Below are 72,089 nucleotides of genomic sequence, written 5' to 3'. Positions count from 1 at the left end.
TACTGTAGACTGGCCAACAACGGCTATGCCTGGAATGTTAGACCTAATTTAGGGTTTACTTGGATTCGCTGATTCCAAAAAATTAGGCTAATTTGTCTTTTCCCATCATCTCTAGATTTGGAGATGATCTACTTTACTCTTTGAAACTAGATTTTGCCCAGTTGCCATATCCATGAACACGTTTTTCATGAATGTATGATAAAGTTAAATAATATTCAAGCAATGATTGATAGGTAGCCGTCAAGCTATTTTAGCAAATAAAAAGAAAGATATAGAACACTATAGCTTGATAAAAAGCTTCCGCTTTTCACTTGCCTCCCCAGGGGAGACGCCAGTGAAACAAGTTAATTGTAACATAACATATAGTCTAAATTAGCATTAATGCTCTGGAATAACGCTTGGCGTTGATGATGTTATAGTAGGAGTGTTGTGAGTAATAGCATTGTAGTTCAGTCTGCAAAAGTTGCATTGGAGAAGTTGGTCTTCGTTCCTGTTCTGTTCAGGACTACATCTAATCGATTGCGTTTTATCTTGTGAAAGATTTTGGGCTGTGATGTTTCGTTGCTCCTTCTTCCGAAATCTGCATTTCAAAAATAGTTGTTTGTTAGATTTTAGCAATCAAGATTGAAATGGACTTGCGCAGAGTTACGGGAAAACAAACCATCAGAACTCTAAAAGAGTTTGTTTAGAAAAGCAACCCAACTCTGTCAGCCGAATTTTTTCTTAAAACTATTTTTGCATTAAACATACTTGCAGCAGGCTATGTTCTTGCTTTCATTTTGCTGATTGACAAGATGAAACTCAAATGTTATAAAAATATTTTTAACAAAAAAATAAACAAAAATTTGCTAAGTTTACAAGTTTAATCAACGCTTGTTTGAAAACGTAATTCTCTTTAAAAAAAGCATTAATTTAGCTTTGATTTTTTTTTCAATTCGATAGTCGTGTGGTGACGTAAGTAGTGAAATTGCCAAATGAGACCACCCACACAGCAAATCAACCGTTTTTTACATTGATTTAACTTCTGCAGACGTTGAATCAATATAAAATGGTTGATTTACTGTCTACGGAGTTTTAATTTTTAAATGCTAACGCTAGCAAAACGTAATTTTTTCGCTAATAAGAAGGTTGGATTATTTTTAGAAAAATTGTGGTATCAAATGATTGGAATACGCTAAAAATAAAAAAAATAGTAAAGGCTAGAATTTTATCACTAGACTAGGACAAAACAATCAACATTCCGATAGATCAGCGTTCAACGACTTTTTGTCATCTCGGAATCCTTGATTTACTTTTGCGTTTGTCACGGAAATTCCACTAACAAGAACATAGAAGTCACGAATTGCATCTAAAAAAATTAAATATTTCCTTAAACAAGTGACGCAACTACTATCGATGTTTCTTTTTTGGTTATTGATTACACTCAATCTTTTGTTTAATTAACTGACTGGCCTACTTAGAGTGTGAATGCGGCACGGTGAACCAAAACTTCAAAACAACGCATCGATATAGTGAAGTAAGAGATCAATTCCTTTGAAAAACTAGGAAAGCTTACGGAACCCCTGATGAAGAGGACTGCGATAGATGTTTATAGGTACAATCCCTATTTTTTTTCTTTCAATTTTACTTTATTTGTCTTTAATTTTTTTTTTTTGAAAGGAGCTAAAAAGATCGTTGATAATGGCGTTTTATGTGCCCTTGTTTTTTGTGTGTCTGAGTCAGTTTTATTCATCCACTTTTGTTGATTTTCATGTACAGTAGTGATAATACGTTCTTAGCGCCACCCAGTGCAGGCGCGGATCTAGGAGTTTTTTTCGGGGGGGGGGGCCAGAAAATTTGAAAATCAATTAAAAAGAAAGAAAAAGATAAAACACATATGAACTATGATACTACGACATATAGCCCAGATATGATATAAAATAGACATTAAAACAGCTATTTTCATCATTTGTGAATGTTTAAAAAATAAATTTTGCTTCAATAAAAATTGCTAAGCATGTAAAGTAAACTTGAAATCTGGTCTAAAACCCTGCATGTAGTAGGGGAGACCGGGGAGGGTTGTTACAATTTTCAATAAATCTAAGATTTCTCTTTCAATATTTGCACAAAGTTGCTGAAAATTTTATGTAATCTTGCCACATCACCAGTTGTTATAAACACAACATCAAAATTTAACAAAGTTATGTTTACAGGAAAATATTTGCATTAATATATCAATGAGTCAGTTGTAACAAGTCACCCCAGTATCGGGGTGACTTGTTACACAGATGGGGTGAAATGTTACAATTTCAAATAGGCTGTTCTATTAACTAATTTTTCTTACTAAAATACTTAAAACTGATGGAGTACGTTGACACAGCATTCTTGAATTTATTGAATATCCAAATTTAATAGAAAAAATCATGAACAAACAAGTAACATCATTATTGACTATGCATTGTCACCAGGATTGCAAACACATGATCTCCATTCAACCATTCATGGTATTTGGCCTCAATAAGGCACCCTTTATTAGTTTTTGGCATGTTCAGGCACAGATACAGCAACAACAGATATTAGTAAAACTTAAAAATGTAATCAACTATTCTAAATAATACAAACTTTGTTATTTGAGTATCAAATTAAGCACTTTTTCCAGTTGGGATGAGCAAGCATTACACTGTGTAACAACTCACCCCAATAGTAGTTGGCTGAATAAGATCAACATATGTCAAACATGTGATACTCAGCTTTAAAATATTTATAATGAATCAAAGGTATTGCACTTCAAGTCTGATTTAACTTTGAAGCCAGTTAAATATCACTCATAGTTTTGTAGCAATAACATTTTCTTTGACAAAGCAAAAATTTACTTTTCATACCCTAAAACAGTTTTTCATCAATAATTTTCTACTGCAGCCTTCAAAACGGCTGAAGCTTCGTTTGCACATGGAAACTAAAAACCTGAAAAAAACAACTTAATTCCAGCGGTTGATGTGAACTAATTTAAAAGTTAAAAGGATTGTAACAACCCTCCCTTGTAACAGATCTCCCCGGTCTCCCCTATCCATGACCAATTGGATATATTTTATGTTTGCAGGCATAGCCTATACGGTAATTGATTGAAATTATAATGAAGACTAAAAACTATAAAACAGCCATTCCAGTGGCGTTGCCAGAAATTTTGAAAGAATTTTGTTATGACGTCAGGCGGGCGAAGCCCACCGGCGTGTTCGCCTAAGACGACACCCAGCAGCGGGGGGTCTGGGGGGACCCCCCCAGAAAATTTTGATATTTACTTTGAATTTGGTGCATTCTGAGAGCATTTTCAACAAAAATGTGGGTATGAATATTCCTATAAAATGGTGCTGTCCGGTGGAATAGCAAAAGGATAAGATGATGGTTTCTTCGTCATTTTTCGGAAATAAAGCTAAGTCTCTATGTTTTCTTGTTGCTAATTCCTGGCTGAGATATTTGAATGTTTGGTATTGGCAAAACTCGCTCTTTTAATGCAGTTTCGTTTAAAGTTAAGTAAACTTTGTTTTAGAGACATAAAAAGACTGAAAGCATCATTCTCAATATCATAACGTCACACGCGTGCCAAAGAAGGGGGGGGGGGATTGAAACCCCCCAACCCCCTTCCTGGCTACGCCACTGAGTCATTCAAGGTTTCAGATTGTTTCAACTGACGCCATTTGGTTCAGCGTTGATTTCAGCTCCAACAAATGTTGCTATTAAAATGTATTTGATGTTGTATGAAAGAAAGTAACGGAGTCTGATCGATGGATAATTTCAACCATAATAACAAAAAAACTATCCCCCCCGGGATAAGTTAAGTCCGCCGTGGGACTAACATCAGCTGTTTAGAAGCATATCAAACCATTTGATGCGGAAGCATACTATTTCAACAATTCCTCACAAAATTTCGGGGGGGGGGGGGGGGGGGCGGGCCCCCTGGCCCCCCCCCATAAATCCGCGCCTGACCCAGTGAATGAGATAATTTACATACAGCAGTACTTTAACAAACGGAAACGTCATTCTCTTAATATCGATAAACTGGGCAGTGATTCAAAGCGAATGGAATGTACCAAATACAAGGCACTAACATAGAATGCATGGTATAACTGCACTGGACGAAGCTACACTCACCAGGCTTTCTATCACCTGCCATAAAATCTGAACAATCCTGTCTCACACGAAAGAAGAATGCAAACAACTGAGGTGAATAGCCTAGGCTACGCATATAACCAAGTTTTTTGGTGAAACTTAATTTTTGTGGCCTACTTTTTGTAATTTTATTTTCAACTCTATGGAGAGCAGTCCTTAGAATACGTAGAGTTTCAGTCCTTAGAGTTGTAACAAACAAACTTTCTTGAACCCTTGTTTTGAATTGACCATGAAATGAAAGAGGGGAATTTCCTTCACGTCCCGTTTGTGAAATTTTGACATTGTCTGTTTTGTTTTTCATATCTTTATCCTGCATTGCAGGAAAGCGGACTTGAGCGCTATGCATCGGTGTACGCCTTCCGACGTACACCTGACCCTCGCTGCAGCCGACGGCAATGTCTGCTTCCTGTTGTCTACTCTCCTTATGGCTTAAATTTGGTACTACCCATTACTCGAAATCGATCAGTGGGTAAAGGCAATTATCGTAAAGTTTCTTGTCCAGTGAAACAACAGCAAGTGCTTGTAGTTGGAGTCGAACATGCAGGCTCTCGGCTGCGAGCCCAACGCGCTAACCACTCGGCCACTGCTGCCGACAACACTGCAGGAGCTAGATTATAACAAAGGCAAGATACTTTTCCGCCAAGTTACGCTTTCTAACACAAATGATCCGCTTCAACGAAATCAAGTCGGTATGGTTTGCTTCCGTGCCCAGCAGCTACAAAGCCAAAGTTTTTTACTGACTATTATAAATTCTGTATAAATATTAAACCAGCTTTCAAAGTAAGCCTACAGTGCAGTCGTTGAAAGACCAATGTAACAATGCCCATCCTACCTCTTGTAAACTTTTGTTGTCACACCGATCCATAACATGAACAATGCACTTGCACATACAATTACGATAATATTGCACGTCGATAAAGTTCCGTTTGTTTTCGTCTGGTCTATAAAAACAACACAGCATGCTATAAGCGGACCATCAGTCATAGTTAAATTTTATTTCCATTGTTTCTTTCCAGTTCAAAAAGAAAATAAACTTTTAGATAGACAAACATTTTCACCATCAGTTTTGTGTTGTAAAGAATTTGCAAAACTTAAGTTATTGTACAAATTTGGCTAATGTTTAACATATGGGTTACCTTAACCATATGATAAACATGACACCTTCTAGTGGCCCTACAAAATATAGATTTGTGACTTAAGTTTATGTTAAATAGTTTTGCATTTTGATTTCAACAAACCTATTAACACAGGTACATTTTTATTGATCATTTTGCACTGCAATAGAAGAAGTTGTAGCCTACCTATCAAAGCTCACTGCTGAATTCAGATAATAATTGACTTGTCTTACCACTATTCCAACAAAGTTCAACTGGTGATTAAAGTTGTTGTAAAAAGACCTTGGTGCTTATGCCTCGATAGCAGGTTGACTGCAAAGGAATTGAAACTTGCTCAATAAACGTATTACCACCACTAACCTGAAATCACATGATACTGAATGGAGAATCCTTTGTGCCCCAGGAAAGAATCAGAGTGAAATGTAATATTTGGTGGCCATTGATCCGAGAAAATTATAGTCGAATGTTTTTGAGACGTTGCATTCGACAACTTTGCTTGGCAAATGTCATTTGAGTAGTGACATACTATGTACGTTTCGTTACTTCGTATTCCACACAGTCGTTTTCCTGTTAAAAGGTGTAATTTTGAAGACTTCTGTCATAGCTGATAAAAAAATTTCTATGCCCTTCCAACTGCATCAGTTACCTGAGTTACCAAAATTTTAGGATTTATGTTGAATGGTTTTGGTATTGCTGATGTACATTGTACATTTGTAATTTTTTTAATAGTATGAAACTATCATTCTAAACACATGCTGAGTTCGTACAAATATAATAAATCTGTTGAACTCAATTTTTGCAAAAAGACTTTTTGTTACGACTATAATATATTTTTCAAAAGTTTAGCTGACTTACCATTTGGTAGCTGGAGATAATCGTAATAACAACTCGAGGAAAAATAAGGAATAATTAACCTCAATTCAACAACATCGAGCACCAAAATCTCTTGAACTGTGATCTCAAACTTCCACAGACATTTTTGGTTAAGTGGATATATTTTTGATTCGTAGTATGGTGAAGTGATGTTTCCCATAGTTCTGTACAGACTGATCATTGTTTTGTTGCGAAAGGCAGGGATATCGCATGGTGGACCTACACGAAATATTTAAATTTGGCCAATCAAAGCTAATGAGCCAAACAAAGAAAGGAAATTTATTTTATGTCGATTTTAAGACATTGGGGTCAATTCGAGTGGGGCGTGCTTGGTATTCAACCACATAAGAGCGCTCGAAAGTATATTAACTATATGGCCAAACAAATTAGACAAAACTTGGTCTAAAAGTAGGACAAACGTATCATACTGAGATGACATACTAGTCTAAATTTCGACTGTATGCTTTACAATATAATATTTGCAGACAGCGGCAAGCCGTTTCAATATAACTTATTTAGAAAATTTTTGACTTAATTATACAGTACAGAGGCTGTTTATAGTAGCCTGAGCATATTTTTTGAAAATTAGTTCAGAAGTATATTATGTTTAGTTATAGCCTACCTGTTCTTCGTATTCTTAAAGCAAAAGCAGAATCTCCACTGTTCGATTCTGAAGGAAGGAAGTTAATTTGATTACTGCTAAGGAAATTTGTATTTGTGTTTATTCTTTTATATTGGCTCATTTGCAACTCCTCAAACTTGCTCAGATCAACCTTGTTTTCAAGACTGAAACAAGATCCTTTGACAAGTTATAACTTACAGTTTAAAATAGATAGAACTTTGTTTGGATGCACTAACCGATTTTAGCTCGTACTGAAGTTGATACTAATACAAAACAACACTAAGTCAGCTGAATCTTTGGATTTCTATCTTTCAAAAAAAAAAAAAAAGATTCTGTGTGTTTCTCCGTTGAGCTGTAATTGAAACACCTGATTTAAGAGTAAATTTCAGGTTTCATTGATTCTAAAACATCTCAAAATAGTTTAGTAAAACCATACAAACAACTTCCTTACCGTTAGCCACGACAACAATCAATATCACTACGAACTTGTTGGCAAGTAAGTTCGTATGCGACTCTCTGAAAATTTCCATGCGATTCTTCAATACCGACCTCGCTTTTCGCTATGGCGCAACGCATCTACTTTGCGGCGACATTTGATCACAAGTCTTTCATGTTTTCGTGAGAAACCTCGAATTTGAATATTTACAACTCCGGTAGTGACGTCAATTGTTGTAGTCACACGCAATTGAATTTTATTATTATATAACACTACAGATGTTTTGTACGTTAGCCTACATTAAGATATTGTTTACCAAAGCTACATGGCTTCTGTTCAAGGCTATGCACTCGAATATAAGCGCTAGGAAATCGCTCTACTTTATAGAATTCGAAAAGTAAAATTCCCGAAATTCAACTTAAAACGAAAACGATTTAAAACTCTGGAAAGAGGAAACGACCGAGAACAAAGACGGAAACAAAGCAAAAGTATTTTTGATCACTGTAGCTGAAATGCTGCAACATTGTTAGAGAAAATTGCTCAAAGCAATTTCCGTAAACGGCAAGGATTGATACGAAAAACAACACATTTTATTGAGGCAAAACATAAATCGACGGAAAATTGTCAATTTGAATTCATAAAAAGTTAAAAAATTTACAGAACAAAATTTACCCGAACCTGAGTGATTTTATTAAAATTGCATAAATATACATATCGAAATACAGTAGCTATCTGTACATATTGATTAGGACAGTTTAGTAGCGGGATGAATCAGATTCAGGTAATTTTATATTCTTTTGGCGCCCAAATTAACAGATTGATTTAGAAAGTTGCATAGATCAATTAATCAGATTCAGGTAATTTCTTATTTTGTTGGTGTCCAAATTAACATGATGATTTGGACAGTTTCATAGAAAGACTAGTAAAATTCAGGTAATATTATACTGTATTTTGTAATTAACATGTTGATTTGGACAGTTTTGTAAAAGGATTAATCAGATTCAAATAATTTCATACTTTGTTGGTTTCCAAATTAGCATATTAATTAAACCAGTTTCATAAAAAGAGCACGGAGGCAGTTTATAGGTTTTTATATAACTGAGTTTGGCCAAATATTTGTACATTTTTGCCTAAATACGCAGCGTTTTTTGACGACAGGGGGCGGCCGCTCCCCTGCCCCCAAGCTCGTACGGCTATGCCTCTAGAGTAGACCCTCTTGTCAAGGCTAGTGAGTATAACCTTGGTAGTATACTTTCGGTGACTAACCGATGTATAGGCCTATTCTGTTTTGTGACTTTGTATAGACTAATTCAGGACTTCCTATACGTCATGACAAAAACCAAATGATAAAAAATGCAGGAAGCTGTAAATTCAGCCAATACATAAACGAGGTGATTTTGTCTCGCCAAAATACTGAAAGCGTGTAAGGCTCACAAAAACTGTACAACTAGGTTTTCCGATGCTACCTGCTCATACCTATTACCTAACCAACAAAGCATCTTTTGTGCATTAGTTGCTGCATCCGAAGATGTTCCATCAACTTAAAAGTGCATTTGTTTGGCTTTGTATATCATAAGCATAAAAAGCCACAACTGTTCAGAGCATGAGATGAATTTGCCTTTCATTTCGTTACCGCCATTAGAAGAAAGAATTCCATGAGAAGAAACGATAACGTTGGCATGGCAATAAGTAGCGTACTGATGTGATGCTGAAAAGCTGTTCAAAATTCTGCAAAGTACTGTATAAGTGAGAAACAGACAAACTGGATTAAAAAGGAAAAAAAAAAAATTCCCAGGCATCATCAACAGTCAATTAACTTCCGCAATTTATTTCCGAACGATCGGTCTCTTTTGTTTAGTTGTTTGTGACATTTCAAAGCTGAAGTACAACCAGAACGTTGTGCGCTGTCAGTTTCATATCAACATCAGAAGCATTCAAGTCACGTCCCTAATATACTAACCAAGTAAATGACTTTACTCACTTCACGTGGCCCGTTGATGCAACAAAAATTAACCTACTTTTAAATCGATCATTTGTAATTTTTCGACAGGCAACTTTATTTATAGCAGTGGCTTACGTGTTGTTAAGTCTACTCTATAACATCAGCATAATTTTGAGCAGTGTGAAAAAATGTCAAAACATGCCGAAAGACAAATTTAACAAAAAAAAAAAGATTCTTAATTAATTTTCTCCGGAACTATGCATTAACTTAAGAAGAAATTGATGCCTGGTTTCAAGAAATAGACCTATCGGAATGTCTGGCTTAGTTACATAAAACAGCTGCAATTTCTGCACATAAAAAATGTTTTCACGAAACAAAACTTTGTCAGGCAGTCAGGCTATCGTGTTTTGAAAACCTAAAGCCAAAACACCATTTTATCTGAAAAGCAATTGTGTTATACAGTAGTTCCGACTTCGTTATAATGAAATATTATAAACAAGGAGCAGACTTTCTGCCTTGCTGCAACCCTCTTCGACTAGAAAGCTCAACCAAGAAAGGCAACTTAAAAAAAGAAACAAAATGGAAAATCAAGGGTTAAATGTTCAGCTCTTGATGTGCCACGTACGCTACTGTTAGAACAAAAAATTTAAAGGGCCATTGTTTCAATTTAAATTGAATACGTTTCCAATAAATGCCAACAACACTATGAAAGTAAAGTGGTAACTTTAAACCAGGGATGTAGGCCTAACCAAGGGGAGGGGGGTTTTGGGAGAGCAATCGCCCTCCAAATTTTATCTTACCCTCGGCAACAAACTATCACAACATTTCAATACCATTGCATTTCATATAGAATGTCGATTTCTCCCCCAACAGCTGCTTTTGCCCGCCTAAATTTTTCTTTCTTGCTACGTCACTGCTTTAAACTGCCAGCTTCGATAATTGGATTTTGGTCTGCGGTTTCAATCCTCTATATAGATGGAAAATTGAAAAAAATTAAACTTTGAAATCATTCAAAATTTAAAAATATTTATACTGTCAATCAACCCTATTATGCTTTTAAATGTTTTTAAATTTATTAATGTTAAAAAATGAAGTGCGATATTTAATAAATGATGCTAGTGTTAGCTCTAGTGTGGAGCAAGAAATTTATTTAGGCTACGATATATTCAATCTAAAATCACATGAATATCATGTTATCACATGAATATTACATGAATATCACATAACTTGCAGTCGAATGACAGGTAAAGCAAAATGAAATATCTAAACATGAGGCATCAAAAATATAAAAGTGAATAATGGTTAATCAATTTTTCACATTTTTGTAAGATATTTTATATGTTTATTTTCCAGATGATAAGAGCAAATAAATTCATTTTCGTACTTTGTAATTGATGCACAAAAACAGATGATCTGTGAAAACGTAATAAGTTTGAATAGAATCATTCATACTACAACTAAGTAAATATTAAAAATTAAACTTTTTTGATACAACACTGAACCTTCGTCAGGACAAAATAATCAACAACGCCTAAACAAACAAAGTAGTGTAGTTTGATATGTGATTTTTAACCGTATTTTATTGCCACTGACTATCTGTTAATAGCAAAGAAAAAGCATTTCTCTTTCAATATTAAGTAGGCTATAAGCCTAGTTGTTGTTTATTCCAAAATCAGGTTAGATGATCAAAAAGTCTAAAGTTAACATGGTTCTCGGTTTAACAAACGTCTTTTGTTCTTCTGATAAAGACAAAAAAGAAAGAAAATGATTAAACTCATCTCGCTTGTGCAAGTTTGGCAATGCACCACGGACACATGTTTCAATTGTTTAAAACAGAGTGATAAAGTATGTTAGGCACATCGTTTTGGTTGGCACCTGCGGAGGTTCGGGTATGATCTTGCAAATTGCCTTCATTGCTCTTTTTCGGATCAAGCTTAGGGTCTTTGGCGTAAGTACTCAATTCTTCATATGTGTTGAAGTCTGAAGCTAATGCATAAGGATTCGGTGCTGGTCTTTGTGGAAGGGTTGTTGTGTTAGACCGCATGCTGTTGCTGTGACAAAAGGAGGACATGTCGCTTTCGATGTGCTTCTTGCTGTGCAATGAGTCTGTTCGGCTTGCTTGAGTGTACGCAGAAACAGAATTTCTAAAATAAAGTAGTTTTGCTTGATAAATTTGATGAACAGATTGTAAGGTTTTTTATAAAAACAGCTTTAAGACACCTTAAAAAACAAAAAAAAATTACCTTTTCCGTCTAAGCAAGTAGATGCCGGCAATGAACGTTAACGTGAGTAACACAGTTAACATTATGATGCCAATTAACATGGATTTGTTCTCAGATTTCAGCCCTTCAACTTCATTTCCTGCAAAATTATTGATTAGTAGCAGGAGTAGTGTATGCTAGTTGAACAACTTTCTGCCCTTTATTTGAATTACACGGAGTTGCCACAGCACAGACAGCCACCTCTAATGTCGCCTACGTTCTTACCAAAATTCTTTTCTGAGCAAGGCAAGAAAGCGTATGCTACTTCGATGTACAACTCGCTATATATATAAAACGACATTTGAGCTGGATATTCCACAGCTGTGATTTGGTGTGTGCAGTACTGTCGCATCAATTCACTGTTGCATGATCCTATTTGGTCTTCGGAAAAAACATATTTTCTGCACGCATTGTTGGTCCCTCTGTAGATATCTTTCCTTTGTAGCAGTTCACCTGTGAAATAATATCGTTGTAGTCTTTAAGTAGTTGCCGTTATAAGATGTAACAATTATTAAAAAAGAAAAATGGCAATTTAACTGTGATGTGAAGCCAGGGCCATGTGACTCTCCCCTCGAAATCCTGTAGTGGACTCCTATTTTTTTAGTGGCGGTACCTTAAACATTTTTTTCAAACATGAGTTATGACTTCAGATCAAAAACATCAAACTTTGACCCCAGAATCTTTAAGGACTCCATCTTTCACTCCATAACAATGCAAAGGTATGTTTGTTTTGTTTTATTATCTTTATCATGCATTGCGGAAAAGCGGACTTGAGCGCTATGCATCGGTGTACGCCTTCCGACGTACACCTGACCCACGCTGCAGCCGACGGCAATGTCTGTTTCCGGTTGTCTACTCTACTTATGACTTAAATTTTGGTACTACCCATTACTCAAAATCAAGCTCAAAATCGATCACTGGGTAGAGGCAATTATCGTAAAGTTTCTTGCCCAGAGAAACAACAGCAAGTGCGGGTGGCTGGAGTCGAACATGCAGGCTCTCGGCTGCGAGCCCAACGCGCTAACCACTCAGCCACTGCTGCCGACACTGCTGCCACTGCTGCCACTGCTGCCACTGCTGCCTACTGCTGTATATAGAGATTAACTAAAAAAGTCTCCAGTGCTAGGCTACGCTTTTTTACTAGCCTAACACAGCAATAGCTTTCCAACTAAACTTTACTCTGCCCGTCTACGACAAAGTGTTAGACACGCATATTACATATACTGTAGTATTACAGTTATATTACATAGACTGTTATTTAAGTTTTCATTTTCATTTTTTCAAAAATCAATGCATTGTGCAGACTGATGTGTTTTCTCTGTTATTTTAACAATACGTTAACCCATGGCCACCTGGAGATGCGGCCTGATTTGTCACATTTTGCAAATTTTGATTACAGCTACTGCTAGTGCTTGACTGACATTTTTTGAGATGTTTTTACTTTTTGCGGTTTCCTAATGACAAAAAACTTTTTTGTTGCCTTGAGGAAGCAGTAGCAAGTGAGAAAAAGTAAGTTGAAAAACGCAAAATCAGACTGTTATTGAAAATTAACAGTCTGACTAAAATTTACAAAATCAAATTTTCTTTGTTTTTCAACATCTGAGGATGTTCAAACCTATTGTGTCATCTGGAGAAAAGAATAAAGAAAGCGTAAAAATATAATTTTTAGAAAAATTCATTCAAACGTTCGCCCAAAGTTAGAAAAACTTGGAAATTTCTGCAAAATGTGACAAATCAGGCCGTATCTTTAGGTGGCCATGGTTAACCCACGAGGGCTGATATGTATCTAACTGTGAACTTAGACGTTGGAAATAAGAAAATATCGTGGTAAATCAGACTTAATTTTCATATTTTTTAAAGATTTTCTCTTAATATTTGGTAAGTATTGTAAAAGTAAAAAAGTGTAACTGATAACGTATTTTACCGGCACTTAGTGGATGGAATATTTCAGTGACGTTCGGTGGCTTAAACCGTTGGGAAAGCAACTTGGAAATATGCTGCAGCAAGGTAGTAGGCACGAAATTTTTGAAAAACACTTCCAATTTGGTGCGCTCTGAGAGCATTTCCAAAACAAATCAAAAATAAAAATCTGTCAAATTGTGCTTCGCCTATGTCGTGATCATACATCCATTTAATGTTTAGAAGTCATGAACAATCTTAATTTTAACGTTGCATCACCAAAATCCAATGTTAGACATGGTATAATAGTTGTCTAAATATTTAATTCGTCATGAATGTTCATTCTCAGATATTCAGTTAGGCCTACACTACAAAAACTAACACTTAGGCCTAAACATTACAACCGTAAGCAATTTGTACAAAAAGCTGGATAAGTTTGCCTCCTGCGTATATAGAAGCTTAAACGAACTAAATATTGCATCCGCACCTGAACGTTCATTGGCGAAGTAACGTTATATCAACGCTGTAAAAATGGCAAAGGCATGGCTATGAAAGCTAGTAGGCTAAAGTACATGGCGAGGAGACATAAAAAAACAGCAACAATCTTTTCGCCTTTATGATGCTGTGCTGTGTACCGTGAAGCCTCAGTGGTTGTTTCTGACAGGAGCGTTTGCGTTAATTGGCATTTATAGGCAAGACATGCGGTTTGGTGAGAGCTTAGACTACTCGCAAGCGTTACGAGTAATTCTAGTCACGAACACAGTAATTTTCAAGTTAAAATAGACGTGATAAAAATAATAAGAAGTTAAACCTAGAACTCAGTCATTATATTTTGCATAGTTTTCGCTCAAGTATGCACTGCTTTTCTTGCTTTCCCTCACCAATCGCCACTGGAATATTTTACATGTAATAACAAGTCAACACGTGCAAACTTCACACAGACAAACGTGGTAACTGGGCTTGTGCCGGAGGTTTATTTTTTTTGAGAAAATGCTATGCTTTATTTTCTGAAAAGATGTTTCAAAATGAAAGTCGAATTGAACCACTTAAACCTGGTGGTATCCGATAGTATACTATCGGATATATCAGCACTGCACTCTGCTGTCGCGATTAGTAGGCCTACTACCGGTACTGTAATGGTTTATTTGGCTTCTACCAAAGCCACTTACCGCCTGGTAGATATATGTGGTCGTTGAAGTCGTAGCTTCTAGCAGAAAGCTTTATAATAAGTGCAACGTCTTTTCGGTTGTTAGGGGGTGAAAAGGTCCACGTGCAGTTTTCCGACTCTGTGGGAAAGTATTTAAGTTCTTGATACGTTTTCGTCAGCTCCGTCTCTCCGCAGGCTGAATAGACGAACTTGTAGAAGCAAAAACCTGTACACGATATTTAACTGGATAATTACATGTGGATAGTAACGTTGACAGGAGGGTCTAGGCGGTAATTTAAGACCGGGGTTAAATTTAGGGGCCCGCAACCTTTGTAAGGGGCCAGAAACTTAAAGAAACCATCATATATTCTTATGATATAGTGCCTTTTTCTAAGAAGTATTTTAATTTGGGCACTTAGTAGGCCATCGCATTGGTACCAGGCCCTGATTATTCTCTCAACGTGGTCTCTGCAACATAATTTTTGAGAACTATATTTTATTGATTTATCCACAAGTCTGCCAAACAACGTAAGTAACTTACATATAAATGCTCGATATATTACATTGATTTCCATCTGAGTTAGCTGACAACAACCTTACTTCAATGAAACATGAAATAACAATGCGGTTTTTGGAAAAACCTGAAATATATATTGAAATATTTGTAGGCCACGGTAGAAGTTGCCTATACAGTTAAAATAGATTTAAACTAGTAAGCTATACGTATATGCGACTTTAGCCTACATAATTGTTTCATTCTCTTACGGTTACGCGATGTTTTATGCTTGTCAAGCTTTTCAACAAAACATCATCATAAATGTAAACCAGAGGATTGAAATTGGAAAAATTTAGGGACAGATCTAAATCCGTCCTGGTTCGACGTAAAGTTTTTGTCAATAAGGAATCAGTCTAAACGAGATTTGTCTCACTGTATAAAACTCTCATAGCTTAATTATTATAACAAATAAATTTGCTAATCACATCTCTTTGATGAAGGATTAGGTAACCGCCCTGAGACACCCTCAAGAGACTTGAAATGACATCGGTTTAACACCGTCTATCGGGAGCACGTGACCTTGTCTTTGAGAGACAGTGACTATAACACGTTGGAGGTGGTCACTAAGATTACCTTCTTTGCTTTCTCGTTCTAAGTCTGAATACTACCAAATCGTTTATGTTTTCTCCATTTCCTGCCCGATCCCTACTTAATCTATCCTTGGCACTTAAATCACTTTAAAAAAGATTAGAGTTTATTTTGTATAGGCTAGTAAATACTCCATAACACTACAGTATGTTGTAATAAATTGACAGTCAAGGCCCTTCTACTGTACCTGGTTGTTTATACTTAAAGTTTTTAGGCTCACAACAGTTAAAAACTGCCGTATGTTCGACTCTCGGGGTGTGCGCTTGAGCAAAGCATTCTAAGGACTGCTCTCCATTCAGCGGCATCTGCTGTAATAGATGGAATAGTTCCCCGCAACAACACTTCAACAATCGGAAACTTCACTCTGTCAATCACTGTGACTGGCCCTGCGTCAAAAGCTTCATCATTTTATCAAAACCTTTATTAAAATACATTTGTTTCGAGTTAATTGTAAGATGACAAGAATATCATAGACCAACATCTAACAAGCACGTCATTGTGGCTATGACCAATTACTTACTTTATCGTGAGTTTCCTGTTGTTCAAATCGTGTTCTGACGAAAAAACGTTCAATAGAGAAATAATGCAATAAAAACCCCTCGCATATTGGCATTGTACAAGAAATTTCAGTAGGCTACAGTTTATCACACTGAGTGATTTTTACACTTTGTCTGTGCAAATTGCCTAAATTCGTTTGGAATTCATGGTGTTGTCCCAACGTCATAAGCTTATTTTTGGAGTAATTGATTGACTGTAGGCTAAGCTTGTGTCATTTTCAATAAATTGTAGCCCAGCCAGTTAGGAAATTTTAAAGCTGTCTCATTCAAGCAGCCTACTCGAACAGTTTCAAATCTATGCTTTTCTGCATTTTGTAGATTACAGTTCTGAACAATATTCACTCGGCTAACCTATTTATACAGCGATAAAGAACTGTAGGACCTACAATGGATAGCGAGATATTCAATTGATAGATGTCCGCCCCAATAGCTCAGTTAGTTAGCGCGTGTGACTTCGTGAACAAAAAAGCTTTAAGGTCAAGCGGCGCAAGTCCGACTCCCTGAATGTGCGCTTGAGCAACGCATTCTGAGGACTACTCTAAATTCAGCTGCACCTAATGGATGGAATAATTCGCCGGCAACAGCACTTTAATAATCGGAAACTTTACTCTGTTATTCTCGATAATCGACCTTGCGTAAAAAGCCTCTACAAGTGTTTTGAAACTACCAGGAATAACCTATTCAAGGCTTTGTCAGTCCAAGGATAAAGATTCAAAACCTATTTTTAGGGCACAGAAATTTGTAAAGAATTGTTTACGATTCACCATAACTCAAAACCGATAGAACAGCGTATGCATTAAATCAGACGTTGCAAAATCTTTATTACTTGACGCTGTGACCCGCAACTTTGCATTGCGAAAGGTCTGGAACAGATTGAATGCTTTGTTGAGCTATTTTCATTGCCTGTATTGTGTGCTTATAATCTTTTCTCCACTTACACTAAAATTACCAGATACAATAAGTTCGATTCGCATCATGATTGGAACGAATAGGCTACTGCGGCACGCAGACTTGTCAAGGAGAGACGTCATCACCGATCCAACAACGGCTCTTCCAAGATTCCACTCAACAGACAAAAGTGGATGGATACCAGGATCATCAGCAAATGCCCAAACACTACATATAGGCAGGGTACTTTCAGCAGTCCTGGATGCTCACACTGCGAATCCATCATTCAGGACGTCGATCACCTGGTCAAGGATTGCCCACAGTCACGAAAATCAGTGTCGGATAGGGGAAGGGAAGGTAATTTGATACGGAAGGTAATTTGATACACCCCCCCTACAGAAATGTACGAAAAATATTAGTCAAAAATATTGTCATTAGGTGGAAGATCTGTGAAAATAATGCCTACAAAAATTGCACCATGCAGCTAACTCGTGCTTTTATGGCATAAAATTGTAAAAGTGTGTTTTTTGAGTATTTTTGTAAAAATTTTAACTCATGATTATTTTCGTCTGGAAAATTAAAGAAAAGTTCCTGAAAGATGAAACCTAACTCATTTGACAGTTCATTGATAAGGCTTCAAGGGCATGTCACGTTTTTTCTGCAATGTGCATCCAAGCATACAAAAATCAGAATTTTATAACTTTTTTTGAAAAAGGTAAATTGATACATGGGGAGAAGGTAAATTGATACAGTATATTAAATTCTTTTTGTGACTGTAATAGATGCTGTTATTGATCTAGTTGATTTAAGTAAGTTATTCTTCATTAACAAGACCTGCTACTTTGGGAAACAACTATTATATAGGCTTTCGTAGGCCTACAAGCTATATGCTTTCAAAAAATGAGAAAAGCGCGAAGCACCCCCCTTGAATAAGAACTCCAGCCAATGATCCTTCTCATGTCCATTCCGCTGCAGAAGCTTCGCCGCACACATAGGCCTCAATAGTCATCCTTGCACCCAAGCACGCCAACCACATTTTAAATTTTCATTTATTGCTTTGCTGTCAAAGGGGATTTCTGTATTAGTTTTACTGTATCAAATTACCTTCCGGGTGTATCAATTTACCTTCCGTGGAAGGTAAATTGATACATTTGAGTGACGTTTTTAAAATTTCAATTAAAAAAAAAGTAACAAAAATAGAAAAGTGAAAATGTTTTTAAAAAGTGTGTAAGGGATCAGACTTTCATTTCAGCTTAAAATCAATAGTTTGTGTCACGTAATTTTCAGTTAACAGGCAAAAATATTAAAAGTGTATCAAATTACCTTCCCTTCCCCTATAGAGCAGTAGCCTATGTGTAGATTTTCATATATGACAGTAGGCTATATGTGACGCCCTTTTTAAAGACTGGTTGAATATGCTAAAGACACCGCATATGAGATGTGCAAACCATACGACTCTACAATCTTTTCTAGACAAAATATTGAACAGCAGCCTCAGCAATTTTACTGCAAGTGTAGTCGCCTGATTTTCATATTGAAAGAAGTTTTTTTTTTATATTGATAAATTGTTAAAATCTAAACTTCAAAGGAATTAAATTTCACGCTGAGGAAAGTAGATCAAGTTCAACTTAAAACATACGATGCAAATTCGTTGCTTTTATTTTTGCTGAAAAAAAATTTTTTTTGGGGCCCATTTTAGGTATTGTTTCCCGACCAGTCCTGATTTCTCTCGGAGGCCCTGTTTGCCATACATGACTTGCCGCACTGTTTATAAATGTGTGTAATATGATAACATATTTAAGAATTGCTATATATCTGTTGAGAATTATTATATTCACGTACAGTAGCCTAAATTATCAATATAGGCTAATATATTCGTATATTTTGCCGCCCCCAATAATTTGCAGCCCTAGGCAACTGCCTACTGATAAATCCGGCCCTACAAAAACGCATGAACTCGTATTTGCAAAAAGTTAAAAATGATTTTAAAATTAATCGAATTTGCAGCACTTTGATTTCAATTTGCCTGACATTGCCAAATAGGTGCCTGATGTAGTGATGTAATGAAAGCAACGAAAGTGGTAGGCCTATAGGCCTACTTGGTGGTTCAGTTGAACTGACATTTTAACCCGTTAGCCTATACTCCTTAGTGCCATAGCATCTTTTCACAAATTGGGACTAGGTGGGCAAATTTTCAAAAATGGGCACTTTTAGCGCGAGAGTTATGTTAAAAAGGGCACTTTTCGCTCGTAAATGATGGGAAAAAGAGCATTTTTTCCGAGCGTAAAACATGTAAGCTTAAAGTGCCTCTGACAGGAAAATAAATTCGCTACATTTACTTAAGATGCCAAAGAGATGACACTAACAAACTTCCCTGACCAACAAATCGTAAAAAATATCAACAGGCTACTAAGTTACACGCTTGTAAACAGGCCCGTAACTAGGGGGGGCGCAGGGGGGGCGAAGCCCCCCCTACAAAAATGTTGGCCCCCCTGGAAAGAAATGATGTTAATTAGCTTTGTTCGCTGACTTTTCAGTTTTATACCCGATGTTCTTGTGTTGTTTAATTGTAAACATTGTGTGTTTAATGGTGTGGTCGAATGTTGTGTTAGACAGACTCGAGATTTATTGTTGGTTAGATCCAGAGTACACCAGTTTCCAACTGAGCTAAGCAGTGTGATAGTCGATCAGTCTCCAGAATACAGTGCAGAAAGTTGACTGCCAAATACACGCCTTACTGATTTGTGATTTCCTGGTGATGGAAAAGTTAGCCTAGCCTACTAGTTTTTTTGTTTGTTTTTGTTTGTTTGTTTTATTATCTTTATCCTGCATTGCGGGAAAGCAGACTTGAGCGCTATGCATCGGTGTACGCCTTCCAACGTACACCTGACCCACGCTGCAGCCGACTGCAATGTCTGTTTCCGGTTGTCTACTCTACTTATGACTGAAATTTGGTACTACCCATCACTCGAAATCGATCACTGAGTAGAGGCAATCATCGTAAAGTTTCTTGCTCAGAGAAACAACAGCAAGTGTGGGTGGCTGGAGTCGAACATGTAAAGTTGCTGTAGGAATGGAAGAGGAAAGGGATCTGAGAAAGTTACTGATGTATGCTGTGATAGAGGACTTTGTTTTACGCCTTCTGTTAAGGTAGGACCTAACCTATCTATGGCGAGGATATATTTCACTGATGGTGCGAAATACATTCTCAATATTATCCTTAAAAGATTGATCTTGAAGAGATGATTGTTGATTCTGCACTAGAGAAAAAGAGGTGCAATGTACGGTAGGTTACACATTGTACAATTATTTACAAAACGATGAGTGGCAGGTGCAGCGGCTGCAGCCCTATTTGATCATGGTTGAACGCCTATTTTCTATGTATATTTTGTGTGATTTATACAGCGCATTAGAGGAAAATGCAAATAAACTAAAACGAACTCGAAGTTCATGAATGGATTAAAACTAACAAAAGAGTCAACTACAAAATCATAAATTTTTATTTCACTGCGGTTTCTATGCCAATTTTTAACCATTTTATTGCTAGTTGATGGTCGGATTCTGACCGGATGTTTTAAAAATGATTTTGTTTCTCAATTTCTATGCTGTCGTCATTATAACTGCGCTACAGTATGTAATTGACTCTATAATGCCAGTTTACGCTGCTGTTTCTATGATAATAATCTATGCTAATATAAACGCTGTATTACGATTAATGTTTTTGCGTAGATACACCACATTGTGTACAAACGTCGTTTTCGTACATGATACGGAAGGTAAAAGTTGGGCCCCCTCTGGAATACTTTTTGCCCCCCCTGGTGCTCCAAGCTAGTTACGGCCTGCTTGTAAACTTTCGTTCACTTTCGGCGAATCAGGCCTTCATTCAATTGCGAAAATAAAAACGGCAACACCGCTGTGACGTCACCATGGGTGGGAAGGATACTTTCTTTCTCTGTGGTGACTTGGTAAGGTATGGTACGACTACTGCAAAACGTCAATGTGTGGGGCTCTGTTGGTCTAAAAAATGTGCAAAATTAGAATTACCGAAATAAAAAAGTCAACTTATTATTACTATCAGGTTTAGATCAAATAAGTTGAGTATTTTTATCAAGCAACATCTCAATTCAATTGAAATTGCATTTTTTCTAAACTCTTGTAGGGCTACAATTTTGATAATTTTTTATTTGTTCTAATCTGGCTCTAGCCATTTGCAGTGTAACAGCAGTATCTCACAAACAGTAGGCTACCCTTAATTTATGGTTTAGGTAATGCCTGCAAATTGCTGCTTATGTGGCAGTGTCGTGACAAAGACGTGTGCTATCTTTTCACGCTTTCAAACAAAACAAGGTGCTGAGAAGAAAATAGTCAAAATTTTCTTCAAGTGTTCGAAAGTGGGATGGGCCATACAAAACTAGTCTTATATGTTCTCTTCACTTCACTGGAGATGATTTTGTTAACACCACCAACCCGATTGGGATCTTCCCAGCAATGAGTGGCGTGCTGGGAACTCTAGGTGGTGCGTTTGCCACAAGTGCGAGTCTATGCCTCAGCCCAATGAATATGTATGTTGCCATGAAGTGCCACAGACGAAAGAACTTTTGAAGAAAGACGCATCTAGCTGTGTTTCCAATTTGACTAATTATGAGGCACACTTACATTCTACAGTTCTGGGTAGCCTACTTTTTTATGAGGAGCAGGAAGAACTGGAGAAAAAGCAATAAACCGAAAGGAGAAAACGAAGACCTATCAAAAGACTAAGGATGTTACATTAGGCTAAAAATACCCTAAACGCTAAAGAATGCTCACTAAAAGAAGTGATTTTATTTCCTTGCAGGCAGTATCAGTAATTAATCGCTTACAGACATGTATTGGAGTGGATACTACAAGGTGATGCTCTCGGAAGCAACAATCGGATTGTGCTGCCGTCATGCGATTGTTTGGCGAATCCGAAACAATTTTCCAAGTCCAGATAGCCGTTATACCGGATTTCAATGGCCAACTGAAGGCACATTATGAGAGAAAGAACTTTTATTTATTTATGAATAGTGATGAATTAAATATGAATGATGATTCGTACGATTTCTTCATTTTTTACTTCAAGTATATTTTAGGTTTTGTACGAGCGTATCCAGTACAGTTTTATTAAACTGCAAAAAACAATAAATCTTTGAAAAAAGCAACCGCTTGTACCAACTCCGACCAAACTGTGATCCACCAATTACATCTAGAAAGCATTTGTTTTATCCGTCGCTAAAGGCGCCCACTTAGGATGACGCCACCACCAAAGTCGTCCCAGAGCAATAAAATATGGAGTTTCGCCAATGGTGGCGCTGCAAAGCAGTCGTTTTGTATAAATTTCGCCCTAACCAGTCGAGCTTCGAGATTAAGATTAAAAACTTCGCTAAGCATAATTCTGCGCTAGGAAATGCTTAGAAAAGTTACTATACTTGGGTCCAAACTGTCAGGGGCACTTTAAAAATGTAGATTTCTCAGGCAAATTGTGGGTAAAAAAGTATATTATACCTAGACTAAACTTTTGAGACCCATAATTGATTCCTATATTCATCTCCGCCCACAATATTTTATAAATTATAAATGTAATAAAATTTAATCTAGCAACATTTAGTTGCAGAGGTCTCTTGTAGCCTACTAAAGTAAAAAGAAACAACTACGATAATTAATTAATCTATGAAACACAACTGCTAATATATTATAATGAGTTGAATCTTTTGCAGAATTAGATGATTCTAAAGAGCTGGAATTTTATTTTGATGAAAATCAGGAAACAAACTTAATTCGGACATTTAGAATCTCACACAAAATTTGAGGTAGGCTATACTCACAACACAAATTGCTAATTAATCTGCTTGAATGGAACATTAAGGATATTATAGCCTAAGTAGGCTACCGTAAGGTCAAAGGTAGGCTCATAAGTTCTAAATGTAAGCTGAAGCTTTCCATTTAGCTGTTCATTCTTTAACTTAGATCTAACTTAAACATAGATTAAGTCTTAAAAATTGCCCACCTAGTTTCAAACTAGGGGGGCAAAGAAAGGGCTATGGGGGAAAGCAAAGGGACTAAGTGGGCAATTGCCCACCCAGTTTATATGTGAAAAGATGCTATGCCTTCGTCAGGATAAATCTAAAAATAAAAGAAAATCACGAACAAAGTAGTGCTCCGATCAAATCATGACTAAGATTTTTCATTAACAACACACTGATTAAATTTGTTTATAATCATTTTACAATCGCAGCAAATCGACTTTTAGTTGAGAATGATCGGCAGTGTACGTCACATTTCTTTTGAACGGGGTGGAAGTTTCCTTGTACTTTGTTTTTTTACGCGGCACAGTCCTCTTCTAGTGTGTGTCTCCGGATGCTAAATCTTTGTCGGCCTGCATAGAATGGTTTTACGTTCATGAAACTTTTTATTGATACAATAATACCAGAACAGAAAAATGATTGCATCCAGCTAAAATCAGGCTGCAGTGACACCGCTGTTTCCCTACCTTTTCCCCTTGTTCCAAAGTTAGCGATGATTTTTTTTCGCATTTAGGCTATTGCATGTAGGTAGGCCTATACCAGAGGTGTACGTGTACGGATTTTTAGAATCCGATACGGCAATTTGTAAATATCTCAGATCCGAAAAAGATTGGAAGTACCGTAATCTTATTTCTGAAATTTTATTATAAAAGTACATATTTCACCACACGACTGGCTTCAACGCAAACTCAAAAAAGACAATGAAATGCTTAAAAAAAATTTGCACAGATCACATAAGTGAGCGACAGATGATATGCACTCACGATTGATGACGCAATAACTCTTTTTAAACTTTTTTACTTACAACTTGATGAAATTTTCCTTCTTGCAGTTCAATAGCTCTCCCAGCATCGAGACTGTTCTCAAGATTCTTTTCTCCCGATATGCTTCGTCTCCTAAGCCAGTGTAAGTTAAAACGATAAAAATTGTTCAGGCAGTAGCACAAAACCTCCTAACCAGTGGTGTGGCGTAGTCCTTTTTGGAGTGTTCATGTTTTCAGCAAACGATAAGCATATAGTCTTCTTCAGTTGCTTTGCTTGAAACAAACAAGCATATATAGCCTTCTTGAACAGGCGTGAACCTGCATGCATTCCACAGGCCTAAGCCAAGCATATACGGTAGTCTACTTGCATTAAAAAAAAAACATAAAACACTGGAAGTGACTCGGCTGAACCGCACCCAGGTTTTTTTTTAACTACAAGCAGACTAAAGTTTGCTGAAAAAAGTGAACAACCGCTCAAAAAAAAAAAACGATCAGGCTACGTCACTGCTGCTTACAATCATACAAAATATGGTGATGTTAGCCAGTTAAATATCTATCACAATCATACCTGATTCTGCAAACGAGTGTTGCCATTCCGACAATAAACAACGTCATCACAATCCAAATCACAATTAAAACTGGGGTGGAAGACGTTTTGTTGTTTGCTGAGGTCTTCAGATCGCTTGAGGTTTGACCTGTTAATGAGAGGTTAGTGGTCGTATGTCGAGCAACAGCATTAGCAGTGAAATGATGACACAGAATTTTTCTCTAAACTCTCCATGTATCCAAACCAACTCTCTATCCAAAACACACACCTGAAAGATTATATTCCTCTCTAATAACGGCTTCAGCATTGGTATAGAATACAACAACGTGAAAGTCCAAACAATGACGATTGCTAAAACACGCAAAATTATTCAAATAACATGTTTAAGAAAACAAGCAATAAAACATGAGTGAAAAGTCAATACGCCGAAATTGTCTTGTGAGTAACTGTAAAATGATTGAAGACCAGAAAAAAACTTGCTGCATAATTCAATGTTTTGAAACTGCTATTTGAATCTCAATGCCGTTTTCAAACTGGGTTTCAAACAAAATTTCTTACTCGTCCAAAGACGACCAAGTGCATCAGACGGAGAATTGTAAACTTTTGAAATCGTCTCGTGTTGTTGTGTCGGCAACGATTCAAGAAAGCTTCGTTGTTGAACTGTTGAGAAAGGTTTACAAAACAAAAATAAAACAAGAGAAAAAAATTTGCTGGCAACACAGTCAACACGATTAAGAAGAGTAGGCTACCCTACACAGCCGATAACTGGATAAGTGGGATTTATTTGTTAACATCGTATTTGTTATGTTTGTCATCCTTCCGCAAAGGGCTTCTGCATCATTGCGGCAATCCTTATTTTCTTGCATCTCCAGTTAAATTTTGTAGATGAAACTACCCGGCATACAACGTGGTAGGTAGCTACCTAGCCGCAAAATGACTTTAGCAGCATGCAATGTAGCCTCCGTTCTGCAAGTAGGCTAGTTTGATAGCCCATCTGAAGTCAGGCTGTTTTGTTTTTTTTGACTTAGGCCTACTTACTTTAGATTTGGAGGCATTCATTTTATAGACATGTTCAGTTGTAAGTTTAAGCTTTCTATGAAGTAGCTGATATAAAACGCAGCGACCAGTGTGTTACCTACAACAGTCAGGGCCTATGAGAGAGGGGTACGGCGTACCCTTGAGGGCCCAGGCCTGTGTTTGTTCGGAATGGCCCGTTTCGGTGAGTCCGATCCCTTAACGGGGGATTTTTTCAATTTTTTTTTAAATTATCGGGTACCGTAGCCTAATTATCATTGCCGTTTTAGGCTTAGGGGTTAGAGGTTAGGAACTCACTGAATCGGACTCACCGAATAGTAGCAGACCCGTGTTTGTTGGGGGGCCCGAAATTGTGGTTTTATAGTTTACGCGCAAAAATGTTTGGTTAAAACCATCCTAAGCGACTAATTTCAAGCATAAAAGTTGTTATTCTTTAGTCCTGGGGGGCCCATAATCTAGAAAAAGGGCCAGAAAGGTAATCGAGTGCTTTGCGAGCAAATTAGGGGCCCAAAGCGGTAATTTAATGCTTTACGTGCAAAAATGTTCTGTTAAAAGCACCCTAAATTAAATCATAAAAGTTAGTTATTCTCCTGTCCTGGGGGGGAGGGGCATAGTGTAGCAAAAGCAGGTTTGAGAAAAACCCAGGCAAAAAACCCGGGTGTTTTTTTTGTGTTTTATAAAAACTATTTGACAAAGGTAGTTTGACGCTTATTTCACTTCAAAATGAATTTCGGAGTTAGAGCAGGAGCCGGAGAATACTTTCGGAGCAGGACCGGAGCCGGAGTCAAAAAAGTGACTTCTCTCGTTCACCTCTGCTAGTGCTGGGCATGTGGTGAATGCAAAAGTTAATGAAGAAAGGTTAAGATTGGTCAGATGATTAACTTGATTATGTTTTAACAATATGTTATGTTTGAGCCTTGGTAAAGAGCTTGGCTTGTACCATACCAGATACATATAACACTCAGTAACGTTAATGGATTTAACATTAAACACACAGAAAAACATGAAAAAACTACTAAATCCAACGTTTTCGACATCACATAGTGTCCTCTTCAGAAATAATTATAAGCTACATCTAAGAGAAATAAAAAAATGAATTTAAAATTTTTACATTAAAGATGTACAATAAGCGACACCTCTCAACAGCAGGCAGCACCATCAACAACTGACACACGAATTCAATGCAGGATAGGGAACGTTCAAATATTACGTAACGCCTTCGAGGGGGAGGGGGGGGGTTTATGCAAAGCGTTACGTTAGCTTCACATCGGGGGGGAGGGGGTTCAAGCAAAACGTTACGTAACGCTTTCGAGCACGGAGTGGTAGTTTTTTGTGCTGAATTCGTAGTGAAAAAGCGTTACATGGGGGAGGGGGGGATTGAAAAAAGCGTTACGTTAGCGTTACATGGGGGAGGGGGGTCAAAAATTCGGAAAAAAGGCGTTACGAAATATTTGAACGTTCCCATACAGAAATTGGCGAGGGTCCGATCACATGATATGCACAACACAAAATAATAGTTTTATTGCAGCCTGATACTATTGTTGCGCACAGATGTCCAATTCTGCAGTAAAATGTTGTGTGGTGTGTAATACGCCTAAGCAAACAGCACACTTCTTGCCCAAGACAAAGGGGGCCCGGAATGACTCTTCGTACCCCTAGTGAAAATTTCTCTCAGAGGCCCTGACAACAGTAGCCTATTGAGCTAAGTAATCACATCCAAAACTGAAATAACTAGTAGCCCCAATCTCTGAACAACACAGAGCAAACTCACACACTTTTGAAATTTGTGGTGTCTTTGCGTTCTAAAACTTTTACCAAAGCAATTCAGACAGGCCTACAATACACTACAGTACTGAGCAGCCTACAAGATGGGGAAAAACGTGTGAACTTACAATACATATTTCTAAATATAGGCTTATTCATTCGTTTTAAAACAACAAAAACACTGCTAGTATAGCATAAAATATAGACTTTGCAGACTTGTTTTACAATCCACGTTGGTACGGTCTCACATCGCACAAGGGGAGATATCCAACTGGAATATATATGGAACACAAGTTATCACATCAAAGAATTTTTGTATTATTAGGGTGCATTTTGGGTAGAAGCATATTTGATAACTGAACGTTTATCTAAGTGCCGACAATCCATAGTTGAAACGGTTTGCAATGCTTTTGAGATTTTCTCAAATACTTAACAAATGTTGTAGCTGAGGGTTTAACTTAATTTTACCTCTGATTCTATCTGTTGAGGATGTTAGTAGAATTGGTGTTGTTGAAGTATTTTCAATTCCACCATTTGACTGTTGCAATATTTTTGATAAGGATAATGTCTTGTCTGTCCCACCATTTTTCTTTACGACTATTTTCAGCGGAGCTACTATAGATGCTGTGTCAACTTCAGTTGAACTAGTTGAACGAATCAATGCATCCTCTAACGGATCTTCCTTTTCAATGAAGCCTGTTAATTGTTCAAAGTGTGGCACAGCTGCTGATGTGCCTATTTCAATTTTATGTTTAAGTTCTGGCGAGTCAGTTGATAATATTGGAGTTCTTTTTGCTTGGCTTTTGCCTGAAACTTGCGCTTGCAAAGCTTTCAAACGCATTTCTTCAATTACAGAGGTTGGTTCTACTTTGTCACCTGATGATTCTTGCGCTTGCAAAGCTTTCAAACGCATTTCTTTAATTACAGAGGCTGGTTCCACTTTGTCTCCTGATGATTCTTGCGCTTGTAAAACTTTCAAACGCATTTCTTTAATTACAGAGGTTGGTTCCACTTTGTCTCCTGATGATTCTTGCGCTTCAGTGATGGTTGGTTCACCCAAAAAGCTAGCATCCATTGATTTTACTTCGATCGGTAACGACATCGTTGGTTGGGTAGTTTCCAGCGTTGCCGGTAGAGTTCCTGGGCAAGCTTTGGCACAGTAGTGCCATTCTCCGAAACTATAGCCATAATATGTCGTTGCACACCATGTGCGAAAAATGTAAGATAAACATTTTGAATGGTTTCTCCCATCGTAAAGGAATGGGAAGTGGCATTTCTCCCCTGTTATCGTGCATCGGGATTCTAAAACAACAACAACGCAAATTTAAAAAAAAAATCTTTTTTAAAGTTTGATTTACTCTTCTACTTGGAGCCTAGATTCTGGCATTCATGATCATCATTTAAAAATGTGAATCATAAGCTGATCTTATAGTTATGTTTCACACTTTGCAACCATAAATCCTAGGATCTAGGCTGCAACGGCTGGTCGCTGTGAATACATTGCAAAGATATAAAAGCCCGGAATATGTACAGGGGTTTGAAAATTGAAATACAATTTTTGCATTGGGGTGTTTATTTTTTCACGGCTGTATGGCGCGGTTGGTATAACTTTAGCCTAGCTTATAAATGTTAATATAAATGTTGTGAGCTTAGTTGTCACTTGCTCAGTTCACATACTGCTGACGTATGAGACTCGTTTAAATAGCATATATCACGGTAAAATTGTAGCATACAAGAAATTGCATTAAGCACAGTTGTGGCCAGAGGCGCCGGAACGATTTTTGACTGGGGGGGTAAGATTACGAAAAAAGGGCACTTTTGTTTACTAAAAGGCCAATTTTTTTTCAAGTTGTAAGATAAGATATAGCGACAATGCTAATTTATCAGCTTACTATGTATTGAGTAATGATAGCCTACAAGTGTCCAGTATACAAAGAAGGGCATCATGTTATGTTATAATGATGTCACCTACTGTTGAGCCTTAAAGCAGCCTGCGGCCATGGCCGCTAAGTAGCGCTTGAATGACCGCCGGTGTTACCTCCTCAATCGGCCAAGTTTGGCCGCCGTCTCTTCTAGCCAATTCTTTAATTTCGCAATAGAATGATCGTGGATTAACTGTCGAGAATATGTAGTATCAAAGAGTGACGCAAAATTAGGTCAGCGCGTCATAATCGCCGCTGTTGCATTGTGCAGGAATATTTGTTATTGATGGAATATATCCATCTGCGATCACCAGCGCTGTAAGTCTTGTTTATAATTCTCGACGTTTATTTTAACAAAGTCTTAATCCGAAGTGCTAATTTGCATCGGCTGGCAATATTGTCGTTTTTATGTCGATTCGATGTTGTCGGACATTAAAAAGAAGAACTAGGTTAGTTAGAAAGGAGAACTAGGTTAGTTGAGATCCGCATGGAAAACATTTTTTGATCATATTTTGCAAAAATTTTGCTTCTTTTAGTAATGTCCTTCACATCATTGAAATACTTATTTTATTACCTTGCCGTCATCGTCAACACATGTCGAACGTTATTTTTCGTTGCTAAAGAGAATTCTAGGGGAGTGGCGAACTTCTTTAAAGTTAGCCACATTGGAGACACTCATGCGAATGTCGTTAGATAGTCCCGCTGTATTGGATTACAATCCCGATAAAGCACTTATTGCGTGGTGCAACAATTCTATTGTAGGACGTCGCCCAGGCCCAGACTTCAGCAACGCTAAGTGATCATTTTTGCATTGTTTCAAGTTTAATTCTATTTAGGCTACTTGTGCTATCGTTATTTTTATTTTGTATTTTGGCCTGCAAGCACGCAGATTTGGCCGCCGAGAAAGAGCTCCCGGTAGGCCACGGTGGCTGCCGAAAAAAAACGAGTTTTAAGGCCTGTACTGTGTTGCAAAATTTTGTGCCGTACCTATATATTATTTTGAGGCAAAAATGAATGATTATAATTAGGCTAAAAGCGAATAGCAGAAATTGTTATATTGCAAAATGTGCAGTAGCTTACATAAATTTAAAAGGGCACCTTTGCCCCCCCTGCCCCTCCATCTGCAAAAAAATTGAGGGCAGGGGGGGCGGCCGCCCCCCCCCTGCCCCCCCGCTTCCGGCGCCCCTGGTTGTGGCCAGCTTGAAAGACAATATTATGTTGGAACTTTCAATTTTATTTATTTTCACTTAAGGAGCCAAGTTACCAGTCTTATTGAAATAAAATTATAAATTTTGGCCTGGTTTTTTTAGGATTGGACATTGTTATATCGTACACAGTTTCAGAGCTTGGTATCAGACATTGATACTCTCAGACCAGGGCAAGTCTAAGAATGAACGTGAGAGACCACAAAAAAGTGAAGTCAACTCTTTGTAGGCTATGCTGCCAAAAAAACTACTTTATCTAAAATATATAAAGCAAAAACCTACTTTGCTAACGTGGAAAAACAATAACGAAATTACTTTTACAGAAGCGCACGTAGAAGCTCGAAAAGAAACGTGCCACGAGCGTCAGAATTCAGAACGTGCTCACAAACGATCAACGTAACAATCAATATTCTATTAGCAGTGATAAACTTAGAGAGCTAACATACTTTAGTTTGTCTGCAAAAATTCCTTGCTTTGGTTTCGAAATTTAAGCAATGAACGAATAAAAATTACAAAACTTGAAAAGCGTCGAAAATTCCGACTTTCATGTGATTGTGAAGCCTCACTTTTAAAGTTTTAATAATTTACTACTGTATTAATAATATTATACTTTTCTCTCTTCATTACTGTAGGCCTATATAATAATGCACACTTAGGTTTCATTTCAAATCAAAAAAAGGACAAATGGAGAACTCCGCAGGCTACTCTTGCACTGTCAGCTCAATCAACTGAGTTAATTGCTTCTACATGTTCATGCATGGCATTTGAAAATGTACTTTGCATATCCGAATCGATTCATTGAATGCAAAATTATTTCTCTTAATTTTCGTTCAAATAACAGAAAAGTTGATTTTAAACAGCGCATTCCAACCTAACCAGTTAATTTACTATTTTTTGCTTAGATAGCTTAGACTACTTACCATTTTCTGAGAAGTGAGCTGCATGCAAACAAATACAAAACAATAAAAACTTTCCCAACGTGAACATCTTTTCGTTTTAATATAAACACAAAGTATCGTACGATACGGTGCAAAAAGGTTGATTGAATAACACGTGCTGCTATTAATTCAAATATGCATTGCACTCCACATTGTTACCAACAAAGTTGCCAAATTCAAACTTTTAAAATCCCACATTTATTTCAAAAACTGCCAAATTAAAGAAACGAATGTCAAATACTATTTCAAGAGTCGATTGAAAACATGTTTACCAGATAACTTTAAATTTTTTAATCTAATTGCAATCAAAATGGGCCAAAAAGTAATCCACTCATTGTATGTTGAAAAAAGTTACAAAATTCAAATATCCAAAATGAAGTTCTCAAGAAAGTTCTCAGATGAAAGCAACACTTTATTTTGAAATGAAATAAAAAAACCATAGTCGAGAAGTATTGCACAGAAACGAAACAAAACTAGCACAATTCTAATTAGAAAAAAAACATAAAGCTGGCAACTCTGACAAAGTGGAAGCCTGTAAAATGAATAACAGTGATGCTACAATGGCAGACTATGATAACATAGGTCAACAATTTAAAACCAACTTTCTGGTGCATGAACAAAAAGATAGTTTTTTTGAATTTGGGTCGCTGAAACTTCATTCTGTGATCCCCCTCCCAGGAAAACCCACAAACACCCTCTTATGTCTGTTGCACCAAAATTGTGTCGACCAGTGTAATTATCTGAAAAATTTCTTTCATCTGCAAATTTTGTGATTTCTGCATTGTTTAGGGTTAGGCAATGCCACAAGTGAGCCTACAGACTATAGTGTAGGTAGGCCAAATTTAACAGACACTGGAAAGCTTTATTCAAATGAAAAGATGAGAAGAAGACCTGGCATTTACAAAGTAGAAGAGGTCGTACTGTGGGGGAGACTTTGTTGGTACGCCACGTGCAACAAATGGAAGAGGACTCCTGGCCTAAGAAGATTTAGTCGCCGGAAGTTCCTTTTGTTGGTTTTATTCCTGTAAACTGTTGGTAACTTTATCATTGCTGTAGTTTTCCGACAAAGAAAAATAAATTGAATTGAATTGGAAGTAGAAGGGCGTAGCGTAATCCAAAAAGACAACAAAAAAGGGGTGGTGCGATAACGTGCGAAACATCTTCCGAAAGGAGAACCTTGTGGCGGTCAACGTTCAGAATAAGAACAACCTACGTGGAAAGCCGCCATCACATCGGATTGAAATTTGCTGAAGTTCAACCTCGCAATGCGGGAAACAAAGGACATAAAACTGTGCATTAACCAAGTAGGCTACCTTGTGAAATCAAAATGAAATTAAGGAATGATATCACTTTTCAGCACCACATTCGTTTTCACTGCCATTTCAACGTCGTTATGAAAAACAAATTCTAGGTGAAATTTTATTCTTAGGCTATGCTCAAGTGTTTCCATTAAAAGTCTCAGAACAAGTAGCGTTAGGTGGGGCATAGAGACGATTTTAACAAAACGCAATGACGTGTCGGGTCTAGATCGATCCGATCTTGCAAATGCACCATGAATAAAGTTACTTGTTTAGGTTTTATGAGGATCGCCTTCCCCTCTGGATCTGCCACCGAGGACCTGTAGGCTTAGTAGGCCAGCTCACTTTTTCTGGAAAGAATGCTTCGTAAAAGTCGTAAAAGGTCTTCGTAAAAGTTTTACTTTTAAACAGAGATGTACGTATACGCCGCAAATTCTACGCCGCAAGTATGCGGCGTAGACTTTTTTTTTACCGGTACGCTAACGCTTGCGGCCACATTTTTTTTTAATAGTTTGCGCTTGAGGCTACACTGTAAAGTTTTCTCGTTTTTATAGCGTCAACGCATACTTTTTAATGTATTTTTTTTTCGCTACAACTCGCCAATACCTTCCAGCGCTGCAGTTGAAAGAATGTTTTCGATGGGCAAAGACATAGGCCTATTGGAACCAAAACACAGCAAAATGTCAGATGAACACTTTCAGATGCTTGTGTTTCTTCATGAAAATTCAAAATAAAACTTGTTTGTTTCGAGTGGTTTATACCGTGTGAATGTTTGGCACCTAACAAACAAAATGAGTTTACGCTAGTGTATGCGCTGACGCCGCCAATTTTTTTACAAGTTACGTTGACGCATACTGCGTAATTGGGTATGGTTTTTCGAACGTTTGCGTTTACGCTGACGGCGTCAATATTTTTTGTATACGCGTACACAGTGGCGTACGCAGGATTTTCTCAAGGGGGGGGCCATTGAGAGTAGCGTAGCCAGGAATTTTGAAAGGGAGGGTTTCGACGACCGGCGGGCGAAGCCCGACGGCGTTTTCGCTTAAGACGACAGCCAGCGGCGGGAAGTTTGGGGGGCCTTCCCCAGAAAATTTTGAAAAATTATTTTGAATTTGGTGCATTCTGAGAGCATTTTCAACAAAAATGTGGGTATGAATATTCCTGTAAAATGGTGCTGTCAGGTGGCATAGCAAAAGGATAAGATCATGTTTTCTTCGGCATTTTTCGGAAATAAAGCTAAGTCTCTATGTTTTCTTGTTGTTAATTCCTGGCTGAGATGTTTGAATGTTTGGTATTGGCAAAACTCGCATTTTTAATGCAGTTTTGTTTAAAATTAGACAAGTTTTTTTTAGACTGAAACCATCATTCCCAAGCATAAAGAAACTGAAAGCATCATTCTCAATATCGTGACGTCACACGCGTGCCAAAGTGGGGTTGTAACCCCCAAGGCCCAACCCCCCTCCCCCCTTTGGCTATGCCACTGGCCATTGATATTTCAGACGTCTTCATGATATCCCAGTATGGTTTTAGTTTAGACTTTATCCGATTCTCTCTCAATAATCACTATAATAGGCTTACAGAACACTATGCTACATTGGCATACCTGGGGTGGGGTAGGTGGATTGGGCCATGTATTTCGTATTGGCTTAGTCTATAAAACAACATTGTTACAGTAATTGCTTTGACAGAGCAATGCAAAACATATTAAATGCCTTAATCTACGTCGTTAACTACTAAACCATTTTAAGAGGGGGGGGGGCATGGCCCAATGCCCCCCTGCGTACGCCACTGCGCGTACATCACTGCTTTTAAACGATATGAGTATCAATGGACCTGGCACATTTTTTACCATGTGCTTGACTCATCGTTTTATGCATTACTGCCGATGCGCTCTTAGATGAACTAAATACTTTGCCTCGAAAATTGGATAACAGAGGCTACTGTTCACTCTCTGCCACGGGCACGTCTCCTCAGTAAGTGGCTATACTAAGCTAAAAAATTAAGATCCGTTTTCCTACTATTGCCTATTATGGTCTGAGATCGTCACTTTTCTTTCTCCAAAACATAAACGTCTTGATTTTAAATAGTCCCTGGACCTCTGGACCTTCTTGGAGACAGGTCTGGAGATACTCACCATAAACAATCAAAATTAATCAACAGTTGAAACCGTTCTGAATGCCAAAACTGTATTTAATTAAAAGTCTTCATTCACATTCTATAAATGAAACGTAAACTTTTATGCAATTAGAAGACAATTTATTGTTGATAATTTGGTTAGGCCTACTCCATTTTTATGTGTTGACACTGCCAATGCAAGAAATCATGGGGCACACAGTGAATATCTACTTTGCTAAATTTGAATTGATAAATCCGTCTACGTGTTGAAACCCAAATTGCATTGTATGCTTAGCCACCTATTTCCAATACAACACTAAGGCTAATGGAATCACCCCTTATGAGATTTACAGCCACTTGAGCCAAAACGGATTTGTGAAAAGAATTTTATAGCATATTTATTATATCCTATGCACTTTATTTAACAATACAGTAGAAAACGCTTAAGTCGACGGCGGTTAATTCAACATTTCAACTAAGTCAACGCTTTTTCCCTGGTCCCGACAAAACGCCATTGGTTTGTGCATAGCCAACCAGCTAATTCGACACCAGAAATCGCGACGTTCACTCTAATTTGACACCTTTTCACGGTTCCCCAAAAGTACTTTCGTGCAAGTCGACGATTTTGATGTCAAACTACAGCTTAAATATCATGCTGATGAATTGTGGAATTTTGGCTTCAAACTGAAAGTCATGCTGTGAAAAGATGTTGCGGCTTCTAACCACCACGCTTGGAAGCCACAAATCGTTTGACCATTGACCGAGTTCGTTTCTCACACTTATCACATGTCTGATGTCGTTCTTATTCTAACAGCTGTTGTCTTCAGTAACAAGAGGTAGGTAATCCGCTCAATAATCAAAGCTCACGCACTCATTTTCCGCTTTTCAGACGCGATGTTCTGCGATACCTGCTTTTTTTATTGTAGCAACTTATTCTCATCTCAAACTCGTTCTATCTTGCGCAGATGGATAGCGTCCACTAATAAGCAAAACTACACAAGGTTTGCCTTATTTGGGTGAAAAATTCACGTGATGTTTAACTCGCCGTTCCGCCTAACTCAACGGCTTTTTCGATTCCCTTTCTGGTATCGAGTTAGGCGGTTTCTGCTGTAGGCTACGTGAGAAACAACACATTGTAAAGTGGCTGATAATTGCATTTGTGTAATAAGCAAACTGAACAGAAACTAAACCAAATTAAATAAAGCAATTTGTTAAATATAAAAATAAATAGGTTAGGCTTACAAGTATTATTGTTCATAGGTAATTTTTCGATTGCGCTAACAATTTACCTAGCAATTTCGCAAGTTTGTTCAAATGGGTAGCCACTTTAACAAGTAGAAATTCTGCCACTACGAATAACTACAATGCAACCGCCAACCAATCAGAACATGTTATAAGAGGCTACCGTCTAATTGTGACCCTTTTAGCACTCAGCTAGAGATGTAATGCTTGTTACTTTATTTGGTAATTACAGAAGATAAAAGCGCAGTAGCAGGGGTCGGAATTGAACCTGCGTCAATTAAATGACTACTTTCTAGGCCTAACCTTCACCCCAAGCCAACCAGCTGACAGAAAATTCATCACTTAATTTGCTTTGTATCATCTTCTTTTCGCCCTTTTTTCACGTCACAGAAAACGTAGCTTATGATTGGTTGGCGGCAGGTTTTCCCAACCGGGGGTACGAGATTAAACATCAAGGGGTACGAAGATTCTTGGGCCACAGAGTAGCTTTTCAAACAAATTTCACAGTACAGTTTTATTTTGGAATTGTAAAAGATATTATGCCATTAACGTCTTTGCTTTGAAAAAATAAAACAATTATCTACAAATAATTGTTGTTATTTAATAAGCTAAGAAGCCTCATTGTCTCATAATGTGTTTTTTTACTTGCTGTTGCTGAAAATGAAAACCTTGCTTGTTCTTGAAAACCAATCTTGTCTTGTTCAAATTGCAAATAACTCTTTGCTGTAAAATGTCAAAAATGAAATTATTTCCCATTTAAAGATGCTGGTTGATTCTTTCGATGGTTACTTTTTTGGTGGTGAATTGAATTATTTCCAGCATTGGATTATAAATCCATTTCTTTTTGATTTACCATAACAAAAATGTTGGATAAGAATAATTTGAAGGAGAACATCATCGAAATAAAAAGCTGCCAAAAATTGAAACTGCTATTTGACAAATCAAAGTTAGAAGATTTTTGGTGTGTTGCTATGAAGCTTTCACAAGTTTTGCTATGGAAGCCATGACAGTGTTAATTCTCTTCCCAACAACTTATTATTGTGAAAGTGGCTTTTCGACCATAATGTTATATCAAGAATAAGTACAGAAATCGTCTGCAACTGGAAGATGATTTACGTGTTGCCTTGAGTAAAATCGAACCATCGTTGGAGAGAATTTTATCAATGAAGCAGCAACAAATATCTCATTGAGAAGTGACAAACAAAATAACTGACATTTAATTTCGTCTGGTAATTTTTGCATTTTTGTGTGAAATATCGGTTTAACGTTTAATTGAGCTATGAAATCAATTTAATTTAGCAATATAGGCCTATGCCTGAAAAATTTAATTAGATTTTATTTGGGGGTACGAAGAATGCTCTGACCTGACAAAGGGGTACGAACAGCAAAAAAGGTTGGCAACCCCTGGTTGGCGGTGTCATTCTAGTCATTTGCAGTGGCATAATTTTTCCTTGTTAAAGTGGCTACCGTTCAAATGTGTGACCTACTGCCCTCTACTAACGCAAAATACAATCAAATTTTCAGAGCATTACGGCTGGTTTTATCCAACAGACTGATGGTAGACGCAATGAATCTATGAGGTTAAAGGCGGTCTTTTGGCAATTCAAATGTGTCTCTCCGACCACCGCTACTGTGTTCAATATTTGCAGATAAGTAGGCTAGCGTACCTTACGCTTACAGCATTGTAAATCCAGCTATATGCTTACATGTCCAGTGAAGGTGAAATGTTAGTATAAGAAATTAAGTCGATAAATGTTCTACTTATATTATTGCGTACAAACTGCACTATATTAAACTTTAGCGTCCTGTTAGATATTGGAAAGGACGTTTTGAAAAGGGCGATGAAATGTCGGGTTAACCTTTTTGGTCAATATCTGGTAGGCTTAATTGTATGCAAGTACCAGCAGGCAATCGTTATAAATAATATACATTTTGCAATTTACCACATGTTGTCTTATGCAAAGTTTTCTTGCAAATTTAACCTGTTCATGGGTATTAGGCTAGTTCAATTAGAAAGTTCGGACTTTCCATTAACAACGCAAGACACAACAGGAACTCTCGACTCTTCTGCGACCAAGCTTTTCTCAGGCGATGAAACGGAGTTATCCTGTAACATATAAAGTTAAAAATAAATTGTTCGCAAATCTGTGCGTTAAATCTTTTAACTTTGTCTTAGACTTAGTATCCACAATAATTGACATCGGGTACTTTTGCATCCGGCCTCTGGGTGATTTTAGGCCTGAAATCTTTTCATCGCTCCCGGAAATGAACATTTTTTTAAGTCACATTGCTTTCTTTACATATGTCTTATTTTGGAGACCCAGAATTTTCTTTGGCACCGGGCCAAAGAAAATACTCATGCTTATCATTGTCTCATAATCAAAGCAATAAATCAAAGCAGCGGTAACAAAAAAAAATACACTTTTCGATCAAAAAGTTGATAAAACTAATGATAAAATTAATCAACCTGCTAACCGTAAAAACTAACAGACTTTGAGACCACGTATAGTCTACTTAAATCCAAAAGAAGCTCTTTATCAGCTGTTTTCAACCAGGGGTCAGCGACTCGTTTTCAAGGGTTCGTGAAAGTTTCTGAATTTGCAGCATGATTGATAAACTACGACATTTAAAAATTGGTTGTGCTGCCATTATATTGGTGTATTACTAGCCTACAGTAAGTCTAAAACTGTGCGTTGCGACGAGCTGGTGTGTTGTTTGAAATCTGAAAAAACGTCGTACCAAGGTTCGGTTACCAAACTAAACAACTTTATGTAAATGAGTTAAGTTTTTCTATAAGGCTATGTGTGTTCAACTTAGTTCTTTTGAGACAACAGATTAAATGCTTAATTTAGAAATGCAGACGTTAGTCAGCAACCCTATTTGCACTCAGTTTTGGCATGACTGTGATTACAACGAAATATTAATCACAATGAAAGAAAGAAAATAGCTGTAAACCTAAAGATCACAAATACTCTATGAATTTTCAAAAAAATTACATAAAAACGTTAGGCTAAATCAGAATATAGATTATTAATTTTTGATCTTGTCTGCCAACATATAGGACATAACACAGCTCCGTCAATGTCATCAATCGTCGCAAGGTCATACTGTAAGTGCGTCGCGAGTTTCTTTTAAGTGAGTCGCTTCGAACTAACGAAACATTTGGTTTCCGTCAGGAGACGCGAGATACTAAAATTTCAGGTAAATTCTTTAGGGGAGCGCGACCGCTTTGAGGGCACCGAAAAGAATCCGTCAAGAAAAAAGATTGAGAACCACTGCTTTATATTATGAAGAGCTCTACGCTGTTTCGGTTTCAGCCATGAATAGATTGATGTCAGATTTACTAAAGTCATACAGTAGGCTACAGAAGCTGTACATGGTAAACCTTGCATGTCGAGTGTATGTTATTGAACTTTCACCGTAGAAGACAAGTGGTAACAAAAATGACTTATTCAAATTGAAACACTCTCTATAATATGGGCATTGCATAGTCTACTGTCAGGGCCTGATTAAGGCTCACGGGGGCCCGAGGCACAGCTAGTTTTAGCGGCCCCTATTGGCAATCGCTTTCGATGCAGAGTAGCAGTGTTCAACTTTTGCCTAGCATTGCCAGTAACTTCGCCAAAGCGTGACGATTCGGAATCGTTATTCCATTTAGCAATCGTTACAAAATTTGAAATCGTTTCTTAAAAATAACAACTGGTTTGGTTTGGTTTTGAATCTTTATCCTCGGACTGACAAAGCCTTAGACTCACTGTAGAGGCTTTTGACGCAGGGCCGGTTACCGAGATTGGCAGAGTGAAATTTTCTGATTGTTGAAGTGTTGTTGGCGAGGAATTATTCCATTCACTAGGTGCCGCTGAATGGAGAGCAGTCCTGAAATGCGTTGCTCAAGCGCACACCCCGAGAGTCGAACCAGGCACAACAACTTTGCTCACTGCAACAACAACTGTGCTCACACTGACACAACAACTTTCACTACCTACGCCTACGGTACTAAAGTAAAAAAAATTGGGGGCCCCCAAAACCAGGGGTCCTGAGGCCTGTGCCTCGTGTGCCTCATGGTTAATCGGGCCCTGTCTACTGTATAAGAGCCATTTATCAAATGAGAAGAAACTTTAATTGGCGTGTTGCATGATTCATTACCTCTACAAGCAAGTTAATAAATGCACTTCTAAATAAACGTACTTTTACAGGCTCGATTCCATGTAACATGTCAATGTATTGACAGTCCTTGTTTTTCACGCAAATAGAATAACTCACAGCGTGGTCATCGAGTGTAGTTTCCCGGAGAGGAATTGCTGCGTCCGTAGCTTTGTCTTCTTTTTCTATATCTTCATTTTTCTGTCTTCGTCGCCTAAGAAAAAGTTGAAAAATATTTTCATCTGTAGAAGTAACTTACTGTGCTCACTTTTCGGAAGAAAGATGTTGGCAGTTATGCCTGTTCTGTTTTAGTTATAAAGCTTTCTTAATTTCTTTGAAAAATTACCTTTTTTTGAAAACGTATGCTGCCAAACCAAAAATGATCAACAATGCCATCGCTATAGCTATTCCAACTCCAATAGATGACGATGTTTTTCTCGAAGAAGCATCGGTGCGAATTAATGTAGGGTCTGTTAGCGAAAATAAATTGATTTAAAGTTCATTGTTTAATTGAATCTTTATTTTCGGACTGAGAAATCTTCTTTGGCAGCTTAATCCTCGCTGTTTTGCATAGGCCTACTTGTGGAAGCTGACGACGCACTGACGACGACGCAGGCCCAGTCACCGAGATTGACAGAGTAAAGTTTTCAATTATTGAAGTGATGTTGCCGGGAATTATTTCATCTATTGGATTTTCTGAATGGAAAGCAGTCCTTAGAATGCATTGCTCAAGCGCACACTCTGCTAGTCTAACCAGCGCCGGTTGATCTTGAAGCTTCTTTGATCACGAAGTCACGCTTTAACCAGCTGAGCTATCGGGGTGGACAAGTTAAATTTAGACAAATACAGTATAAGCAATTAAGCATGGTGGATGCAAGAGAGTGATACAGCCATCACATTCCTGTTGGTGTCTTTTAACAATATTTACTACGTCTAAGTCAATTAACGGTGCCAAAAGTGCCGCGCCCCTGTTGACTTTTGGAATATAAAATTTTAAAGCTTAACCTGAATTTCAAGGAAAAAGTGAATGAAAGTTGTAAACTTATTGTGGCTGTCAAGACTAGCAAAATTCAGCGTGATTACAAAAGTTTGGGTACCTCATATGGGTACCCCTGGTCTAAGTTATTCAATGTGTTCAACTACTCAACGTGGTCTTCCTTAAAACCTCTTGCAAACCGACTGGTTGCATCCTGGAATCAGGCCCGGATTTAGGGGGGGGCAGAGGGGGCAGGTGCCCCGGGCCCCCCGACTTTTGAAGGGCCCCCCTACGTGGAAAAAATGTGTTTTTGTGTTGTTATTTTTCCTTTCAGTCTTTAAAGTTTCTGCAAAATGCTGTACAGTGCTGGATTAATGGTAGTGTAGACGTAGAGGTGGTTTTTCGCGCCGTAGGCGCGAAAAATTTTTTTGCACGGGGGCCCCCCGATCTAAAAGTGCCCCGGGCCCCCCATCAGCTAAATCCGGCCCTGCCTGGAATGGCTTCCGACGTGCTGTAAGCAAATTTTGCCATCGCATTAGCCAGCTGGCCGTCGGTTTACTTTCACGAGTTCTTTGTTGTTATTCCATTATGCGTTCTTACACGACGTTATTTGATCGAATAAGTTTTGTGGAATGAGGTCTTGCCATGACCTTAGCAAACCCAGTGGCACACAATCTGAAAACGGTCAAGAACTATTGTTCTAGGGTCAGCGTTATCTCAGAAAGTGATTGAGGAACCATTTCAAAATCTAGTCATTATAAACATCTTCATAAACTAGAAACCATTGAGAGCTTACCTAAAATAAATCTTTCCGAAATGTCTTGAATTGTTACATTGGAAGGCCACCGACTGGAGTTAGTCGACATTTCACTCTGCAGTGTTGTAGGCTTGCTCGCTAAATAAATTACGCTTGTTACATTTCCTTCGAAAGATGTTATAGTTCTTTGAGTTATCGTTTGCTCTGTAGTTATGTCTGCTTTTGTCGTTGTTGTCCAAATCATCGGTCCTTTTTCTGGGCAGTGTTTGGCACAAGTCCTGGCAACTTTACCATCTGCTGTGATGCCACACCACGGTGCTTTGTCCGTGAGAAATGAATATGGTTTGATGCATCTGGAATAGTTTTTTCCATTATGAAAAAATGGAAATTGGCATTTGTATCCATCTTTCGTGCATGTGACCACTAAAATGCAATGAAAATAACCATTAAATCGCAACCTAGGCTACGCATGAAAGGAGTTTAGTACAGTACAAGAACATTTTGCACGCAAAGTATCACTAACCGAGGTACATTTTTTTGATAACATTCGTTGATAGGAGTCTAAGACATAAACCAGGCCACGTTTGAAATCCTTTTAAGGGCCATGAAATATTTGAGGAAGCGGCAGTCAATATACAGAAAAACGTAGCGTTTTATTCTTCTGTAACTGAAGCGTCACACTGTATAAGGCACCTAACTTTTGTTTAGAGTTGCCTGGTTTTCAGAGTGCTCAGTTATTTGCTTACAAACGAACCCAAGCTTGTTGTCGCAAGTCAAACATTAGAGTTTCTTTTATTCAGTGATTTACGCGCATACAAAAAATATTGACGCCGTCAGCACAAACGCAAACGTTCGAAAAACCATATACGCCGTATACGTCAACGTAACTTGTAAAAAAGTTGGCGGCATTAGCGTCAGCGCATACACTAGCGCAAACTCATTTTGTTTGCTAGGTGCCAAACATTCACACGGTATAAACCACTCGAAACAAACAAGTTTTATTTTGAATTTCCACGAAGAAACACAAGCATCTGAAAGTGTTCATTTGACATTTTGCTGCGTTTTGGTTTCAATATGTCTTTGCCCATTGAAAACATTCTTTCAACTGCAGCGTTGGAAGGTATTGGCCTGTTATAGCGAAAAAAAGACATTAAAAAGTTTGCGTTGACGCTATGCGCTAAAAAACCGCGAAAACTTTACGGCGTAGCCTCAAGCGACAACTATCCAAAAAAATGTGGCCGTAAGCGTTAGCGCAAACAAAAAGTCTACGCCGCATGTCTACGGCGTAGAATTTGCGGCGTATACGTACATCTCTGCCTTTATTTGCATACAGTCTACGATATTTCCTAAAGAGCCTAGAACTTGAGCCCTTAAGAAATATGTTGTCTTTACGCATAAGCAGAGATGTACGTATGCGGCGCAAATTCTACGTTGTAGACTTGCGACGTAGACTTTTTGTTTACGCTAACGCTTACGGCCACATTTTTTTGGATAGTTGTCGCTTGAGGCTACGCCGTAAAGTTTTCGCGGTTTTTTAGCGTATAGGGTCAACGTATACACGACCTACTAGAACACGGCCAAATATGTTGCTATTTGAGGAAATTTCTAAGAGTCTGAATTGTTACAATCATAGCTATGATAAACCTGTCATCTTCCCATTACCAGAAGTAAGTAAAATAAGCAATATTTGCACAATTGCACCTAAACATATGTTTGGCTTGTGTAACTGGAGATTAGGTATGTACGTTGAGCACACTTTACACAATAATAATGTAATATGTAAGACTTTTCAACTGCACCCTGGAGGTAGTATCGTTTGGTGTAATTGCATGTTCCATTTAAAATGGGGGTTACAATCCCCCCCCTTTGGCACGTGTGTGACGTCACGATATTGAGAATGATGCTTTCAGTCTACAAAAGATTTGCTTAATTTTAAACAAATCTGCATTAAAAGAGCGAGTTTTGCCAATACCAAACATCTCAGCCAGGAATTAGCAACAAGAAAACATAAAGACTTATCTTTATTGCCGAAAAATGCCGAAGAAAACATGATTTTATCCTTTTGCTATGCCACCGGACAGTACTATTTTTCAGGAATATTCATATCCACATTTTTGTTGAAAATGCTCACAGAGTGCACCAAATTCAATGTAATTTTTCAAAATTTTCTGGGGGGGCCCCCCAGACCCCCCCCCCCCGCTGGCTGTCGTCTTAGGCGAAACCCCCCCCTTTCAAAATTCCTAGCCTACTACATAATTTTCTATCCAGGCACGTTTTAAACCATTCAAGGTTTTGCCACCTTTTCCTGTTCATTAGGTCTATATCTAGTATTGTAGTTAGTAACTTTTTCGTCCCGGACGGGTTAATTACGAAAAATAAAATGAATGAATTTTCAGAATCTTGTTTTGGTGCCCGAAGGTGTCATTGGTACCGAGCTTAAATAAGCCTCTCAACGACCATGTGACCATCCAGTCTACATATTTTACCACTGACAACGTATGATGAAGTGTCTTAAACTAACTACTTTAACCATTTGATATTTCACTCACTCCAGCGGCAAGAAGTTCAAGAAATAATCAAAAAGTGCAACGAAATTTGAAAAAAAGGAGTCAGACATCTAGGTTGAAGATTGAAAACGTAGCAAAGATTAATAAAATTGTACCGTTTGCTGGAGGGCACTTTTTTCGGCAGTAATCGTAATCGGTTCCTCTTTTATTTTCAGTAACTTTTGACTTTATGCCACACCAACTTCCACGAATTCCACTGATACATTGAGAGTATTCTGATCCGCCGAATGAGAATGGAAATACACATTCGTGTCCTCCTTTTGTACAAGTTACTAAAAATGAACGCACTGATTTTGCTAATAATAATTACTAAATCATAAATTATTTCATATTTCCTTTTACATTTTGTTTTTATTCTTCTTTTGCTTGAGATTTTCTTGTCGCGTTTTTAAATGGCTAGTCAAACGGTTTAATATCATAATATCAGTAGGCAATTTCAAAACAAACATATCGTCGATGATATTGCGTTTAAAGCTGATGACTGGGTTGTTGATATGATTAATACACAATTGCATTATTATTGTGTGAATAACATGCTTTAGCGAATTTTAAATGCATTCTGGTGTTGTCGAGGTATGGCCTCGGCAACAAAATCTAGCGTTTCAAGGAGGTATAGGCTACATCAGATTTTAAAAACTATAGCCTAACTGATGAGTTTTTGAAACATTTTTGAAACCTTTTTTTGAAACTTTTTTTAAACCTATTTGAAATCGGTACCCCAAATACATTGAAAAATAAGTCAAACATTTCAAGCAGTAAGCACCAACCAAATCTTTGTTTTGTTGGCCAATCTTATTCATAATCACATGCACTTACCACTTTTTGATGCTACACCTTGTTTTAAGAGCAAGAAGTGTACTAACAGATGCAACGGTGCAACATTTATTAAACGGGATTTCATTGAATAAAGTTTAAAGGCCAAGTTTCTGCAATTACAAAATACAAAATATTACAAAATTTTCAAAAGGATTACAACAAACAAGATTTGTAATGCAAATCAGTTCATATGGTGTTCGAAGTTCATATTACAATGGTTGCTAATTGCTATGGCCCATGGGTGCATGCTGCCATGGTATATCCACTGCCAGGGTATATCCAAAGATATTACAATAAAGCAGTATCAACTAGCACAGTGCAAACCCAGATAGCAAATATGTTATCTGTTGTTTTTTACATTGATTCAACGTCTGCAGACGTTAAATCACCCATTTGTAGCAGAGAAATATTAATAAAAAATACTGCAACTTCAAAATCACTGCGGGACACTTACCCTCTTCGTGCCCCTTAGATGCTACGCTACTGACCAGACAAGACAATGACATCAAACCAAAGGAAAGCAAATCACTGTTATCGATTGGATTGACATGGATATTTTACGAACGATCACGTGACCAGTGTCGGCTATGTAGAATTTTGTTGCAACACAAAAGTGCCGAGTCTGCGTCGGGTTTGCTTATCGGACAAGGAAAATGTTTCACTTTAATTTTCAACTAGACCACTAAACAAAAGACAGCTTTTGTTATTCGAATAAGGCGACCACTCGCACGCCGACCAATCATGAGAGCTTTAATTGCTTGACGACCGGCTTGTTTCTAATTTTCCAATCGGTTTGCCATTGTTAAAAAGTAGCCTATGTGCTTCATAAGGCTTTTATTCTGTGCTCTAAATAAAATTAATTGCTACTATTGCAATTTGTATTACAACTAGGCTACAACAAGCCAGTTGCGCAACATTGTTTACTGCAATCTGCCAGTGAGTTGTGTCGTTTGCATAAAATTACATAACTTTTTGTTCACCAACCTTAGGCTATTTGTCTTTAGTTAAAAATGCGCAATAGATTAATATTGTCTATCACTAGCTTCCATCACATTGTTGCTATCCCAACCGATACTTAGCTCATACATTATACAGAGTAATAAAAGAACTGAGATGTTTCCAATATTAGGAAATTGCTATTATATTCGCTCATCGCTCTACAAGCATGTCAATGTTTAACTGCATGCATAGTTGTGTTGCTTAGTAGTCTATGCTTACTACCTAGCTACTGATACACTCTGCAAAAGCGTGTGTATATAATTCACGTGTCGCTTACTTAGTGACGTTAAATTTTCAAATTTGCCTTGAAGCAACATTTATGTCATAAAATAAAATACAACGTCACCATTCGAGATAGTACGATAGGGTATAAGGAGATAAGCTTAAGACGCGTAATTGATTCATTTTTGTTCGAGATTTACGATAATAGGCTACTGTACGCCACAACCGTGCATGACTCGGCTTTAGCCAATGAGACCAAGTGCTGCTGTTTGTCATCTCACAGCAAAAAAAAAACTAAAATGTTTCAAAAATAATAAAGTTCACTATCTACCATTTGCAAAAGACTATACTTATAAATTTACTTCGAAATTTATGTCACACCCAAAATTTTGCTAAGCGGAGCTGTCAACCAAAACACCTTCGAAGCTATCTTGCCTATAGGGATTGGATTACCAAATACGACTAGGCTCCATTTTTTTCCCATCAGCTTGGCCCTACCGGTACAGTACAGGCGTGGGCACATCTCAACTGTCTTAGGACTGATATGTTGGGCTTTTACTTTAAACTGTACACCAGTGAGTGACATCGTCTTCTAGAAAATGTGGTGGGGAGAAACATACCGCAGACTACATCAATGATTGTACCATCCTCCATCTACCAAATGGAGCAGAAGATTTGCTGATCGTGGATAATGTGACTAAAGACCAGGTGCTCTTCTGTGTTATATTTGTCAATACGCCATGTATGCTACAAGCTGACCGGTGACTAAAAAGTTCAATACGTGACTAGAATGCACTTGAAGCCTGCTATAGGTGGTAGTGCATCATTCAGAAAGACCTTCTTTTGCGCCTGTTTTTCTCTTTTTGCGTTACAGATGATTCCTTACTGTGAGATATGGCCTCCTATGCAGCGGGTTGTCCTGTATTATGGAGGGTGGGTCAGTAGCGTAGCCAGGAATTTTGAAAGGGGGGGTTTTGACGACCCAGCGGCGGGGGGTCTGGGGGGCCTCCCCCAGAAAATTTTGAAAAATTGCTTTGAATTTGGTGCATTCTGAGAGCATTTTCAACAAGAATGTGAGTATGAATATTCCTGTAAAATGGTGCTGTCCGGTGGCATTGCAAAAGGATAAGATCATGTTTTCTTCGGCATTTTTCGGAAATAAAGCTAAGTCTCTATGTTTTCTGGTTGCTAATTCCTGGCTTGAGATGTTTGGTATTGGCAAAATTGTTTAAAATTAGGCAATTTTTTTTAGACTGAAAGCATCATTCTCCATATCGTGACGTCACGCGTGTGCCAAAGGGGGGGGTTGTAACCCCCAAAACCCCCGCCTTGGCTACGCCACTGGGGTGGGTTGTTTCAAGAATGCAGGCATGGGCATTTTTGTTTAAAAGCCTTTGAGGTCTTTAACATGTTGGTGACTTTCGTAAAACATACTTGAAAATGTGATCTTGGACAGTTTAAGACCTCCGCAAGTAGCCCTTATGCAATAGCTCTCAGTGAGGAAAGTAGGCTAAAAGTCTTCAAAATGCGCTACTTAAGATAAGTTGTAGAAAAACCTCATAGACCTACTGAGCGTTATAAAGTGGGTGAGATAAATGAAAAGGTTAATAGTAGACTGCGGTAGCCTACATTTAGGAAAATTAGCGTCAAAATAGTTCAAATTAAACACAATACAAATGAATCAACTTCCATCAATCTTTTTGAACAACCTCAATATGATTCTTTGTGATGTCATCTATGAGAGCCAAAGTTATGAAACACTACATGAGATAACCCACGTGGTCAGGCCCGTTGAAAGGATAATTTAGGCCGGATAACAATGAGATCTTCCGGCCTTAACCAAAAGTTTTATAAGAAAAATGCACTGTATCCAAATAATGCGCTGTGTTTTTTTTTAATGTTTTCCGGCCCCTTAAAAAGGTTCCTGGGTCTTAAATTTATCCCGGGTTCGGGTCCAAAAATACCCCCTGGATCCCTTAAAAAGGTTCCTGGCTTCTAAATTTATTCCGGGTTTGGGTCCAAAAATACCCCCTGGACCACTTAAAAATGTTCCTGGCTCCTAAATTTATCCCGGGTTCGAGTCCAAAAATACCCCCTGGACTTCCCTTGTTAACGCTACTACAAGTTGCAGCCTAGTATCACTGGTCGAAGCTTTTACTGCCCAGTTTTCCACCAGCTGTTCTGAATTTTGAAAAATCTTACTCAAACGGAAGAAATATCTCGAAGAATCTTGGTGACACTTTGCATTCGAATTTGAATGCATCAATTTGCTTTATGCTATCAGTCAGCAGGTTTATTGCTGCGCAACGTAAATCGTTTGTGTTTGTAGTATTTTTGTCATCAATTTATTTCAACTGTTTTGTCACTTCGTCTCTTGATTGATTAGCACCAAAGCCAAACCATCTTTTCCACTTCCAGGTCTATGTTTTTTCGAAAGGGCACCCTCGTCGACTGCAGCCACTCAACTTTTCAAAAGCTGACAAGCAAAACACTTTTGCGATTGATTGGGGGCACTAGCCTATAAAGAGAAATCAGAATAAAAACTATGGGCTACGCCATCATACTCCGCAGTTCCTTCATCCCTGATCTATTCTATAGCATCGCCATTATTAGCCAACATATCAATGGGCGTGACATTTCCTGTTTTTGCAAGAATTACAATGAAGAACAAACCAAAGATCACATTATTGCTGGCTGTTCCGGTACCATGCTGCCTGCTATGAGGGGTCAGAAGGTGTTTGTGTCTTGGATGATGTCAAAGACCGGCTGCTCTCTAATATAGCCTACAAGGTAGCATGATAGTCTTTAGGGATACGGCGGGAAACATTACCAAGTTGGAGTGGAAATCGCAACAAACGTAGCCTATTAAGTTTTTCAAACTTGATTACTAAGAAAAATTTACCAAAAATATCAAATGCAATTTGCCTTCATTTTTGTTCAAAACGAAACGCCAGACAGACTAATGGGACCGCACAAATATTTTAACTGGGCCGCACGAGGTTCGCGGGTCGTAGGCTGCATAGCTAAACTGAACTTACATTTCACAAAAGACCAGAAGTTGATGCAATGTAGCAAATAAACTAATTTCAATACAACGATGCTGTTTTCAATATTCTTACTGTCTATCAATCTCTGTTTCATATATTTCAGCTATCAATGTAAAACTAATGGCGAAAACAGCCTTGGTGCTTGCATGCACATTCTGTGTAGCCTACTGAGTCGCATGATTAAGTTGATTTGCTACTTCAACTAATCGGTGAACTCTTTAAAGTGGACTATTACGTGCACCGCAGTGCAATTTTTATTAATGATGAATTTTCGAATTTATCCGGTTTCCTGTTGTAGCCTATCATTTCTGCGAAGTAAAAGAAATGCTTGCATATGGTAGCTCCGGAAAAAAGTTCGTGAAATGCGCAAAGTTGAGTTGTAAGCCCTTGCTGACTTCTTCGAAAGTTCTGTGTGTTTTAGTTCTGAATCGCAACTATTTCCCAATATTTAAACGCACATGGGATGATATAGGAAGAGCACAATGTTAAGTTTGGTGAATTCAAACTTACGTCGAATCACGCAATTTGAGACAAGACCGATCGTGATAGTTATCAAAGTGAACAGCGCAATTGCGTCGGGGATAGACGTGATGCTATACTTTGTCCTGCATACAACCACCACCCTTTATTGTAAATGAATCATGTGCCTTCGTTTATGTAAGAAAAAGCTTGATTGATTTTTGATTTGTACCGCATAGTTGTTTGTTAAAATGGATTACAGTAAGCCATCACTAAACTATCAATGCTAAAGCTAAACCATCTACTTAAGCTACCAGTAGTGGTTTAGCAAAGCAAACGTTCTACCAAAGTATTGCTTTAAACACATTCGTAACAACTGTTTGATGTGTAGACCAAAAACAGCAAAGACTAAAAACTAAATCTATACTGAAAGACCGAATTATAGGCCTACCAAACAAATACAATTTGAGCTTTAGATTTAGAACCAGTCGCGGCCAAATGTCAAACTATGCAAGGACTTGCAGAAGGCTACGAGTTTGCCACACGCAAACACATTGTGAGGAATTTTTATTATCAAAGAAAAAAAAAGTCTTTGGAAGATTTTTTACTTATTTTTCATAGCTGACTTGTGAAGGCAGTAAGCTATCTCGTTTGGCTACCTCAAGTAAATACTTTTAGAAAACTTTTTTTTTAAACTTTTTTTGTGGAAACTAAATTTACCCCAATTGTACAATCAGCGTAGCCAACTTATAAAGCGCACTCTACACTGCTTTTATTGTTTTTATACATTTTGATTCAGCGTATTGCGGCTTATTTTCCGATTTAGCCACAGATTACTTCATGCAGCTCCACAAAACATGGTGAGCCGTAGAACAAGGCCACCTGTTTGCACTTATCTTCTCATATAGGGTATTGACTAGATTTTTGCTTCTACTTGCTTGGTTGTAGCTTTTGCTGACAAGCTGGTTTCTAATCTTTTTTTTTTGACAAAACTTCAACAAAAACGACCTTTAAACACCACTCACAAACTTAACAATGGCAGCCCTAAAGGTTTCACACTGGGAGCTGCAGTGTTGGGAAAGCAGAAGAAGCAAAATGTTGCAAAAATTGCGATCACAGGCGTAACTGCCACAGGGAATGTGAAAGCAACGTCTCTATGCTTGTAACCCATTGAATGTGGTAAATAAAATTAAGTTAAAATGGTGTTGGCCTATTTGCATCAAAACTTTGACCAGTGAATATATTTTAGCATCGTTTGTCCGCCCAGTAGCCAACAAACCTCAAGTTACGCTATTAATTATTATGATCATACAAAATTATTTCTCCGCAATCAAGTCGCACTGCAAGAGCCGATCAGCCTCATGAAGATGTTTGACAAGCGTGTATGAAAAATTGACAAGCATAGTAAGATTGATAAAACCTGTTAGGCTAACCTCATAATATTGCATTTGTAGGCATTTTGATGTTAAAATTCGAGGAGTGAGTAAGCAGGCTAGTGGAAATTATGAGAATAATGTGATTCTAAACACGATACATAGTAACATGCTATTGTGGTATGCTGGATAATTGTGAAAGAATCGTTTAATGGCAAACGGAGGACCGCAATCAGTGGCCGAGTGGTTTTGCCCTTGGCTTTGGTTTTTGTATATCTGAGATCGATTCCAAGTCAGGTCAAACTGAAGACTTAAAAACGGTACCGATTGTGTTTTTTCTTGCATAACGCAGTGAGAATAAATAAGCCGGGTAATAATGTGATGACACGTAAAACTGATATAAAACTAAAATGAGCCCTGTAGCTAAAAGACCTGAGCAGCTGTAGAGCAACAATAAATAAAACCATAACATTATCATCATGGCAAACCGAGGACCGTATTGTTAATTAATTAAAGAGTCACTGGCCAGGTGGTTTTTCTTTGTGGATCGCACCCATTTCGCAGATCACAGTTGCAGAGCCCTGATTTACATTCATCTCCAGGGGTGGTTGATGCTAAATTGAAAATGTTTGATTCTCTTTTCGTTGCAATAGTAGGCCTATAGTTGTGGGCAACGATTTCACTTTTGGCTAAAACGAAACGAAATCTTACTAGATAAAAATACAGTACGGTAGTTTGAAATGTAACTTTCTAAAACTATATTAAAAGAAAGAATATTTATTAATACAAAATTTCGCTTCTTGAATGCTTTAAAATTTAAATAAGTTAATTATTTTTTTGGATTGGGTTGTATTAAGAGCGTGTTTGACTTGGCTGTAACTTGACTTACTAAAATGGGCCCACAGTTTTCACAACTTATCAAAGCAACTGCCGTAACCTTCGTAAAGAAAAACTATTGAGACCTAATTTTTAGGTATTCTTAGACCACTGCCATTTATGGAACTTCTAATAGACGGAATTAAACTGGAAAGATCTGTAGGCCTATAGGCTCTCACGATTTTTCGAGGAGCATCGCTGAAACCCATCCACTCTTAGATATAATGCGCTTTCTGTAATGATCCTCTTGCGCTTCAATTTTGTTTCAAAATAAAAACAAAGCAGCCTTGTTTTTATTTTGAAACAAACATGTTTACTAAAAAAATTAAACTTAAATAAAACCAAGACAAGAAATTTTGAATCAAAACAAAACATTTGAAAGTTTAAAATATTTTTGTGTTGGACAGCTACAGACCTATCCCTTGCCTAAGCTATTTGCAGGTCAGAAATAAAAACAAACTGAACTGAATTGAGGACCTTTCTACAATATTCAGGAAAACTGCCGTGCTCTTATTACACTGAAAACAATTGAAACATGATTCCGAATGTACTTTGCTCACACAAAAAGGTCAGAGAAAGAAGAAAAAGTAAAACTATTCGTTGGAGCACTACCTACAGTAAGCTAACTATAATCGGTACTTTGAATCACAAAGCCTTGTGATATAAATCCAAATCCTCTGTTACACCTTGCACAGTATACCATGTCTTTGCACTTCCTCCAGTTGTTTTAGAATATTTTGAAGTAGTCCGCAGGAACACTCGATGGTTATTTTGGCTCGTTTGCAACCCTTCTCAGCTTTCACTTGATTGTTTTACCATTTCATTACGGAGGCTGTGAGGTTTTTGATCTGTGTTTTTGGATCTGAAAATTTAAATTCTTATCTTGTCTTCTGAGCTCGCATCAAGTAATCTATACTTTATCCAACGTTTGTTTGGGCAGCTATACTCGTTTCATTACCTATCGGTTTTTGGGTGGCCAAGTTTCTGCTAATTCAGTGGCTATAAATATATTACTTTTCTCTCCACGATGAGGAATGTTAACACTTACCACACAACAGCGGATTTAAAAAGAAATGTGGAGTTTACTAGATTTTTTAACAAAGTAAAATTGGTAAGATAGCCTAGAGCAGACAATTTAAAAGTCGAGGTTCGGTCCAAAAAAGAAAACAATGCAGCAAATGGTCTAGGGGGGGGGGGAGGGCTTTTCTCCCTAAACAACGTGACAAATTTGACCTTGTTTTGATCGTTTTTTTGTCCATTTTAGGCTGAATAATGTTTTTTTTTGAAATACCGGTACACACCTTTCATTTACTAAATTCATTAAATCAATCCTACATTTTTCTAAAAGTTGAAGTGACAAGTTTTGGTTTGAAACTGAAGTTAGCCTACGTTTTAGATATTTATTCTTTTGTGACCACAGAAGAATTTCAATAACTTCGGCTACGGTAGCCTACTTGTTAAAACCTTTTATACTGCTATATAGGCTTGGGCTTGCGACCCAAATTTGGGTTGCTACCCACTATTTGCGGACACCTGGCCTACGTTTTACCTCACCTCTAGCCAACACTTTACTGCCAACCGCAGAATATCCAATGGAAGGTAAGTCAATTTAATTGTTAGCTAATTGAGCGAGCAATATGCTTACTTCGGAATATTGCATTATCTCGTTTTTAAGGGACATAAAAAAGTCCAGGCCTAGCCTACTCTTTAATCCCCTGCTGAACCCTGGTTTCTCAATGCCACTCGTTTCGGGGTGGTGTCTTGTGAACTAGTCCTAGTGCCCCTCCCCTTCGGATCTGCAGCTACTGTACTATCACATAACTCTCGGTGGTCATGTTCAGGTCATAGCCAACTTATATCTGTTTTTAAGCACAACCGACTATAAGAGACCTATATAGGCCTGTGTCAAACATAGCCTATCTATAGTATTAGGCTTAATATTTCATCTCTTGTAAGCTACGGTAGGCTACAATGATTGACTGCTCTGGATTTATTTGTAGAATAAAAAAATTGCATCTGCAAATTGTTGCTGCTGGTTCTTGCGTGTTTTTGTTGGTAGATTTTTCCAAACTCTTAGACTTATACCAAACAGCCTTATTACCGCTACTCGCAACACCGGCATGGCTTCCTTTCTCAAGTAGGCCTTAAAGTCTTATCCACATATTGAGCTGCATTAGCCTATTATAGGCTACTAAGTGTTTTCTTAATAGTTTTTTAATATTTAATGAATTGGTGTTGTTTAAATTCACTATTCTTTGCTTTGCAAAGCGCAGAGCGTTTTGAAATGACTCTGCCGTGGTGAGATTTCTTTATGTGGAGTTTTCTTTGGCTACCTTCCTCCTCTTGATGATGGATAGCCTAGATGTTTATTGGTTACCGCGAAAAAAATTGTAGCCTACGATAAATCAAAACGCAATGTTCAGTAAAACTGTCGAAATGATCACGATTAAAAAAAGCAACTAATAATGGTATCACAGCAACGGGAGACTTCGAAGTGACCATTCGGGCTAAACAGCTAAACACATCAAGACGTGTTTTCCTTGCAACCATCAAAGCGCACAACGGCCGTTCATATCATTAATTGCAACTACTGTATTTATTTTTCCAAACTTACTTTTGTTGACCAAGTTAAGTAGCCTACTAGCTGTATATGAAGTGACTTGCATGAGGATTGTAATCAGGGCTGTGTGAGCACCATCTTGCCCCTCCTCAAATCCACTAGTGGGCCCCTATGTTAACCCTATCTGTAGCGACACGAGGCTTTATGAGGACGCCCCACTCTAGTAGTGAAATATTTCACAGAAGGAAATATGCCAGAAATGTAAAATTTCATGACTTTTAGTTTTTATTCTTTGCTAATTTTCTAAACCTACGCTGGCCATTTTCTACCTTTCTGCCTTTCACAGTAAGCATTTCGTCCCACGTGGCTAGACCTTTTCGTGCAATGCTAGTTATATATATGTTAATGTTAGTGCAATACAGTGTTGTACGCGTCAATGAAATAAATTGACGGCGTCAGCGTCAGCGCGAATTGCCTAAAAACTTCACGACGTAAACTACTGCGTAAGCGCTTAAAGAAATTGACGGCTTCAGCGCTAAATTTTAGCGCTATTTTAGCCAGGGTCTCACAAAACGGAAGTATTTCAACCAAGTTTAGGCTAACAATCAGTGCTGTGTCAAGGGGGGGGCCAAGGGGGGCCCGGCCCCCGGGCCCACCATCTCAGGGGGCCCACAAGTAATAGACTTTTGCGCGTCAGTGACAACTTGTTTTTTAGCTGCTAAAGTTTACTGCGTGTAGCCTTACTTCCATTGAAGATAATTTAGGTCCGGTACCAATGAGATGCTGGGCCCTTAAAATATCTCGAAAATCACCACATTATCTTGAAGAAAAGTTAAAATAGGCTGCGACAACATTAGTAAAATCATTTGTATTTGAAACAAAACAGGTTGGTTGCAATTGAATACTTGAAATCAAGAAGGGCCCAATTCCCACAAAGGTATGTTTAAGATAAATGTGTTGTAGTTATTTTGTAATGGAGTTTCAGGGGGCCCACAGGTAATAGACTTGTGCGTTTCAGTAACAATGTGTTTTTTAGTTGTTAAAGTTTACTGTGTGTAGCCTACTTGTCCATTAAGAAGATAATTTAGGCCCGGTACCAATGAGATGCTGGGCCCTTATACCAAAACATCTCTAAAAACATCACATTATCTTCAAGAAAAGTTAAAGTACGACAACATTAGTAAAATTACCAGTATTTGAAATAAAACAGGTTGGTTGCAATTGAATACTTAAAGTCAAGACGGGCCCTATTCCCACAAAGGTGTGTTTAAGATAAATATGTTTTAATTATTTTGGTTGTTTATTTTTTCGTAATTTGTGGTAGAACTTTGGAATTGGCAGCTGTTATACAGCTGTTATACAGTATACACTGGTAGGGTCATCATACTTTGTGTGCTACTGTTATAGGTTAAACCACGAAGTAGACAGCTCAATTTAAAACGATTGTCATAAATGGGCAAATTATTTTGTTTGAGAATTATTAAAATAAAGTTCAACCAGCCTCATGTTTAAAAAGAATATATATTTCGCTACATAATGAGCATCTTCAGTTCTGCAAACAAACAAACAAATTACTGCAATGACTGCTGCATAAAGGGAAACTATGCTGTAAGCTTCTATAATCAAAATTAAAGTGATGAGCAAAATTTCTTCAATATTTACACATTATGAAAATTGTTTACGTCATGGGATATAAAAACCAATGTTTAAAGTGAAGAATAAAAACCAAGAATGGATTTGGCAAATCTTCTCTCGTCGGTAAATGGCAGTTCACTCTAAGAGCTATCAATAGGTAAAGTAAAGTGGTATCAAGAAATGCCACTCATTCAAAACCGGCAGTTCAGTTTGTAAAATGAAAAATCAATTGAAATTGTTGATGTGGTTGCCAAGGAGCAAATTTGTTTGCAAAAATAGTCTACGAGCAGTAATAATGAAACATATTTATGCAAATTATAAAGGTCATACATTATAAAGGCGGAGTGAACATTTAGGAGGGGTTCGGTTCATTCAAAACAAGCGTGAATTACAAGAAATAGTAGTAACAGTGGATAAATTAAAACCGTAGAAAACAGTAACACTTGAAATTACTGTGAAGCCTATTATCAATTACAAGAAAACGTTGCTAATACTCAAAGTTTCAATCTCTTGAAATTTCTTTAGCTGATTCTCCATGATTTGTTCATAATCCAAAAAATCTAAAATTACAATTTTTCCATCTTTATCAGAACGACAAATAACTAATATTCTGTTGTTGACTAATAATTTCAAATTTTTTAAACTTTCTCGCAGTTCCTTGTTCAAATTATTCCTGTCATAGTAAGACCGTTTGACCACCTCTCCAATGTTTCTTAGTTTTGCTGTCACCATTTCTGTGTAAGCGTTAGTTTCCTCATCTAAGTGTTCTTTGTTGGGTCTCGAAGTTTTCGGTATTCTGAGTTTATTAGGTATCATTTCTGCGTGGTGCTCTTCTTGCGAATTTTCTCCATTAAAAACTGCTTCCCATTCAATTCTCCGTATATGTTTTTGCAAATCTAGCCATTCTGCTTCTTCAGTTGATTTAGTCCAATTTGGTGTTGGTGCAAACTTTAAACCAAAAGTTAAAAGGATTTTTTCGTTGTTGCTTAGGGCATAAGATGATTTATTGAGGATCATTTTTTCTGTTGAATCAATAGCAGTTTGTTTACGTTGGTATTTTTTTCGATTGCGGTATCTTTCTGTACTTTTCTTGTTTTTTCGCTGCTGGTAATTTATTTTGGTTGTAATTTTTTCTCTAAAGACGATTTGTTTGTTCCAAAGCCACTTAAATTTGTTTATAAACCTGAGTTTTTCAGACAAACGATGTTTTTTCAATTGCATTTTTTCAATCTTGTTTATTGAAGGCCAAATGTTTTTCAAGAAATCTTTGTTTTGCTGTTTCAACATCTGAACCTGGTTTTTAAGTTTCCTCTTCTGTTGCATAAGGAGTAGGTCAAAATCTATGCCTTTTTTATTGTTTGAAGGTAACAGCACATTACACTTTACGCATCTTCTCAGAAAAACAACTTTTTCTAAAGCAGTAACGTATTTGCTGTTTTCGCGTTCGGCCTGCATGTCCTGGGGGTTCTTCGGTTACTTGTCAAATTGATAAAGTGAAGAAGTCAAATTGTTACTTGTTACAAAATTGTTACAAATTGTTACTTGTCAAATTGATAAAGTGTCTCAGAAGACATGGGCAAATTATATAAGACTTTGCATAACTTAATTGCAATGCCTTGTCTAAATTTTGCAAAAGCATAGATTAAAACCTTTCTTTAGCATAAGGTGAAAGCGTTCATGTTTTGTAGGTTAGCTTTTCTTTAGCATAAACTTGAAGAGTGAGGTACGATTGATTTTGAAGTCTGCCAATAACTAAACAAAACACATGAAATACTTTTTGTAATACTGGACTAGCTGAAAGTTTGCTTGGTCTATTGATATCCCTTTTAACAATAAAATATTTTTTCTACATCTACCGGTATAACTTGCAAAGTAAAAGTCTTTTTTGAAGTGTCATAAGCTGCATTAAGGCTGTTGCACTTTTAGCTTAACGTTTTGGTTTTACAGGGTGTTTTGTTTTCTTAAGCTTAACTTCAAAATGAATGTTACTGGTTTACAACTGGTAGTCTAGTTCTAGAATGGTGTAACCTTGCTGTGTACCAAGATTTCATTCAGCATTTCATAAAGAAGATGGCTTGAACTAGCAACATTCTTGCTTTGAACATTTCAGATAAACAAAACTCTCAAAGAGGAATTCTTTGAAATGGCTGACCATGGAGGTTTGTCAGAACCAAGCAAACTTTGCTTTGCCATTATTGCAATTGGAGTACATTCGTTTACTATGATTTATTGATTACCAATGGTGCAGACGTGCTGCAAAACTTTTGCAGATGTTCTAAACAAGGGAATGTTTTTTCTCCAAGCTCTTTGCATAGTTTTTTTTTCAAAAGTTATGTTGAGCCAAATGTTAAACCTTGAATGTACCAGAAACCATGAAGCATTTAATGCGATCTTTACCCATGTCTTTAATTGCTGTGGTAAGAGCCAGATAAAGTGACCAGCAGGCCACAAGCTGAAGAACGACCACCGAAAGTAAGGCAAACAATTCAAAAACTGACCTCAAAGATCAGCAAGTAATAAGCGGACATTGAGTAGTGTAATAATCAATTCACCTGCCTTTAACTGTAGGCCATAAAAATGTTTGTCTTATTTGTAGCCTATTCCATTTGTGCAGTCATATTTTGTTTACTGCTAAAAAATCGTGAACAGTAAACAAAATAGCATTTCTCATAGATTAATTAGCATTTCATTTTTAGCATTTACAATCCCGTAATTATAAATATCCCGGACTTTACAGAGGTAGCTATCAGCAAGTGTAACCAGCATACATTTAGATACCAGTATAATAAGTATTTTATGACAGTTGCCAGCATTTTGTTTGTGATTTCAAATCGTTGCTGCTTTATATTTCATTTCTTTCATTCCAAGCAAAGATGAAGTTATAACTTCATCTAGGGTAGTAGTTAACTAGGTAGTAGTTATTACTAGTAGTAGTAGTTATTGTGCAGTAAGCATTACAACATTTCTTTAAGCACCAGTAACCTATGAAGGCTTTCTGAGTACTGCAAAGTTGTCAGTGAGTAATGAAGCTGTTAGACCTTACCTAGAAACCTATTAACTAGTGTTACACTGTAAATATTGCTCCGTTTTGTTAAAGTTCATAGTAATTTTCTTATGTATGCTGTGATTCCAGTGAAGTAGTTGCAACATGTGATGAAGTTATTAAATTTCAACTACGTAAGTCAGCACTCATGCACCATTTCAATAACAACTGTTTTTAGCATGACCGATGGTGTTTGCATATGAAAAAAATAATTATTATACATGTAGAAAAGTTAATTCAACAGTTAGATTACAGCAACTGTTGCTTATAATAATTGTGCTTCTTAAATTCAACAACCATAATGTTCCAAAAACAAAGCAATTAATAAAAAAAAAATGTTTTAGTAAATATAGCATGATTAACAACACGTTTCTAATAATAGTGTATCTTGTGTAAAATATACCATGTACGCCATTCTGTGCTGTTATAAATTAACACTGTTCTGTTGTGAATTGAAAGTATATCACTAGATTGGTAACTACTATTTTTATCATACTAAAGTTCCTGATTATGCACATTTGAGTTTTGAGTACACTTGAGTTTTCATGTTAGCATTTTGAATGGGTACGCAATGGGTGGTTATGGGTAGCTTTTTGAAAGTATTGTAAAGGTGAGTGGTTTAATCAATCAATCAATCACTGGTTCATTTTTTTTTTTCACAAAATATTACATCAAATGCACTGGTACATTACATAAAAGTGAGAGAGGAAGGAAGTGAAAGACCTTATGAGGTCACCAAGTCAGCCTCCACCCCTACGATCCTATAAAGCAAAACATAATTACCACTTGGTGAAAGTGTTAAAATGTTGTTTGTTAAAGCATTTGTGAATTCTTTTTTTTGCACTTCTAAACTGTTTTGCTATGTTATGGCTATATATACATTTAAAAATAATAGGTTAGTGAAATTTCAAATGCCAATTGTAAATTTTGGAAAAAATTGCTTTCAAATGTAGCTAACCAATTTAAAATTCTCATAATTTTGTCAATTCTTGTTCGATGTAAAAAATTGTATGAACTCAATGTGATAAGCATGTCAAATTTTTATGCTAACTTCTACTGTGTGATATAAGATCTTGGTTGAATGACCCCTACGCTTCATGACGGTTGCTAGTATGTTTAGAAATCGTTAACACTTTTGGCTTCCATTGCAAGTAAAGGTGTAGCCATGACTTGATGGACCTGTGTTTGCTCTTATTTACATTTGTATTGTTTTCTCAACTGGTGAGAAAGTCTAGTGAAGTGAACCACCTTTCCATATCAATGCAGTTAAAATACACACTATATTATCATTAGTCTGCTTGCCGATAAGGGGCCCAAAATTATTTTGGCCCCAGGGCCCACAAAGGGCTTAACACAGCACTGCTAACAATAGCTAAGTTATGAATAAAGAGCAGATAATATGTTTTGTGACTGTATTGTAGGCCTAATTAGCTGCTTAGCCTATTAGTTATTTCCTTGCAGAAAAAAAGCATTTCAAAACGTTTGTCTGACAATCTGCTACGTTTGGTACGCATAATGTCCTTTCCAAGTGAAAACATGCGTTCCACAGCAGCGCTGGATGGTAGCGTATTGGTGTGTTGTATTTCAAAAACAAGCCTTGAAAACATTTACTCGTAAAGGTATCACTGTTCCAAGCGTGCTGTGATGGTTTAGCATATATAATTCTTTTAACGAGGTCCACTGCAACAAAATCGCTCTTTTCAGGGGCATAGAGCTCTTGAAATAAAGTATCTTCAACCTCCGCGATAACATTCATTGATTTTTCGCTTTCTCTCTCTGATCCCTCGTTCTCGATAGGCTACGTACTGCTCAAGATAGCCTACGAGTGATCACCATTTGGCGAACTTCTTCCGCTTGTATTCCAGGTAGCCATTCCAACCAACGCGAAAGCCGGAAATTCCCTTGAGTCGCGCTGGCCAGAATAAATTGTGAAACTCTCATTGTGAAACAAGATTTTCCATGAAAACAAAAAATGACGCATAGCGCTTGACGCTTAAAATCGGCAAAATAGTTGACGGCGCTATCGCTTCCATCAACTAAAAAATAATCTGACGGCGCTAGCCTCAGGCTCAGCGTCAACAAAAAGTTGACACCGTCAACGTACAACACTGGAGCAATATAAATGTTAGTGCAATTACTTTGAAATGTAAAAACGCCTAAAAATGCCTTATGAGAAAAGGTAATTTTTTGTTTAGTTTCGCATTAGCCTACTTTATGTTATAATTCAAAAATTTCAATTTTGAAGCTATTTTCAGGAAATTAGAATAAAAACTGACTTTCTGACGTCTTTTCATCTCAAACAATTTATTTCAATAAATTTGTTGGGTAAAAATTTAATTTCTATGCGCACAATAGGCCTACACATGGCTATTATCTTGTAAAATATTTTGACCCAGTGATTTTTATTGCTCCAGTTAGGCTATTAGCGATCAATTAGCATGGGGCTAAGATAAGATGTGACGTGCTTTCCGCGTACGAAAACAGCTCGTATTAAGATAGAGTTAAGTGATCGATCCTTAAAATAGGATCAGAAAGCATTTAGGGCCGCAAAACTTTTGAATGTGGGGAAAAAATTTACATTCATCATTTTGGCAAAGAGTAGTCTAAACAACTCTAAGATTTTCTAAAAAAAAAAATAGTTAGCCTAATATGCGGATCTAGAAAAAGGTTGAGGAAGGACTAGAGTTTTAAAAAAGAAAAATTTATAACAACTTAAGTGAACAATACAAATCTTAATGTCTGAAAAAGTAAAATTGAAAGAGGGTGTGGGGCTTACCCCCAGAAAATTTTGAGAAATAAGCTTACAATCTTGTTTTGATCACTTTTTAGGAGCAATGTTTTTTTTTTTTTTATGAAGATGCACACTTTATGCAAAAACCAAATTCATCAAATTAAAGCTGGATTGGGGTAGAAGTTTTGGTTGAAAGTTTAAGTTAATCTACCATTTCGAGATTCGAGAAAAAAATCATTTACGCCTACAAAAAAATTTCAACAATTTATTTCTTGAAAATTTCTATAGCCTCGTCTGGTGTAGCCTTTCAGTAGGCTGATGTTGATTATGCGCAATGCGCATGATCTGATGAAGACTTTGCTGGCTATACCGCAGCATGGTCTTCCAATCTTCTCTGTCATTTTAGCCTACATCCTTATCAAATCGGTACCGTAGTTTGATCTTTGTGTTTGTGGCCCATTGGTTCAAGCTGTTTTAATATGTTATAACTTAATATGTCATAATATATTCTTTACCGATCTCTGCTTCTTTCCCTTGTTACATGGCCAATAGTGCTAATTTTTCCAAATCTCAATGTCTGTGAATATGACCTTCAAATTTCGTCTGGAGTTTTCTAGGCTAACTGTTGTTATTAAGCAGACTAGAACCTTGAAATTTATCTGAGGAGTCCCCACCTTCACCGATAGCACTTTCCCTTCATAACGCATCGCGATTAACATTGAAATTTATCAATTTAATTGTTAATTAACTAGACTATTTGAGTGAGCAGTGTTTACTTTGCATATTGCATCATTTTGTTAGTTTTTTGGGACATAAAAAACTTTTCATTCCTTTTAATCTCCATCTAGGCCAGAGGTGACAAACCTGCGGCCCGCGGGCCGCATGCGGCCCGTCAAAGAATTTTGTGCAGCCCGCGAAACAATTTGACAATCGCTCATGCATTAAAAACAAAAGACATCTCAAAGCTGTTTTATACCTTCACTGCTACACCTTTCCTTTGACTTAAATGTACAACTTCAAGTACCTGATCAACTGTTGCACTCGATGTTTTCCAACGTCAAATCTTTCATGTCAATGCTGAGCCTTTGGGGAAATCAGTTGGAAGATAACAATTGCACGCATTTTCCCACATTAAAAAACACAATCCTACTTCATGTACTCAATAGCCTACGCTTTGAAATGTTCAAGTTTTAATGTTAGATTTCAGCAGTGTTGTACGTTGACGCCGTCAATTTGACGGCGTCATTTGACGGCGTCAACTTTTTGTTGACACTGAGGCTAGCGCCGTCAATTTATTTTTCAGTTGACGGAAGTGATAGCGCCGTCAACTATTTTGCCGATTTTAAGCGTCAAGCGCTATGCGTCATTTTTTTTCATGGAAAATCTCGTTACACAATAAGAGTTTCACAATGTATTCTGGCCAGCGCGACTCATCCGAATTACCGGCTTTTGCGTTGGTTGGAATGGCTCCCTGGAATACACGCGGAAGAAGTTCGCCAAATGGTGATCACACATGTATTGAGAACGAGGGATCAGAGACAGAAAGCGAAAAATCCATGAATGGCATCGCGGACGTTGAAGATACTTTATTTCAAGAGCTTTATGCCCCTGAAAAGAGCGATATTGGTGCAGTGGACCTCGCTAAAATATTTATACATGCTAAACTATCACAGCACGCTTGGAACAGTGATACCTTTTCGAGTAGCCTAAACGTTTTCAACTTGTTTTTGAAATACAACACACCAATACCAACCAGCGCTGCTATGGAACGCATGTTTTCACTTGGAAAGGACAATACGCGTCCCAAACGCAGCAGATTGTCAGACAAACGTATTGAAATGCTTGTTTTTCTGCAAGGAAATAACTAATAAGCAGGGCCCGCAAAAGTCAATAAAGTCAAAATTTTTTAAGGACTTCGTTTATCCACAAATCAAAGAATAAAGTTGTTTTCAGCACCTAAGGGACTGTTTCTAAGAAGTTTATAGGTCAAAATAAAGTCAAAATTGATAATAAAGTCGAAATTTGTCAAATTATGGCTTTTAACAAACTTAATTCTGTGTTTCTAGAGAGTAATTTTTGTCAAAATCCTCGTGGAAGCATTGCAAATCAGGAACTGCGACACAATTAAACCATATTAACCCATAAAAGCAGGAATATGTCACAATGACCACAGATCAGCAGTAACTTTTATCGCAAATTGTCCTTTGTTTATTCATTGTTACGTTACGTCGTTATATAATTTTTATGAAACACTCCCTCTTCACAAATATGGTCTTTTCGAAGATCAAGAGTTTTGATTTTAGGAATAGCCTAGCCTAATGACATTCTGTAGTACAAAAATGCCTAAGCAAGCTAAATCGTCTTCTGTCTTCAGCAAAAGTTAGATTTGTGGAGATTTTCCTATCGCTATAAAACACAACGAACTTTTTATAATCCATAAAACACCTTGACTTTTCGACAAAGTATTACGTTTGGGTCTGAAATCGACACATCATTATGTTTTGGTAAGTGGTATCAATTCAAGAAAGAACTGTAGGCCTACCCTCTATAAATAAGCAATTTCATTAGTTCAAAATAAAGTCAAAATTTGATAAAAATAAAGTCAGAAATTTTATTTTTAGGCTGGGTCAAATTAAAATGGCCCTACTAATAAGTTAAGTAGCTAATTACAATACAGTCTCAAAACATAATAGGCCTACCTGCTCTTTATTTATAGCTATTGTTAGCCTAAACTTGGTTGAGATATTTCCGTTTTATAAGACGCTGGCAAAAAATAGCGCTAGAAATTAGCGCTGACGCTGACGCCGTCAATTTCTTTAAGCGCTTACGCAGTACTTTATGCCGTCAAGTTTTTAGGCAATTCGCGCTGACGCTGACGCCGTCAATATATTTCAATGACGCGTACAACACTGGATTTCAGGATATCAAAAGCAAAGAACTGGAGCTTGATGTCTTTTCTATCCCCTTCAATGTTACACCTGCTTCTGCACCCTATGAGCTCCAACTTGAACTCATAAAACTACAGAGTGATGACACGCTAAAAGCGAAGTGAACAAGCCGTTGCTTGAATTTTATCGTGTATGTTTATCAAAGGAAGAGTTTCCAAACTTGAGAGCTCACGCTCTCAAATGGGCATTTGTTTTCGCCGGTAGGCTACGTAGCCTACTTATGCAAACAGTTCTTTTCTAAAATGCACTTTACAATAAGTCGTTACACTTACAGGTCGAGGCTGACAGATGAAAATCTTAGTATGGATTTGAGAGTTGCCACATAGTCTGTTCGACCTAATATTGAACGTTTAGTCAAGCAAAAAGCTTTCCAAAAATCCCACTAAGCAAAAAAATTCAATGCTTCAATGTTATTTTTTAATATTTTGTGCTTCAATGCTGCATTAGATAGCTTCAGCTGTAGGCCTATGATTCGCATGGGCTTTTGTTTGTTGTTTGAAAAAGAAGTAGATCATTACCTGATTTGTTGTTTCGGAGCATAATGGTCGAAACATTTAGTCAACTTGAGCAAAAAGGGTAGAGTCAAAAAAGAAGAAATCATACTCAATACTCATATGAAAGCAAACGCTTCGAAAATTAAACTGTCTTCATTATCACTGCAAGTAGCCTACTGTTGCTCCATCCTTTTTGCTGAAGTTGATTTATTTTATTTTTTATTCTGTTGTATGTTTCGATTCTGCGTAAGATAATTTCAACTGTGTGAGCTTTATTACTTTCATCTGCCGTCTGTTACTTTTTGTGAATAATATCTTGAGTCGCTTCTAAAAGATTTCATAGTAGGTTACGATTAAAAAGTTGTGTGGCCAGATAACTCATGTGTAATTGACAAAGTGGCCCGCGACCGCAAAAAGGTTTGTAACGCCTGATTCTAGGCCTATGCATACCCAATATCGACAAGATGAATAAAATGTGGATAAGCAAGCAAACCAAGGGAAACAATTAAAAAAATGGATAAATAAAAATACAGATTAAATGTTACCGGTAGGCTAGCCTACATGTGAAATTACAAGCCGAAAAACGCTGCACAAAATAAATATGAAAGGGCCCTATAGGCAGAGGTAGGCCTAAACCCTTAGTCAGGAGTTTGGGAAGCAGTAAATATGGCCTTAGCCTACATGATTTAAGCTATTGAATATCGAGCTTCTGCAGCTAATATTTTATTTTTGAAACTGTCAAAAACATAAAACAGACTAAAATGAGTGAGCCCCTAATCAGCCGTGGGCCTCACTCGGCCGAGGGGTAGGCTACGGAGAAGGCCCATGTCTCTGATTGGTCACAGCGGTAAACCATAATCTCTTCGTGGGAAAATTGTAACATAAAGTTCCCGGATCCGTTCGTCTGTATGTAATGACCGAAAAAGAAACACTCCTCGAAACGTCTATTCAAAAAGTGTATTCCTGTAACATTAGCCCGCGGCTATCGAAAATGGGACGCAACACCGTACGCCTCTAAAACTGTCACTACAGAACAGATTACTTGGATAAAAGACGGAAAATTTGTCCAGCTAGCAAGCACCAAGCAAACAGTTAAACTTGCGACTGACTTCCAACAAACAATTTTACGAATGACCAGAATAGATAGCAATATCTCAAATGCACGTACGCAGTACTGTGACGCAATAGTGAAAGACATTGTCACGCAATTCAAACCGGTGTTCAAAGGTAGTGATGCAATATTTCATCAGGTCTTACGACCGATGGTGCAATATTTGTACATTTTCTAGCAATTTCCATGACGTAAGATGCCAGCTAGGTTAAGTAGACCATAACGGTTTTTATATGACGTTTGATTTGGTGAACAAAATTGTCGGGAACATAGCGGCCCCTAGTTATGACAGTCTAGCATGGTATAACTAAAAAAGAATTGACGACAATTGTGAGCCAATGAATAAAAACACACGATACACAAATTGTTTGAATCACTCACTTTTAAGTTAATACGTAAATACAAAGGGCATGCAAAGAATGAACAACAATACGGGATAATACACGACGATACATGAAATTGGTACCATAGGTACATGCTAAAATAACGCTATATACAATGGTTGCGATAATAACCGACTGTTCCGGGCTCAGACAAGGGTCGGCCACCGCAGACAAAACCAGGCTCAAACCCTAACACTTAGGAGTTCTTTACGGGGGCGAGGCACGAAATATCCCTCAACACGTAGTCTACTTTCACTTTCCCCGTACTCTCATCATAGTTGCAGACGGCAACTTTAGCTCTACGAACCACAGGCTTCCCTTTCCTAATTTGTGGAACTACCTCATGCACCCTCCCAAGTTGATACTTCCCACGTTTACCAATGTCTTGGAGAGAACCCACCACTACAAGTTGACCAGGCTCCAAATTCTCGGCCATTTTTAACCATTTTTTCCGGCCCTGAAGCCCTGGCAAGTAAAAATCGATCCATTTACTCCAAAACTGCTGAGAAACTGACAAATTGAACCGATAATCCCTTCTTAGTTGGTCACGATCATGTGGTTGCCCAACAGCACAGTATGGGTCTAAGTATGGGGTCAAAAGTGAGGCAGGGGTGATGACAGTAAAATCCCTAGGGTCGTCACTCAAAGGTACCAAAGGGCGTTCGTTCACGATCCGAACAGCACTGCTGGTGTACGTAAGCAGTTCAATAAAATTGGGCTTACGTATTGAAGAGTCCAAAATGTGAAAAAATGCAATTTTAAATTGTTTTACCATTGCTTCCCAAGCGCCACCTTGCGCTGGAGCATACGGAGGTATAAACTCCCAGTTTATCTGCTTCTGTCTCAGGGCGTTGTGAAATTCAGTTGATTTTATCAACTCGGGTAACTTCATTTGAAAGAAGCATTTAGTCACATCAGCCATGAGACCAAATCTACCAAGCCGAAATCTAGCCAAGACATCTACAAGAGGGTTTAACAAGTCAGGACCCGAAAACATTACATCATTAACACAAGTTCCTCGAAATTCAGACTTGCCATCGTGAACAATACGCTTTTTTAAACGTGACGTCACAAAGTATGGTAAATACCACTGAAAGCCCTTTACATTTCCTGCTTCACCAGCACGCTCAATATAACCATTAGATTTAAGATCTTTCATGGTGTCGGTAAGGAAATCACAAAGTTCAGGTTGTTTTAAAGCCTTCTTCCTTAAAGCAGCAGCTCTATCTGACGCCAACACAAAATTGTTAGGTAAATCAATGTCTTCCTTCAACGGTACAGGTATCTCAAATCGACCATCTTTCAACTCAATATTCGGTTTAACAAGTTCTCTAGCCAAATTATCATTGCGAGACAATTCACAGGTTTCATTTTGCAAGGTCAAATCCTGAATGACTTTATTCAGGTCTGCTATTGCCATATCACGAGACTCAATTTTACGCTGAAAGCCAGAGATGACATCCGACTCTGAAGACGTCTGCACTCTGCACACTTTAGCAACGCTTTCATCTAAGGGTGACTTACCACCACAAGCCAACCAACCGAGAGGAGTGAGCAAAGCATGTGGTTCACTACGATTCTCACCAACACGCTCTTTTTTAGCACACATCAAATAAGCGTTGTCGTTTCCAATCAGTACATCTACAGTACTACAATCATTCAAATGAAACATATTCACGTCATGAAAATGACGGAAACTACTTAAATCCTGCTTATGTGGTAAAGTTTTAACATCGTCAGCCCAAGCTGGGTTAACCACCGAAGTTATATCACAAAACAGTTCATTCGTCTCTAACGACTGAATGTTGAGTTTAACAAGGTCAGCACAAGTAGGTTTCTGACCAGCCAGAGTATCCATTTTAAACGACGCTTTGTCATACGGTTTAAGGCCAATTTCGCACATCAAATCACTCGAAACAAAAGTCAACTGCGAACCAGGATCATGCTGACAATACACCAACTTAGATTTGCCAGTCATTGGATTCAAAACACGAGCAGCAGTAATGCGGTTAAAGGCTGCTTTAACATTTCCAATCTTAACATTACGCACAGGAACTCTGGCACCAGCATCATCTTTACCGACCGAATCCAGAGAATCACGTGACGTCACATAAAAGTCATGCAGAAGAAAATAGTGTTTCCTATCGTTGTTAGGGCAACACTTACGACAGTTGTTTACATGAACGCAATCCCTAACCATATGCTGGCGCAAACAATTCAAGCATTTGCCAGCTTTCACAATGACATCTCTCCGATCTTTAGGTGTCAAGCGCAAAAATTCTTTACAATTAGACAAAAAATGATATTCAACTTGACCACGTGACGAACAATAAAAACATGCCGGTATGTCTCTACGTCTGGCCACACCACCGCGCGGTGCGCCAACTGCAGTCGAGTACTGCGAACTCCCTGAAATCACATTATCATGGGGTTTTACCGACGTCTGCCTAACCGGACATGAAGGCAATTTTCCTTTGCCAAACTTTTTAAAATGCTGCGACTCACCAGAATCGCCCATTAGCATAATGCTAAAATCAGTCGACTTGCGCGTTTCCTCCCGTACTACAAATGCAAACAAACTCTGAAAAGTAGGCTCATCAGTACCACCATACTGATCACCTAAAAGTCAAGATAACGCTACTTAGCGTCAAACGGGAGTCGCTTAGCCAAATCCAAAACAAAACGTCCTTCCAATTTGTCACGCTGACCATAAGCTTGCGCGTAAAGCAGACACTGCGACAATTCATCTTTAAACTCTTTCACATGACTGGAAGAGGTCGAAGTCAATTTGCTACCATAGCGATACTTTCTAATTTCTGGTTCGGCGAAAAGACCTCCACGAACCCCAAAACGCTGGGACAAGCGAGCTAACGACATTTCTATCCTGTCTTCCTCTGACAAGCCAGGAGTGTCGGAAACCAAATTAGCAATCGTTTGCGCAGCTGTTCTAACACAAGCTGCTTGTAACAAAGTCAAACGAGTTCCTTTAAAGGGTGAAGCTGCCATTAAGGCCGTAACACGATTTTTAAAGAAGATAAATGGCATATTATTACCATCGTAACCAATCAAGGCCGCCTTATCGAAAAACGTCCTACTATTTTGGTATTCAAAAAAGCAATCTTGTTGTTGAGAACTCGATTTAGCGGGAGAAGACAAGCTATATCCCTTAAGGGGCTGATGGGGCTCAGTCACATGCCCAGCCCGATCACGATCCTCACAAACGTTAAAATCATTAGACGCGACATGCCTCTCACAACCACCCAGATTACGTGTAGCTGGGCGATCAAAAACTAGCGGCGCAGAAAACTGTGAAGGGGGCAAAGCATTACTGCTAATGGCGGCCCCGTGACCTGCACGCTCTGGAGGAGGAGTTCGGCTATAATTCGCAGGCCTTGGCTCTACAGCCTTCGGAAGACCCTTAGCCGCGGCCCCGAGACCTCCTGAAACAGCTGGAAAACGTGTGGATTGCCCTGGTCCACTCACGGACTGAACAGGCGCCTGGAAAAGGTTACGTAAATTTAATTGCGATTGATGTTCACTTCTGGAATGGCTAGAAGAGCCTTTCTTAGAACTACGCCGAGAGCCCAACTCCGATTTATATTCAGCTAAAACTACCTCTTTACGTTGTTCAGCCCTCAACTGTGCGTCTTTGAGTGCGAACTCAGCAGCTCTCGCGGCGGCCTCAGCAGCTCTCGCTTCGGCCTCAGCTCTCGCAGCAGCCTCAGCTCGAATGGCTTCAGCTCTCGCGGCGGCCTCAGCAGCTCTCGCTTCGGCCTCAGCTCGAATGGCTTCAGCTCTCGCGGCGGCCTCAGCAGCTCTCACGATGGCCTCAGCTCTCACGGCAGCCTCAGCTCTTAAGGCCTCAGCTCTCGCGGTGGCCTCAGCAGCTCTTGCTTCGGCCTCAGCTTGTATCTGGAGCTCCTCTCGTCTTAGCTGTAAGTTAATTTGTGCAACTATCCGTGACGAGCTCTCAGACATCCTAGTGCTTACATTTGAGGCCCTATCCTCAGGATGTATGTCAGCATCCAACATATCTGAGAACTCACTTACTTTTTGTTCGAAGTTATTTTTCAACGAGTTAAATTCGGGATCTACCCTATCACGAAGTTCTGCCAAGATTGCAGAGTTAAAAATTTTAGTCAAAAGAGCATGGAAATGCCTTAAATCCTCTTCCAAAGTAGAAAACTTAGATCTAAAAATTAACAGTTCCTGCTTATCACTCAAAGAACCTAGGGCTACAGAAAGTTCCCCAATTTGAGTCAAAATATCCCGTCTAAGATGCCGGGCCTCTCGAACTGACTTAGCCTCATCGTTACTGGGTCCCTCCCCAGAATGGCCTGCCCGACCGCAAAGAACATCATCAGGCTTAAACTCAGTCGAGTCGACGGCGGTCGAGTCCTTGTCGCCACCGAGTGTAGACATATTAAGTGTTGGGGCTAAATTTAACAATTAAAAAATTGAGTTACACAAACACACAAAATTAAGTTATGAAAAACTTAACTGCAAAGACCGTAAAATACAAAAAGAATTTAAATGCACGATACCGTAGATGTAAGGGTATATGAATGAAGTCCAAAAGTTCCACAAAACTTGCTTGGATTCGTTCACTTGAATCTTCAACCACAGATCGATTGTCTTTAATCTTTTTTCTTCAAATGAATGTCAATGTTGTTTTTTCTTCAGTACTAACTGAGAAGAAATGTCTTTAATTTTTAACTTGAAGTTCTTCAGTACCAACTGAAAAGAACTCGTCTTTTATTATTTATGCCTTCAAGTGCTTCTTGGCCTACCAGCTAACAAAAACGTCTTTTATTTTTTCTTGCTTCAGTACCAAACACTAGACAGAGCCACGTCTTTTATTTTTTTGCTTTAATTTCTTCTTGACCTACCAACTGACAAGAACTCGTCTATTATTATTTATGCCTTCAAGTGCTTCTTGGCCTACCAGCTAACAAAAACGTCTTTTATTTTTTTATGTGCATCTAGTGCTTCTTGGCCTACCAGTTAACAAGTCACGTCTTTTATTTTTTATGTCTTGCCTGTGCTTCT

General features: G+C 37.9%; 2 protein-coding genes across 3 annotated transcripts; both read right to left on the bottom strand.

Moving 5' to 3' along the window:
* Window positions 1-22,796: 22,796 nt before the first annotated feature.
* Window positions 22,797-31,433, bottom strand: LOC145784667 (uncharacterized). 2 transcript variants are annotated; one of them, XM_082596534.1, is made up of 6 exons: window positions 31,228-31,433; window positions 27,649-28,482; window positions 24,940-25,041; window positions 24,403-24,529; window positions 23,877-23,967; window positions 22,797-23,424 (listed from the first exon to the last, which is right to left on the bottom strand). In XM_082596534.1, exons 1-6 carry the CDS (start codon window positions 31,292-31,294, stop codon window positions 23,389-23,391), a joined length of 1,257 nt encoding a protein of 418 aa, XP_082452660.1. In that variant the 5' UTR covers window positions 31,295-31,433; the 3' UTR covers window positions 22,797-23,388. The 2 variants fall into 2 exon arrangements, with proteins under 2 accessions (XP_082452660.1, XP_082452661.1); XM_082596535.1 differs by having other exon boundaries at window positions 28,057-28,482.
* A 4,373-nt stretch (window positions 31,434-35,806) lies between these two features.
* LOC145783969 (uncharacterized) lies at window positions 35,807-41,885 on the bottom strand. The gene is made up of 4 exons (XM_082595730.1): window positions 41,816-41,885; window positions 40,390-40,513; window positions 40,089-40,257; window positions 35,807-38,007 (listed from the first exon to the last, which is right to left on the bottom strand). Exons 1-4 carry the CDS (start codon window positions 41,883-41,885, stop codon window positions 37,906-37,908), a joined length of 465 nt encoding a protein of 154 aa, XP_082451856.1. The 3' UTR covers window positions 35,807-37,905.
* Window positions 41,886-72,089: the final 30,204 nt, after the last annotated feature.

Source organism: Aplidium turbinatum, chromosome 15 (genome assembly GCF_918807975.1).
Source record: "Aplidium turbinatum chromosome 15, kaAplTurb1.1, whole genome shotgun sequence".
In the NCBI taxonomy this organism is placed as follows: Eukaryota; Metazoa; Chordata; class Ascidiacea; order Aplousobranchia; family Polyclinidae; genus Aplidium; species Aplidium turbinatum.
The sequence above is the reverse complement of the archived record's forward strand: the minus strand, read 5'-3'. Positions and strand labels throughout refer to the sequence as shown.

What these genes read in the sequence shown, in the direction of transcription:
- LOC145784667 (XM_082596534.1), bottom strand. Translation starts at nt 31,294, where the DNA reads ATGTTCACGTTGGGAAAGTTTTTATTGTTTTGTATTTGTTTGCATGCA. An exon ending in AGCTCACTTCTCAGAAAATG is followed by an intron (nt 28,483 to 31,227) that starts GTAAGTAGTCTA and finishes TTGTTGTTTTAG; the next exon opens with AATCCCGATGCACGATAACA. An exon ending in AAGGAAAATTTCATCAAGTT is followed by an intron (nt 23,425 to 23,876) that starts GTAAGTAAAAAA and finishes CATTCTATGCAG; the next exon opens with GCCGACAAAGATTTAGCATC.
- LOC145783969 (XM_082595730.1), bottom strand. Translation starts at nt 41,885, where the DNA reads ATGTCGACTAACTCCAGTCGGTGGCCTTCCAATGTAACAATTCAAGAC. An exon ending in GCATACGTTTTCAAAAAAAG is followed by an intron (nt 40,258 to 40,389) that starts GTAATTTTTCAA and finishes ACTTTTTCTTAG; the next exon opens with GCGACGAAGACAGAAAAATG. An exon ending in ATGGAATCGAGCCTGTAAAA is followed by an intron (nt 38,008 to 40,088) that starts GTACGTTTATTT and finishes TATATGTTACAG; the next exon opens with GATAACTCCGTTTCATCGCC.